This window comes from Schistocerca piceifrons, chromosome 6, assembly GCF_021461385.2.
Source record: "Schistocerca piceifrons isolate TAMUIC-IGC-003096 chromosome 6, iqSchPice1.1, whole genome shotgun sequence".
In the NCBI taxonomy this organism is placed as follows: domain Eukaryota; kingdom Metazoa; phylum Arthropoda; class Insecta; order Orthoptera; family Acrididae; genus Schistocerca; species Schistocerca piceifrons.
In genome coordinates, this window is record NC_060143.1 from 455,635,735 (window position 1) to 455,707,823 (window position 72,089).

The window sequence follows — 72,089 nt, forward strand, 5'->3', positions numbered from 1 at the left end:
ACAATCGTGAAATGGTCGTACAGGAAAATCCACACTTCATCGCAGCCTCGGAGATGCAGTGTCCCATCGCTCATGCGCCGACTATAACATTATGTTCAAAAACTCTCGTAAACCTTGATAACCTGCCATTATAGCCATTATAGTAGCAGTAACCGTTCTAACAACTGCGCCAGACACTTGTTGTCTCATATAGGTGTTATTGACCACAGCTCCGTATTCTTCTGTTTACGTACCTCTTTATATGAATACACATGCCTATACCAGTTTCTTTGGCGTTTCAGTGTATTACTCATAAACACACAGTTCGATTCCTCAGTCTGTTGTGATTTTTACCTAATAATACCAGTCTAAGCTCACACACAATATCTAACTTCACCACATCAAATAAAGTGCAGAACCATCACCCAATACTTTATTCATTTTGGAAGCTGCGTGTAAGCAAGGACAATAGCCATAGAAAAGCTATCCTCTCTCCACATACGGCTCACCTCAAAGAATGTAACAAAACTGGAACACCAGAAAGCATCAAATGTAAAACAGAAATGGTCAGTTCACTTTCAAAGAAAGAAGATAATAAAGGCAAAACGGCAAATTGTTCAGACGGACCGAAAGCCATCTGATATAGTAAAGATGTAAATCTGCATCCGTGATGTAGTAAAGAGTCTGCTACAGTGCTTGTATCCAATAATCGTCACTTATTAGGGAAGACCTATGTAAGCAATGTCAAAGATAAAAGTCGTGTGCCCGCATCTCGTGGTCGTGCGGTAGCGTTCTCGCTTCCCACGCCCGGGTTCCCGGGTTCGATTCCCGGCGGGGTCAGGGATTTTCTCTGCCTCGTGATGGCTGGGTGTTGTGTGCTGTCCTTAGGTTAGTTAGGTTTAAGTAGTTCTAAGTTCTAGGGGACTGATGACCATAGATGTTGAGTCCCATAGTGCTCAGAGCCATTGAACCATTGAACCATAAAAGTCGTGATCTGTTTGGTGGCAGTTTGAATAAATACCAAATTCGCTCCTGACGTGAGACTTTATACGTCGTAACAAGTAGATGAATATGTTACTACTTCGGCGATAACGAGCAGATTTGCCCATCAAAATAGCATCTAATGCAAAGGGGTGACACTCGATTCGACGCTATTAACACACCAAATCCAAATCCTACATGTCAATGAGTGGAAGGTAAAAAAAGCTGCTGGAAGAAACGTTCTGGTTTGGGGGCAAACGCGAGTTGCGCCGTCACGTCCCGCATACAATGGAAGGTTTCTGAAATGGGTTGGTGACCCATGGCGAGAGGGACAACGAATGCGACGGGCGATACATCGAGAGGAGCAGGTAGTGGTGCAGCGCTGCTTGCGACGCAGAAGTTCTTTAGAAAACTGCGTTGGGGAATTCCCACATGGATACAAACAGACCAGCAACGCAGTTGATCATGTGAAATGCCTGTGATATGCTCGTGATGTACGTGTGCTACTTTCAGTCGTCAGGAGCGAGCACAAAATGCCCGATTGGCTGAAATAAGCTCGGAAGGAGTAAAAAAGTGCGATATTTCGAAGCAGTTGAAAGACGGATCCTTTGAGATTGGCAGAGGTAATTTTCACAACGTGACAGGACTGCTCCCATTGGCCTGAAAAAGACATGATGTGAAACACGAAAGGACACAGGTGGGGGGACAGATTGGAACGAAAGACACAAGGCCGAAAATTAGCGGGACTCTCTTCTGAACCAGCGTCATGTGTAGAACAAGGCGCATCACGTTCCATACGACGCCAAAAGAGGAATTTTGTGTGAACACGGCGCTCACATTGGCTGACATTCAACTACAAGTTAGCTGACGAGTTAGTTGTTGAGCTCCGACAGCGGAGAAAAGAAGCAGCCACATAGTCAATTGTTCTTGCAAGAACTGTTACACTGTTGAAGCATAGACACTGCTCTATCTATGCACGTGTATATGGCCATATATTTCAGACTAGGGATGAGTACATGTTTTCTTGCCTAAGAAGATAGATAGGAGAGTTTCAGCTGATAAAATGATAAAGATTTTGATCAACTTTCTATAGGATTTTCAGAGGGTGAGAGCAGCCATGCAGCCAACAGCATGTCACAGCTAAAGATAAATTCCGCTGTCAGAAACGTAAACTTGTTGGTTCAACAGCTTGTATCCACTGTGAACTCGAGCAACCTTGAGTAATCTATATCTCATCTTGTCACAAGAACTAACCATCCTCTGCAGACTTGATTGCCATCCTAAAAGGTATCGAACTTAGAAACGTAATGGGATGATTTGTCGTAATATTTGGCAATTTAACTGTGCATAAGTAATAAAAATCTAGTAGAGAACCTTCTATTTAAATTTGATATTGTGTTCCATGTTATATCTGCTATACAGGACGTAATGCGTTGTGCTGACAGCTGTTCTGAAATTGTCACTTCACATTCTATGTAAACTCATGTGCTTCTTTAACAACAAAATAGGAATAAACCAATTTTATAGCTAAACAGCAATGTGATCTGTCATAGAATAAGGGTCTACTCCTAACCCCAGTCACTGATTCTACTGATGTAACGCACTCACATGGAGTTTTTGCCAATGTCTGATGAATGTGAAAAGGAGTGATGTGCCAGATAATGGCGAACCTGCCAGAGTGGCAGTTGGTCTGCAATGATGGAAGTTAGTCAAATTAAAAAGTTTAATTAAAATAGTGTAAAAAATTATTTTTGAAAAGCCAAAAGTGATAAGGTTACTCAGTGTATGTGTCTGCATTATGGTCGTATTACTGTAAATGTGTGATCCACAGAGTAGAAAAGGTTATATTAACGAGTTAAAAAAAGGAAATTTTTTGTATTTCGGCTAAATGTAGCTTGTGCATGACCTTTCTGGTGCGTGTGAAGTTATTCATGGCCTCGTTGAGTTGGGTTGAATACCGAAAAACTGTGAGCGACGTTCATAATGATGTGTTAATGGCATAAAACTTTCTATGATATTTTGAGTCGTGTCAAGTCATATAAATTCATGTTGACTAGAGCTCAGGCTCGCGCAAATCGTGAGCAGACAGAGGTTAGTTAGCCGGTCTCAGAGGGAGGGAAAGATGTAGATCATCGCATATAGGGTAAGTTGAAGATCTTAATAGGACCGAAAATGATGTACAACAAAATGTATCGAATACAACTGACGAAACCGAGCCAAGTGACAATGCAGAAGGAACGGTGGCAGTCTCGCGATCGGTATCTCAGGTTGCTATCAGACAAAACGGATCAGATGACGGATCTAGTGGTTCAGAAGCAAAATCTGAGGACGAAAAACTTCGATACGTTAAATAAAATGTTGTAATTCTGAAACAAACGGGAAGGTTTCCTATGGAAGAATATGTGTAAGTGCGTCAGCACTATGCACAGAAGTCTGTGAGACATCACATGAAAGACGCTAACGGCTAAATTTGCACCAAATGGTGACAGATGTCAAATACGAAGAGACTGATAGTGTGGTCACAATGTTGATGCAACGCAATATTCTTGTCAAGCAAACAAGTGAAACGATGAGAGCAGGGTTCGCAGACTTAAAAACCGAAACGGCGAGTTTAAAAACCGTAACGGCGAATTTAAAAACAGAAACAAATGTAGGATTAGCGGCCACAAATGCTGTTTTAAGTGATCTCAAATTTGAAACCAGTGCTGGGTTCAAAAATGTCCCTAAAGATTAGCGAAAGATGAGAACGGAAGCTAATGAACAGTTTATTGAAATCCGGAAGGAGGCGAGAGACTTGCGAGAATTAATTCAGTTGCTTATGGCCGATCAGAATAAGATGCGTACTGACTTTGACCTGGTGCAGATTGCAGTGTCTAATATCAAACAAAGGGTTGATAATTTAGCACGTAAGGCGTCTGGTAAGGTGCAACAAATCGTGGAAGATCTTCGTACAGAACTGAAGCAGTATATAGAGAACTGTACAGATAGCAGTAGTGAGGCGACAGAATTGGTAGTATCATCTAACATAGTGGTGGAAAAAAATCCAGAGATAACCAATTCCCTTATACAATCCAACATCACAAGGAAAACGGGAACGGCTTACAAACCCGTATGTTTATACATAACTTCCAAATCGTTTTACCAGAACAATGGCGTTATATTGACATCTGTCCTGAAATTGTCATGTTACAGTCTATGTTAACTCGTGTGCTTTTTAACAACAAAATAGGAATAAACCATTTTTATGGCTAAACACCAATGTGCTGTGTCCTAGAACAAGGGTGCTTTTGCAGTTGTCTGACAACATGCAAATGAGTAGAGGGCCAGAGATCTACTACAAAGTATATGTGTTGGCTAGAAATGAAGCTGCTGAATGAGCAGGAAACTTTCGTTACCCATTCCTTTGTAAATTGAACAGATTTTTATTGTGTTCTGGAAGACACCAGCAGAGAATATTACAAATTGTCTCGTTACATTCCAATACATTTGCAAAAACAGACAAAAAGTGTTAAATAAAAACGTTAACAAAGGGAACAATTGACACTTGATAAAATAAGTGGGGTAATCTCATGGCATTACCTCTAGGCATATTTTACACAAATTCAGGTCATGTTACCATAATTTGTGTTTGATGATCCTAATGTACGTCATAATAAACAAGATTTTTACAGTTGTAAATTGTAATGAAGTAAGTTCCAGCAAAATAGCATGTAATACATTATATAATATATAAAAAATGTCAAGTCTTTAAGTTGCAATAATTTGATTTGTAGTGGGAAAACATTAACATATTACACTTCCTAGGGCATAAAAATATGTATAGTATTTAACTCGCTGTGAAAAATATGATAAAAACCAAACATTCAAAACAAGGTTGTTGAATACCTTTTAAAAGAGAGAGAATGCAAGGGAACTGTTTCTTAGGCAATTTTTTAATTAGTCAGTACAAAGAATGTGGAGGGAGAAATTTAGTTTGAATACCCTGAACTACAACAGACAGTCATAATCTTGTATCCTCTGACAGGGAAAGCCTCACTAGTCACTAGAGATGAACTGAGAAGATCGTGGAGAGCTGTTGAATGTTTCCTAGTAGGTAGTAGAGAAGAAGTTTCGTAGATGAATATACTGAAGCCCCACAGTACACAAGTTTAGACAGCATAGACACCCATCCACCAACCAGAGTAATCACTTGGCATGAATAAAGTCAATGTCACAAACCCTATTGGTCTGGCTGCAAGTAACACTCTAGGATCGCGCACTGGTTCCTGTTCACCAGCAGGAAGGCAGTTCCCATGTGTAAATTTAGATGTCGATCCACAGGTCAGGAAACTTCCGTTAACCCTGCTGACACCTGCTTGTCGTTAGTGTCAGCTGCCTTAGTCCGATTCAGCTGTGCATTTGGTCTGTCAGTGTGGACCTAATGGATCATTCAAGAGACCAGACGCCCCTAGATCTGCCAATCCAGCGCCCATCAGTCTCTCTCTGCATGTCAAACCTTTGTGAGCCATATGGTACAGAAACTCTAAATCGAAATTGTACACACACAAAATTTCCTTCAGTTGTTCTCCTGAATTCAACACTCCAAATAATACATTGAAACATTTATGTATCAAAAGAAAAACTAACAGTGCGTGTGTGTAGAGTGCTGGGCAGGTAAGACACCCAGTGCTTTTCAAAAATGAAGAAGGCGAGCAAGTCTCATTTCTGTCCAGGGAGGTTGGCACTAGATGGCTTGGGTCAAATGGCCCTGAACACTATGGGACTTAACATCTGAGGTCATCAGTCCCCTAGAACTTCGAACTACTTAAACCTAACTGACTTAAGGACATCACACACATCCATACCCAAGGCAGGATTCGAACCTGTGACCTTAGTGGTCGTGCGGTTCCAGACTGAAGCACCTAGAACCGCTCGGCCACATCGGCTGGCCACTAGAGGGCGTTGGTTGACCCAGATGGGGCGATTGCTACCTTCAGACACAGGGAGCCATGGAGATTTGATAATTTACGAGCAGGTAATTAACTACACAATCTTAGATGCCAAGAAATTTACAAAAAATGGTTCAAATGGCTCTGAGCACAATGGGACTTAACATCTTAGGTTATCTGTCCCTAGAAATCAGGACTAGTTAAACCTAACTAACCTAAGGACATCATACACATCCATGCCCGAGGCAGGATTCGAACCTGCGACCGTAGCAGTCCCATGGTTCCGGACTGAAGTGCCTAGAACTGCATGGACACCGTCCCCGGCTGAAATTTTCAACAATTGGTAGGTTTTGCTAGAGACATTTCAAGGCAGGTATAGCCAGCTGTGCATCTTGCACATATATAAGATAACTAACATCATGTATAGTGTCGCACAATAACCAAAGCCCTTTGAATGTTCCATGGGCACATGATGTATATAAGAATGAGTTAAACACACATTGTCAGAAATTAGTAATGCACTAGGAGAATAACTTCATGAAAGGTGTCAAACCTTTGTGAGCCACATGGTACAGCAACTCTAAATCTAAATTGTACACACACAAAATTTCCTTCAGTTGTTCTCCTGAATTCAACACTCCAAATAATATGTTGAAACATTTATGTATCAAAAGAAAAACTAATAGTGTGTGTGTGTGAAGAATACTGTGCAGGTGAGACACCCAGTGCTTTTCAACAAATAGGAATGCACAGACCAATTCTGACCACATCTAGTGCATCCTAGTGACTTATATTGGAAGAAATGGCATATACATCTACATCTGTACTCCGAAAGCACTATGATGTGTATGGTGGAGGGTACATATGTATGCTGGTTCTGTAGCAGAGAACACTTTTTTTTTTTAAATTTTTCCATTTAAAAGCAAGATTTTAGTTTTGTTGTTTCCCACATAAAAACATCTCGATATAAACTGAGATTTTAGTTTTCTCATTTTATCCATTTAAACATATGTATATCAGTGAAGGTTTATTTCATTAAATTAAAAAACAAATTTATTCAAATGAAATTCAACATTCAAAAATCTATTTTTAAAATACAAAAATTCTAAAACTTATCCAAAGTCAATAACATGAATCGAATGATCTTATTTTGATTTTTAACTCAATAATTAAATTTTAATCCCACAATTTCTTCTAATTCATCATCATCTTCTAAAAAGATAATACCGTAACTAACTGGAAGAGTAAATTTATATTTGATACCAAAAAGTAATAAAATATTTTTTTTATATTCATCTATAAAAATTTGAGCTTTTGAAATTTTATTTTATTTAGTTCACTTTTAGCTTTCATTATTTAAAGAACACTTCTGCATAACCCTTACTATAACTGTGAAATTCATTTATTAGACTATTAGCAAAGTCATTCATGCTCTTTTGCTTTGCTATTACTTGTAAGAGAAAAAATTTAGGTATTCAGGTTTTTGGAAAATAAAATTTACATCATTGATATTGAAAATTTTAAATATCTGAAAATTTTCTAGTTTCTTATTTATTTACGCAACTAAAAGTTATTTGTTTAAATTATTTTCTTGAGAATCATAACTTATATTCTTTTTAACATAACTTATTGTGTAACAGTTCTATCATTAGTTATATATTTATTTTAAATGCATTTAATTACATTGTAGTTTCCTGAGTAGCTAAAACATTCATTCTTATAGTTATAATAGGCAGGATAATTTTGAATAAAATTGAATGAATTTTCATTTAAATTGTTATTTAATAGTCTTATGGTTTTAAAATCTGTATAAGCTATGTAAGCTTTTTTTCATTATTTGTGAGGAAAAACATCAACTCTTAAATTTGTTACATAAATATTTTATAATTCAACATTATTGAATAAAAAAGGATGATATAACTGATTACTTTTCGATTAGTTTGGAAAACATCGAAAATAAAGTAAAGCATGTGAAATCGAGCAGAATTATAATAATTAGTAATGTGTAGTTCAAATTTTTTCCGCTTTATCTAGGAAATTCAGTGGTTTGTAGTTCAAAGAAATTTGACTTTTTAGATTTTCCTGTCTATCTTGTTCAACTTCAGATGAATATTCTGATTCATATTTAACATCAGGAACATGGATTTCCATTCTTTTTGCAACAGTTGTGCCATCTTTTGGAAGTGTATTATTATCATTATAACTGGTCCATTGAAGAAGGGAATCTTCCTGATATTCTGAACTGCAAGTAAAAATTACTGTTAAATCACCTTCACAAATTTTTCATTTAAAATTCTTAAAAAATCCTCTAAATAATTCTAATAGATGTAGTACATTATTTTGTTTGTTTTTAATTCTGTTATTGTTAAGAATATGTCCTTCAATAGCTATTTCATTTGATGAAGATGAAGTTAATCAGATAAGATTTGATGAAGAAATAAATGGACATTCTTTTGTAGATAGGATATTGTCTGTTTTTTAATTGAAGTAACTTTGAACAATTTTAGCAAATGATTATAAATTAGTTTAATATTACAATTACCATCATATGATGACAAATCCATTCCATTTGTGTGAAGAACATCAGAGGTCATGTAAAGCTGTGATTTATTAGGATGAATCTAGCTATCAGCAAGATTAATATCCTTCATAGGAAGAATTAAATTAATATTTGCTTTCTCATTAACAGGAAATAAGTAAAATGGATGTCTAAATATTTTTCACGATTTATTAGATAAACAAATTTATAATTCATTTTTAAAATTACTGTTACACAAATACCATTGAAATCAAACTTAAATCTTCTCTTTCATCAGTTATATGAATTATTAAATTTCGAATAGAAACATAAGTTAAAAAATTTATAGAATCATTTGGTTGATAAATTTCTTGATCTCCAAACTCCACATTTGCATTAAACAAAGAAATAATATTAGTTTTTCTGTGAAATGATCATTATGTTTGAAAAATGTTCCATTAGACAGATTTACATTAATAGTCATTAATTGGAATGAAATAATTTTAGGAACATTATTATCAACTGTCTTTTCATTAGCTTAAATAAAATTGATAATAAAATCCTAAAATTTGGCTGAAACAACCTTTATCCATAAGTAATTAATTTACACTTCAATAAGAGCTCTATTTAAAAATTTATCTTCCTTAATGAGTACATTAAGTTTTTCCTATTGAACAATTTTAAAAATGTTTCCAACAACATTAACCATCAGGCAATTCTATCGATCCTTTGTTAGTATAAATATTTTTTTCGTTGTGCTTTTTGGAGTTAACTAACTGAGTAAAAACGTTTCTTTGGTTAGAGCAGTTAATCTTTCTTCAGAAGATATGAAGGATAACTGAATTGAATCTACCAAATCTTTTATATTAAAAAATATTGTAAATAATTAATGGATTGAGAAAAAGTAAGAATTCCTGAAAAAAGTTGAGTAATAAACTTGGTAAACTGTTGCCAGATTCTTTTCGGTGTTCAATAATAGGACCAAGTTGTTATGGAAAAAACAACATTAATGGCTGATGCCTATATTCTAGATGCAGTATGAATAAATAAAAAAAATAATTTGTATGTTTATTGTAAGTATTAGATCAATCTAAACATAAAAAGTTTATGAAAATATGTGAAAAAATTTAAGATTTACTTCATTTATAAAAAGATGTGAAAAAATTTGAGATAAAGTTTTATTGAAAATATTGATGAAATTATTTCTTTACATGAATTTAAAGGTAATTCAGTTGTAGTTTTTGATGGTTTCATTCATGAAAATCAAGATGTAGTTGGAGCACACTTTACCAAAGGTAGACCTAAGGGAATAAATTGTTTCCACTTAGCTCAAACTTATTTAAAAATTTCAAAACAATTAGTTAGAAATAATGTTAAGTTTTGAAATATTTTCAGATGACATGATAGAAATTATATCATATTTAGCATGACGTTGTTGGTGGTGATTTAAAATTTGTTATTTTATGGAATTTTTAGTAAATGTTACAGTAAGGAAATAATTTGGTTTTATAGTAATATATATGACATAAAAATTAATAATGTTAAATACAGAGAAAACATTAAGAATTTAATAAACACTAAATATCAAACATAAAAACGTTAAATACAGAAACACTGAACGTAAATGTTGAGCATTATGCTGAATGTAGAAAAATGAACAAAAATAAAAATAATTATGGTATATTAGCGTCAATAATAGTAATCAAAGTATGACACAGAGGTGGTTAAAACACCTAAACGAAATAGAAAAGTAAAAGAAGAATCAAAACAAAAGTTTCAAAAATGGAAAAAAGACAAGAACAGAGCATGAAAAATTTAAAAAAGGAGATCAACCAGTTATTGATGCAGTTGAACAAGCTAAACAAGGAATTGAATGCTTAGGCTACAATCTCTAAAGGCAACTGAAGAAAACAGAGCAGTTGGAAAAAAAGGTTCCTCATACACGTTATATAGAATGATTTAACGATATTCCAACAATTAGACAATATGGTAGGAATAAAAGAGCTTATACATATAAATAAATCAGAAATAAATGATTTACTGAATCAAGAAAAAGATGAAATTAAAAGTGGAAAAAAATCGAAACACAAAGATTTCTTTAAAAAATAGGTAAATGTGAAAGGATGTTAATATTAATAATCATACTGAAAGTACTGTTTTTGGATTGAGACCTGTTGCTAATTTTAAATATATTGGTAAATATCAAGTAGATTCAATCACGATAAAATAAAATTTCGCGAACAAAATGTGCATGTACTGATGGAGTAATGAATCTTTTAAATATAAAACATGGTACTGTAGTTGAGTTTTGTAAACAACTTTTTCGTCTTGGTTTACAAAATTATGCTAGAAATCTTTTCGACTTACATGCTATGTATTCTGATAATACTTCAAAGAGAAGGAAAGCAAGTAAAAGAAATAAATTTACTGATTTGATGAAAACATTTGATAAAGTTAATTTTCTCGTTTTTCTGATAAAATCTCAGTGTGTCATTTCAAAATCTTATGAAGATTTAGTTGAAAAATAATCAGAAAAACCAGTTGAATACATGTTGATCAATTACATGATAGATTATCAGTTATCAATGGAGAAGAATTAATGGTAAATAAAAATTATTTTATTGAAGATGATGGAACAACAAAATGTTTACTACTAAATTTATTGATTTTATAATTAACAACCCAAAAGGAAACACACATTTCTTAGAATTTCGATAATCTACCACATATATTTTGGGAAAATCCATACAGAAAAGGATTAGTTTTTGACACAATTCATAATTTTTCACTTGAAAAGCATGTACATGGTTACAAATGGTGTGACCCTGGGACCATAGTAAATGTAAGTATTTGGTCATTCAGAATAAATAAATTAGATGAATCATACAAACAACATGACATTGCATATTGTGATTGTTAAGTAGCATCTAGACATAGATTGATAAAGAACTTCAGTTAGCTGAAAAAGAAAGAATGTATATCTCAGATGCTTCAGTTGATGAATAATTAGGTGCAACTGCAGTTAGAGGAATAATCTATGGAAAACGAATATTGGAATTAGGATTAAATGTTGAAAAAATGGATGGGGTTTATAAAAAATCATTCTTCTTTTTATATCCACAAATGAATAATATTAGTATAGACTATACTAAATTTCCAAATGGAAAATAAACCAAAATCAGTTAAAGTTAGTGAATAATGAACAACTAAACATTATTCATCACTTATTAATTGATGCAGATTAAAAGGGAATGAAATATAAAGTTGGTGGAAATTTGATTACTAAATAAGGTATTCTTGTTGTGAAAAATTATTTAACATTTAATGAATAAAAGTATACAAAACTCAAACTTGGATTTTTCCTATGAGTATTAGCTGAATCACCATGTTGCACCTACTGGTACACTCCCTGGTCGATCTGCAGCAATTATACTTTTAATTTGACTAACTTCCATCATGGCAGACCAACTGCCACCCTGGAAGGGTCGCCATTATCTGGCACGTCACTCCTTTTCACATTCATCAGACATCAAGTGCGTTAAAATCAGTAGAATCTGTGACTGGGGTTATGAGTGGACCCATGATCTATGACAGATCACATGAGTGTTCAGCTATAAAATTGGTTTATTCCTGTTTTGTTGTTAAAGTAGCACATGATTTTACATAGATTGTGACGTGTCAATTTCAGGACAGTTGTCAGTACAACGCATTACGTCCTGTATAGCAGAAATAACACTGAACACAATAACAGATTTATATAGAAGGTTCTCTACAAGATTTTTATTACTTATACACAGTGAAATTGCCAATATTACGACAAATCATCCCATTCCGTTTCTAAGTTCGATACCTTTTAGGATGACAATCAGGTCTGCGGAGGATGCTTAGTTCTTGTGAGAAGATGAGCTACAGATTACTCAAGGTTGCTCGAGTTCACAGTGGACACAAGCTGTTGAACCAACAAACAAAAAAGAAAATGATTCAAATGGCTCAGAGCACTATGTGACTTAACTTCTGAGGTCATCAATCGCCTAGAACTTAGAACTAATTAAACCTAACTAACCTAACGACATCACACACATCCATGCCCAAGGCAGGATTCGAAACGGCGACTGTAGCGGTCGCTCGGTTCCAGACTGTAGCGCCTAGAACTGCACAGCCACTCTGGCAGGCTGTTGAACCAACAAGTATATGCTTCTGCCAGCGGCATTTATCTTTAGCTGTGACATGCTGTTGGCTGCAGGGCTGCTCCCACCCTCTGAAAATCCTATAAAATGTTGATCAAAATGTTTATCATTTTATTAGCTGAAACTCTCCTATCTATCTTCTTAGGCAAGAAAACATGTACTCATCCCTAGTCTGGAATATATGGCCATATACACGTGCATAGACAGAGCAGTGTGTATGCTTCAACGGTGTAATAGTTCTTGCAAGAACAATTAACTATGTGGCTGCTTCTTTTCTCCGCTGTCGGAGCTCAACAACTCTTCAGCTAACCTGTAGCTGAATGTCAGCCAATGTGAACGTCGTGTCCACACAAAATTCATCTTTTGGCGTCGTATAGAGCGTAATGCGCCGTGTTCTACATTTGACGCTGGTTCAGAGGAGAGTCCCGCTAGTTTTCGGCCTTGTGTCTTTCGTTGCAATCTGTCCCCCCACCTGTGTCCTTTCGTGCTTCACGTCACGGCTTTTTCAGGCCAATGGGAGCATTCCTTTCACGTTGTGAAAACTACCTCCGCCAATCGCAAAGGATCTGTCTTTCAACTGCGTCGAAATATCGCACTTTTTTACTCCTTCCGAGTTTACTTCAGCCAAGCGGGCATTTTGTGCTCGCTCCTGACGACTGAAAGTAACACACGTACATCATGAGCATATCACATGCATTTCACATGATCAACTGCGTTGCTGGTCTGTTTGTATCCATCTGGGAATTCCGTAGTGCAGTTTTCTAAAGAATTTCTCCGTAGCATCAGCGCTGCTCCACTACCTGCTCCTCTCGATGTATCGCCCGTCGCGTTCGTTATCCCTCTCGCCATGGGTCACCAACCCGTTTCAGAAGCCTTCCATTGTATGTGGGACGTGACGGCGGAACTCGCGTTTGCCCCCAAACCATAACGTTTCTTCCATTTGCTTTTTTTACCTTTTGCTGATTGACATGTAGGATTTGGATTAGGTGTGTTAATAGCGTCGAATCGAGTGTCAACCCTTTGCATTACATGCTATTTTGATGGGCAAATCTGCTCGTTATCGCCGAAGTAGTAACATATTCATCTACTTGTTACGACGTATAAAGTCTCACGTCAGGAGCGAATTTGATATTTATTCAAACTGCCACCAAACAGATCACGACTTTTATCTTTGACATTGCTTATAGAAGTCCGCCCTAACAACTGTCGGTTATTGGATACAAGCACTGTAGCAGACTCTTTACTACATCACGGATGCAGATTTACATCTTTACTATATCAGATGGTTTTCGATCCGTCTGAATCATTTACAGTATTGTCTATGTTGTCTTCTTTGTTTGAAAGTGAATTCACCGTTTCTGTTTTATATTTGATGCTTTCTGGTGTTCCAGTTTTGTTACATTCTTTGAGGTGAGCCGTATGTGGAGAGAGGATAGCTTTTCTATGGCTATTGTCCTTGCTTACACGCAGCTTCCAAAATGAATAAAGTATTGGGTGATGGTTCTGCACTTTATTTGATGTGGTGAAGTTAGATATTGTGTGTGAGATTAGACCAGTATTAGTAGGTAAAAATCACTACACACGGAGGAATCGAACTGTGTGTACACTGAAACGCTAAAGAAAGTGCTATAAGCTGTGTATCCAAATAAAGAGGTATGTAGACAGGAGAATACGGCGCTGTGGTCAGCAACAGCTATATGAGACAACAAGTGTCTATCGCAGTTGTTAGAACGGTTACTGCTGCTACAATGGCAGGTTATCAGGATTTAAGTGACATATTGAATATAGTGTTGTAGTCGGCCCATGAGCGATGGGACACTGCATCTCCGAGAGAGCAATGAAGTGTGGATTTTCCTGTACGACCATGTCACGATTGTACCGTGAATATTAGGAATCCAGTAAAACATCAAATGTTCTACATCGCTGCGGCAGGAAAAATGTCCTCGAAGAATGGGGCCAACAAAGACTGAAGAGAATCGTTCATCATGGCAGAAGTGCAACCTTTTTGCAAATTGCTGGAGATTTCGATATTCGGCCATCAACTAAGTGTACGAACCATTGAAAGTAACATCATCGATACGGCCTTTCGGGGCCGAAGGACCGCTCGTGTATCCTTGACGACTATCCGACAGAAAGCTTTACGCCTCGCCTGGACATTGGACTGTTGATAACTGGGAACATGTTGTGTGGTCAGACGACTCTCGTTTCTAATTGTAGTGAGCGGATGAATATGTACGGGAATGGAGACAACCTCATGAATCCCTGGACCTTGCATGTCAACTGTTGAGGCTTGTGGAGGCTCTGTAATGGTGTGGGGCATTTGCAATTGGAGTATGTGGGACCACTATTTCGTTGAGATACGAGTGTGATACGTGACGCGTTGTGAGCGTGGGGTTGATCTGCTATTGTGTTATTCTGTTCAACGGATTAATCTGAGATGCACCCTTTACATTGTGGTTCCTGCAAGATGCAATTTCCAACCCCACACTACTATTGAAGTCAAACAGACGCTCCTAACGCTCTAAAGAGAAATGCCTGAAAAACTTTCAGCAATAAGTATCTTCTGGAGTCGTCCGCTGTAAGGAAATGACACAAAAATTCACAATATTTCTTACTTAACTGGTGGGATACTTGGGTACTGGAGTAGTGCTAGAATGTGTAAGAAAAACATGAAACTAACGAAAATTATTATTTATTTTGCAAAAATTCTGAGAAATCACAATGGCACTTTTAGTTATGAATTGAACAAATTATATCCTGGTTCTTTTCGGAATGTGAAGTTACCTCTCAAGGATAGGATTCGCTAATGAAATTCCTATACAAAGTTTAAGATTGCTGTTGACTTGGCAGAGTGGCTGAGAGGTGTGCCTACTCAACTTGAATAATTATCTGTTAGAATGTTGCTAGGTATGGTTGTGGCTGTGGCATGTGAAATGCAGTGAAGGGTACTGTTGTGGAGGAAATATGGGGTTCACAATAGCTGTATCGCACAATACCGTAAGCTGAAATGACTGCAGTCTGTGCCGCTCACTGCTGACAAATAAGATAACTCTCGTTCTATTTGGATCGACCTTCGCCAATCAAACTCTCCCTATGCCTTGATGAAGTCAAGGATTCCTATTCGCCCCTAGTCTAACTATTGGTGTGGTACACTGGTCAGATAACCAGTCCACCGCGATGCCACTCAAAAATTCGCTCGCAGGCGTTTAACTATAACTCTGTCCATTCGCACAGCACAATAAGTGTGTCGGCCAACATAGTGAACAATGCTTAAACGCAAAGGCTCAATATAGAGTCGCACTTCGATTCATTCTCAACAGAGCCGCTCTCCCAGTGAAGTACTGAGGAGAGACTTGTTCCTCGCTCCAAGAGTGACAATGGAAAGGTGCCTCTCCACGCCAGACTTGACGGGGTATATCTTTCAGTCTCTTCCATTACTCCTTCAGCTCAAGGCGACAGAAATATCATCTGCCAATCAGCATTGCTCTTCTATAATGGGAGAATGACGTTTCGTTTTAGGCGACCAGTCCAGAAATCTGTAGTATTGACGTAAGGTGTTTGCTGTCTCCCTGTGAAAATCTCTGAAACTGCATGCTATGTGTAAAGAATGTGTAGGTTGGACGCTCCCACACAATGTAGCGGAATTTGTTTTAAGCCAAACACGGGGTCGTTACCCCTTTCACTCAGGCACACGCTGTCTGCTCCATAGGCGGCTGTGGTTGACTCGTCCTCTGAAGGGACCGGCCTCCAGGTGTGTGGTTTGCCTCTCTCGAACTAAAAGCTTCTGTGACCCTCGTGTCTGAAATGTATGTATGTACGCCAACCTCGGGTATTTCAACCCAGGTGCGCACTTGTTATTTGCATTTACATGAATTCATACAACACTGACTTTATCTTATCGAGTTTGGGTTCGAATGAAGCGCTTTGATGTGCGGAATATGATTGTGAGGACGAAATATGTAAGCAATGAAGGTCAGGAGACCATGACGTCTTACAACATATCTAAGCACCCTGCCTCAACACCCATACATTCACGTCCATTGTGCACTCCGCCGGAATTGGGCATTTCCAGCAGGACAATGGGGCTCCGTACACGTCCAGAATTGGTACTGGGTGGCTACAAGAATAGTCTTCTAAGTTTAAACACTTCCGATGGCCACCAAACTCCCAAGACGTGAACATTGTTGAGCAATCCGGGATGCCTTGCAGAGTTTTGTTCAGAAGAGATCTCCACCTCTTCGTACTCTTCCGGATTTATGGGTATTAGGTTCAAATGGTTCAAATGGCTCTGAGCACTATGGGACTTAACATCTGAAGTCATCAGTCCCCTAGAACTTAGAACTGCTTAAACCTAACTAACCTAAGGACATCACACACATCCATGCCCGAGGCAGGATTCGAACCTCCGACCGTAGCGGTAGCGACGTTCCAGACTGTAGCGCCTAGAACCGCTCGGACACATAGGCCGGCGGGTATTAGGTGCCAGTTCCCTCCAACACTGCTTCATATTTTAGTCCAGTCCATGACACGTCGTGTTGCGGCACTTCTGCGTGCTCTAGGGGTATCCTAAAGCATATTAAGCACTTGTACTAGTTCCTTTGGATCTTCAGAGTATAATGGGAGCTCATAAATTACCAATAGTTATTTGGATGGAAGATGATTACAGCAATGTACATTACTTTTTCGTGTTGTCATACTATACATACATTCAAGAATTTTATCCTTTCCCTTGGTAAAAATACTGGACATTTCACTTAAGGAATGTGTGGTAGAAGAGTCGTGTTTCTATTGCTGGGTTTAGAGCTGACTCATGTGCTTGTTACATTTAGTAGCCTTGTGGGATTGTATTGCCGTTTCCTGATTGGTTTGTGTAGGTATAGTCTGTCTGTTTTAATCACAGGCTATCTTGGAGTACATAGCTTAAGCTATTCACAGTAAAATTGTGAGTTTGAGTGAGGGAGTGTGTTCCAGGATTGCTGAAATTTATATCAAAATCTATACTTTTCACGCAAGAAACCCACATTAGTTTGCCACCTGTTGAGCTTGAGCAATACCATACGGAATGAGAGAAGGGATTTAAATGTTTACACGGATAATTTACGTAATTTTTCATACTAAACTCGACTGACGATACATCCTCCTTGCGGTAATGTATTCATCAAGAAGAACCTTACCACGCACTGCATGTAGTACATTGTCTTTATGAAACAGTACATTTACTTTGAAGTATAAAGTTGTAAGAGGATCCAGATCCATTTCTGACAATACAAAGCGTGTTGCATTCGCACGTTCCGATAATGGCCGGTATTAAATGTTTAAGCGACGATAATACTACCAGGTGGCTACTCGAAGGCATTTTGAGCGAAGTGATGAAAGTGAATAGGAAGAAATTTCCACCATGAGCTGTGATATAAGATTTAGTAAATCAGAATCTACTGATGGAGTGGGAACTGATGAAAGCAAATCTGGAAATTCTGTCGTGATGGCGAGACTTTTCTCATGAAGTTGCCTTCTTCTGTTACGCAACAATGTTTCACCATACCTCATGGTGTTCGGCCGAAACCCGAACTTGAATATATGCAATTCCTCTTCACTAACAGTCTTCTTAATGAAAATACGACTGATAAAATATCAATGCAAAATGAAATATACGGAAAATCAGTCCACTTACAAAACACTTAATGCCACATTGTGAAACAACGCTTCATTAGAAGAACTGGTGTATTACTGGTGTATTTCTTGGTGATTTACTGAACATGGCCCTGTATTTGATGACACTTAGTTGACTATTTTGGAAGACCGGCTAGAATGAACTCCACTCATCCCACTTTTCAAGGATGTTTCCTCTTGTCGATGTATTTTCTGTCAAATATTTTGCTGCATTTAGTCCCACCTGTCATAGCTCAGAAGTGTCAAGGTCCGTGAGGGAGCAATGTGAAGAACGTTAATGAAAATATTGACAGTAAAAGCAAAGAAATTTACGTACCAAAGCTATGAGTGTATATGAAAGTACAGAAGGAAAAATTCAACTCACGTTATAGACTCCAAAGAAGCTTACGATTTAGGATTTACGAGTTTTCTGTTTGTGTGATTCAGAAAATGGTTCTGTTTTTTCTCACATTCAATATAATGGGAAAACAACTACAGAGATTCTAATTCTTCCTGATTTCCCTTTCGCAATACGAATAGTGGTTCATTTGGCACAGCAGTTGCTAGCACGAGCAGGCGGTTCGGGCTATTACGTCTTTGCTGACAGGTTATACACGAGCTCTCAACTTGCTCGGGAATTGTTCAAAATAAAATTTCACGTAACAGATACAGCTGTGCCTTTTAGGCAGGATTTCGCATGCGATTTTAAGAACACGAGACTTATTCAATGCGAGTTTGTGCGCGATGAGACTGAGATGAATGTCTTTCATTCCAAGACTGGCTATAGGAAGAAAGAGCCTATTCCGTCCCTGAAACCTTCGATTACTTTGGAATATAAGAAGTTTGTGGTAGGAGTGGACAGTTCTGATCAGTTCTGTGACTGCTAGCGTACTGCACAGCTGTCATAGAACTAGTGGCAGTAGTTATTCGTCTGGCACATTTAAGCTGAAGTAGTCAACAGTTACGTTATTTATTCAACAGACAAAAAGTAATCTGGAGAACAACCACAGAAACAGCCTAATCAGACAGCTAGACAGCCACGCGAGATATAAAAACTCCAAGAAAAGAGGGAAACCATCACCTCCTGACACTAAGGAGAGACTAAATGGGAAGATGCCTTTTATAATGCAAAATTTAAAAAAAGCCCACAGAGCTAAAACTAGAAGAAAGCAGAAAGAAGAGAAGGTATTTCCTACAGCGAACCACGCAAGGGTAAACCTGGACTTCACACGGGAGAATGTTTTAAGAAGTACCATACAGAAAAAATTATAAATAACCATAAATAAATGCCAAAGAAGTTTCAAAAACTAGCGCAAAAAAATACTGTTGTCGTGTGACCTCATACTGCATTTTATTTTTTAGAAAACCGTAGCGTAATAACCCTTTAACGCCTTAACACCATACTAGACTAAAATAAAGAAGAGTTGGAAAACATGCAGCGTGTAAAATAATTGTATTGGTAACGATTAGCTTTATTATGACGTTCAGGTGTTTATTATAATGTTCATGTGGTCGGAAGTACGCCTGAAATTTGTGGGTAGAATTTTGGAGAAATGTAATAACTACATTGCCTAATGAAAATTTCTTGATGTTCAAGCATTATTACGCTTGTTGCACTGTGAAAGGAATATTAGTGCTCTCTTAAGCGAAAAATGTTGTTGCTAAATCAGTTACCTGCTACTGGAACAAAGAAAATAATAAAGGATTTTATACCTTTATTATTGTTGTTATTATTATTATTGGTTCTGGGTGGGGGGAGAACGCATATATATAAAATACGCCTGCAAAGTACATTTTTTACATTACAAATCTTACCAAATGGTAGTTGTGTTCAGTTAGCAGGCGATTAACGTACTTGAACTGATTAGTGATGTATTCTCGTTGACAATCAGCCTAGAGGCCTGAAATTTCTTTCTTTTCATACGGTTGATCCAGGGATTACTAGCTCCGATGGGGACAATAGGAAGTGCCTACCAAACTGTATGTTAACGGACTCTCCACTACTTAAACGAACTCCGGTGGAGCCATATTTTCACAGTAAACTGTTCCTAAGTAAAGTGAAACAACATCATCCGAAATGCTGTTCCCATTCCAAAGGTTGTCTGCGTCATCTACTCAATTTCAAAATCTCAATTCCTTGTTTATTATGGGGGAGAAATCAATTTCTTTCACTGAAATCAAACATTATTTATATAAAGAACAAAACTTCACAGTTTTGTATCTGTGGCTCTTTGCACAAACAGTTAACGATAGGAACTGCGAGGCAAGGAGTGAATCAAAAGAGGAATACGAGTGAGGGGGTGGAGGAAAGGAAGGATAAAAATGGGCAAGAAGAGAGATACCGCCTTAAAGAAGAGGATGCACGGTAAAAGTAAGGGGAAAGGAAGCAAAGAAGAAACGGGCCCCTTTCGGGACTCTGGAAGGCGGGCCTGATGCTGGTCGAACCTGCGTCGCGGGTTGACGACTACTGCAGTTGCGCCAGTCATTTTGTGTGTGGTTTTTAGGCGGTTTCCCACATCCTACTAGAATGAGAGCTGGGCTGGTACCCACGTCCCGCCCCACATACACGTTACACTGATATTTAGAACCCGTTTTCTGACTTGCACTTAATCATAACTCCGTACGCAAACAAACAGCAGGAAAACACATATTCCTTCTTGTGTGTGAATGAGACATTCATGACTTTAGATGTTTAGTTTCATACGACTCACTACCACCAACAGCAGAACACAAAGAAGAAAATACTTCCTCGCACTACCTTTAGCATGCCACAGGGCACATGACTCACATTTTCTAAACCATCATACTACGCTTTCAGTACCATGCAGTTTATCACATTCTTACTGCGCTACATTCTTGAGATTTCGGGTGTTTGGTCACAAGAATTTCACAACAAGATGGTTGTCAAAATCTCCATTTTCCCTTTTAGGGCGGAATTGTTCTTTGTTTAACCGCTGCATTCTCTGCTTAAAATATAAAATACTGCCTTACTAACAAACTTTCGTGGGAGCAATAAATGATATTATTAAGAAATCGGGAACCTACCGAGAATTATACTTGTAGTTCCTGTGGTTCTGTCTTTCAGATTTCTGCAACAGACCAATAATTATGCATATCGTAGTATCTCACTAAACCAAACTGATGTGTCGCATGTACAGTTGTTTTGAATCACGTAAGTAACATCCTGAAACTTCGAGAGGTAAGTTTAGGCGGAAGAATTCTCTGTGTTTCAGCGTTCTAACAGACGAATTTTGGTAAGTTTTTTAAATGTCGGACTAATATCACCAACGGCATTTGCATCCGACTTTATGATGTCAACACCAGTAGGTCTGCGGAAATCTGTCATGAGGGTCTTACTCTAACCAGATTTTTAAGGTAACTAATGATGGAAGTTGAAGTTGTTATTAATTTAAATATCCACGGCGTATATTCTTTAAGAAACTTACCTTACGTTAATCCGTGTCGCAATGCAATCTGCTGTACAGGGAACCTGCTGTAACGACGAAAGCAAAGTCTTTTGGTTGACAACGAGGTCTATTAATTTCACGCATAAGTTTCATGAGTCCCTAACTGTGACAAAATTTCAGTCCTAATTGTGAGATCAGATTTAGGATCCTCGCCAATTATGTCAGCATGTCTGCCGTATACTAACGTACTCACCATTAGTGTATCTATGGCGCCGCAAATCCACTTCCAAGTAGGATGTGTTGGTCACTAGGCAACCAACATTTTCCTGTTGGCTATCTAATCTGATTCTGCAGCGGCCTTAGAACTATTACGTGAAATTGGTGACGGATTAAGGAGGTTGTATGGAATCTGACAGATTTCGCTTGCTGTGCAGCTACGGTTAAAAGCTCCTGACAGAGGTTCCTGAAAGTTTCACCTTTATCATTACTATGGGAACGTGCGTACCTGGCCAAAGACCGAACGCCACTCCTAACGAGACTGCAGTTTGTTCTTGACGAAATTAGTGGGAGGTCTCTTGAAGGAATAAACAAAACAATATGAGTTCCGCTTCTCGAATCCATCATCGTTCGAGAGTGTAGACTTCATATTGTTTTCTCCTTCTCCTTCTTCTTTAGTGCTAACTCTTAGCTGTCCACCCCAGGTCCTTCTTTCCTTGAGGTTCGTATCGCAAGGTCGTTTTTGAATTTCTTCTTTCTTCCCTTCGTTTCCAAATTTTTCCAGTGCAAAGTTTCAGCTACAATCTATTTCCATGCTGCTGATAACTCTTTCTTCTTTGAAAGTACAAAACGAACTATTTTAACTAACTCTACCTTCACTGCTTCCTTGGTAAGAACACCCTGAGGTGAGGGCGACGTTGGCACAGATGACGAAGACACGGGTAGCAACTGCTGTTTGCCTCCCACATACGTAGGTTTCGAAAGCTCCTTGGAGCAAAGACATGTCACCACCTACTCTGACATAGAGATCCACCCTTCCCTAACAACATGTCAAGTATCAAAGTCAGAACAAAGCGACAGGCCATTCGTGTTGCGTTAAAATACTCCCAGTGCTAATTTTAGATTGTTTCTTATGGTTATAATTATTCCGAATACATCTCCCGCTGCTCTCTTTTACGAAGCGCTAACAAATATTCAGCGAACTTCATCGATTAGCTGATATCTATGTGTCTTACAATCAATATATGCTGATATATTAGAAGTTTTGCGGCAGTAAAATGTGCACATATAAGTGAGAACGACTAGGTTTCATATTTTTCTTTATTTTCTCATTTGGTAGCACAGAACAATGTCGGTCCATTGCCTCAGTCCTCAGCGTCTTGGACTGCTGTCTTTCGCTGGCCATGTACATCTGCGCTGCCATGGTCTCCAGGTCATCTTTGATCATCGACCCACCTAAGTTTTGGTCTACTTCTAAGTTCCTTTTTTGCTCTTCCTTCACCAATTTTTTTTCCTTGATTCATGTTCTAACCATGAAATTCTTCTGCCGTTTATTACGGGAATCAATTTGGGTTCTGTAAACAGCGTGTTCATTTATGTTTTCCGCTCTTTATCTTCTTCTTCTTACAATTCCACTTCCAAATCCGCTACAACCACACTCTCATCCATCTACATTTACACCTCTAGTAATCGACGACACTCTTATTAGGAACTTTTGAATACTGAATCAAATAGGCATTTAAGAAATCGTTGAGCAATGAGAATCGTACGTACATACTGTGGCTCGACCGTGGTACTAACTTCCCTCTGGCAAGAAACAGGCATCCTTGGCGTACTGAACAAAGAAAATAAAACAAAAAAGTAAGTCGGCAGTTCCAGACGGAATTCCAATTTAGTTTTACGGACAGTACTCTGTGGTATTAGCCTTTTACTTTGCTCTCTTTTATAGCAAATCGCTCGCCCAGTGTAGGGCCCCGAACGCCTACAAGAAAAGACAGGTGACTCCTGTATGCAAGCGGGCTAGAAGGACCTACCCACAACATTACACACCAGGATCTTGTGACATTACAGCCTTTATCACTGCGATTTTTATCATGTAAAAGTTTTTTTTCTGTATTCGCGTCAGTATGTGCGAACTTTTAACATATACCAATGAATGTTGTAACCAGATATCTTTGCCGCGCTCCTGAAAAGCGCAGAATATCACGATAGCTATAAACTGTTATACGCTGCTATCGATCAGTAAAAAAAAATAACAATTGCCAATTTTTACTTCTGCAGGGAGCCGCGCCGCTCTCTAGCTGTTCTGTGAATGTGTTGCGAGTCGGACGCATAAGTATTGTGCTCCATACTGATATAATCATTTTATTGGAACTTTAAGAGTTTAAGTGATTAAAAAATATATGTAGCCACAAACAAGCGAGAATGTATATCATGACAATTCGCTCCACCGCCACAATGGGTGGCCATGTTAATGTAAGTTTCCGTTTCATAATATAATACTTGAAGCCTTGAAGTTTATTTAATTTCAAAGAAAATCTCTCAACCTTATTTTCATTAATTATACTTGTGATAATCTTTCCTGTTTAAAATATTTATGCAGCTTATGATCCAGCGTGTGTTCTGTCGGAACAGGAGGCTGTCGTGACGACATAGTTATAGTATTTATTCCAAGTTCTTTCAGTTCCGTTTATATGTTCGTACAAATCCAATTAGTTGGTCCCTTAGGTTTCTTTCATGTAACTTCCATCTGTTTTCTCCGAGCGATCTTCCTCCGAAAAAAAAATTTCTGTTCATTTTTTTTAGTAATTTTCGATATCGCGAATGAGAAAAGACAGCCGCCTCCTGCTCCGAACGGAACACCACGACTTTTCTAACGTCGGAGAGTACCGCACGAATTTTCCGCTAAAAGGTAATAGAATTTCTTAAAGCTGGATCAATTAGACATGTTGCTGCTGTTCTCCGACAAATCTGGTGTGATCAATAGTAATTTATTCTGTCACGACAAAAAGAACCAATTTTATTTTTACCAAAGCAACAAAGCTTTCAATTAAATTACTAAAAAAAAATCATACCAGATCCTCTAACATAGGTTTTATGCAGAATTCTTGAACAAATTCTGAGTTGGAATGTAAATTTCCTTGAGACGGAAAAGCTTCTGTCCACAAATAAGCACGTTTCGGAAGCTTCGCTAATGCGAAACCTGGCCATTTCTCGCATGAAGTCCTACGTTCCGTGGTTGAAGGGCAGCATGCAGTTTCCATATTCAGAGTATTTCGGAATATGTTTGAAATGGTGTCAACTGAAGACTGTTAATAAAGGTGTGAGCATGCGCAATAGTACCTCGAAGACTTCTTAAGTGAAGAACCCAGCACTTTCTCGACAACGACCAGTGTTCATCAGTGACAAGGCTATCGCCACTAATGGTCCAGTCAAGTGTGATAGAAACGCTCATTTCCTCTATACATTTACCTGTAAATCGTCTGGCAGTCTTGGATAGAAGCTGTGTGTGTCTCATTTGTGATGATGTTGTGGTATACAGGAGGGTGTCAAAGTTGAGTGACTTTAGAAGGATACAAGGTGACGTACACAATACTTCTAAATTTTTTGATCAATGGTATCTTGCTGTGAACGCAGAAAATTATAAATTAAAACCGAGTAGAAAAACAGTCATGTAAATTCGAGTACAGCAGTGGTAGAGTGGCGCTTGACATACCTAGGCATTAGACCGATGCAATTTCCCTGTTTGATTTCTCCCTTCACTGCAAAACGAACTCCCAAGCTTCAGTGATCACTAACCATATTGGTGGTTTCATAAATAGTATAATTTCAGATGTGATTGAAACCAATGAATCTGCCACTTCACGGTTCTTAGAAATCTATCGTAAATGGTGTTGACTTCATGGTACAATATATAGTAAAAGCTTCTGACAATTTGATGCAACATGGGGATGTGTAGGGTATTTTACGATAGTTTTCGAGTAGCACATCGAAGTATGCCACAAGTTATTATAATTTAGGTGGAGCATGTGTATTTGTGAGCAGTTAGCTACAATTTGGGGTAACTTGCTAATATTTCCAGAGTGAGATTTTCACTCTGCAGCGGAGTGTGCGCTGATATGAAACTTGCTGGCAGATTAAAACTGTGTGCCAAAGGTCCCGAGTTCGAGTCTCGGTCGGGCACACAGTTTTAATCTGCCAGGAAGTTGCTACGATTTGTTATAACACGGTGAAGTATAACGTATTTTCTTATATACTGGGTAATTTGTTACGACTTTGTTGTAATATAGCATAATTTTGGTACAATTTTGCTGTGGCAGGGCGGATTTTGTGGTAACATCTTACAATTTTGCTGTAATGACATAGTTTCTGGATCACTTTGTACCAACTTTGCTGTAATTAAGGTGATGTAAGGGGCAATTTCTTACAGTTTTGCAGTAAAATGGGGTAATCTATTACAGATTTGCTGAAACGTAGCAATACATTAGGAAATTTGCTATAATTGTCCATTGGGAGATACAGTTGATTCCTTTGTTTGAGGCTTACTAACAAATTTAGTTGACTTTGACATTTGTTTTAGTTGTTACGTTTTGGCAAGTAATTCACACTATTTAGCTGTGGGAATAAAATGTTTACTTGCATAGAAACATCAACATATTCCCACTGACGAGTGCACTCTAAGCTCTGAGTCAGATCATGTGCTATGTGTGCTTTGTATTCTTCTAGGAAACACTTTTTAAAGGCACATTTTTAGGCATAGCATGTAAATCTATTTTTTCTTAATCAAAGAACCCTGTTTAATAAAGCATGAAAGCCAATGCTAGTTGTCTGGTGCGCGGTCGCATGTGATCGCTGGTGAGACACAGAAAGGATGTCTAGTCTTTTTTTGAGTACTTCTTCTGTTATCTGTTCTGGAATGGAGTCGAGGGGGAGCCTCGCGCGTTAGACTGGCCGCTCTAATTTAAGATCTTTAATTTTATAAAAAGTCACTGCGTTCTGCAGGGTGCATACTCGCGCATACTAGTAGTTATATAAGGAAATTTCCACTGCGCACGGACGAGATACCGACGTGCGGATAATCAATATATCACTAGTGATTAATATTGTATTGCCAATGTAAGTAGCATAGTGCACTTAAGTAATTATAGTTATGATAAAAGCTATTGTGATTTCATTATTTGTTTAATCCATGATTTTTAAATTTCAGCATTATATGTAAACTGTATTTTCAGTATTTATCTCATTTTAGCTCAGAAATAACGTGGCCCACGAACCTCCTTCTTACGGCGACCAAATTCTCAAAGTATATGTCCGATGCCACCTTATCATGGTTTAAATATACTCACTGACTTTTTAAATATTTTCATCGATCTCAATTCAGTTCAACAAAACATCTTCTACATATTTTCATAAATAACATATACAACTCTTGCTTTCTTTAATCTGTGGTATAAAAGTCGGCATGAAATCGTTGATAAACATGCATGTTATATCATTGATGCCAACATATGAGCCAAAAGTACTGTGAAGAATAATATAGACAAATACACGTGGAAATATCGAATTTTATTATCCATTGTGCTTTGCAAAAGAGCTTCATTGATACGTTCACGTTAAAAAATTTATTTATCCGTAACGTACATCATCAGTTTCTTTCATAATTTCGTTTCTTTACGCGTGATAATAGTGCAGTGCAAAGTTACATTTTGGTACTACGCAAATACGTAGTTTTAGCGATAAAGTGCATTAAAGGTCTTGTCATGAGACGGTAATCTTCTCCCCTAAAATGATGCTTGATCAGCTTGATATTTTCCCACAGTCTCTTGTATAGCTAACAAGAGCTATGATCTGCGAGCTTAGGAAGTCGTTTTAGTACATCACGTGTTATATCACAGTTATAGATGTAGATGTATTATTACTGTTTCAGTTAATCTGAGAATACGCGTTTAGGATTTTAGGCCTCAGGTGGGAGTTACACGATCTTGTACTTTGGACATTTCAGGTGTTTGCGTATTGTATTGGGAACATGATAAAACTTTCATTGTATATTAAGATAATATGTAGTGCAAGTGATACAAGGCATTAGATATCTCGTCATGAAGTATCATTCCTATTGTAGCGTGTGTACTTAAGTACCATAAAAATAGAACATTGATGGTTAAACACATTACCACATGTATGTTAAAGTTCTAAAGTAATAGAAACAGTATGAGCGTTCAGTAGCATCGATTACATTAAAGCGTAAAATTCCAGTACCCTCCCCCTCTATGAAAGTGCTTAACAGTATGTCAGGTGATGAACATTCGATCTTTGTACAGAGAGTCCATTGCCTCAGGTAGATCTAAAAAAGCAATGCCAATATCCTTTCGTAATTTGTTAATTATCACTGGCAATTAGGAGATGTGTACAATAACCAATTTTGTTATTTAATCAGCTATGGTGAAATGTGCATTTCGACGGATAATAAATATATTTTAGACACAGAAGTACTGTAAGATCCACCAATATTATCAATATCTTAACACAGTCGATTAAAATATACCTTCGATTTGGGTAAGATAATACTTAATTTGGAGAACTGTTGGTCAGTGGAAGGTACAGAGAACAAGGAGAGCGACTGGCAGTTTCGTTTTAAAGGCAAGTTTAAAACTGTACTCTGACTGGCTGTTTCAGTTTTCATAGCTGGTAAATTACTTGCGTGAGACTGGAGAGCAGAGAAATTACGAAATGACAGAAATAGGCACGGCTTAGACAGGGACATGACCTCCACCTGTCACATTCGGAGTCTCTGCCTACAATCTTCAGGGGAAGGAATGGTGTGCACACTTGACCCTTATACCCCTTACATTCCTACTGATGAAGAGTGCAGGTTAGGCGTACGTAGGCAACCTCACTTTAATTTTAAACGATTACCAAGGTGGAATCAGCGCAGTTGGTACACTCAACGAATAAATAAGATCTAGCAGAACCATAATAACTCGATACATCAGTCTGTACCGAACTCCGACTCAATTCTGTATCTCGGTAACCGTGAGTTTTGTATAGAGTGGATAAAAATCACCATTTGGCCATGATCATGGAAGGAGGTGGTTTGTTTAATCAAAACATTAATTAACCCAATCATTTGAGGTCTGTAAAGATGATACACTCCTGGAAATTGAAATAAGAACACCGTGAATTCATTGTCCCAGGAAGGGGAAACTTTATTGACACATTCCTGGGGTCAGATACAGCACATGATCACACTGACAGAACCACAGGCACATAGACACAGGCAACAGAGCATGCACAATGTCGGCACTAGTACAGTGTACATCCACCTATCGCAGCAATGCAGGCTGCTATTCTCCCATGGAGACGATCGTAGAGATGCTGGATGTAGTCCTGTGGAACGGCTTGCCATGCCATTTCCACCTGGCGCCTCAGTTGGACCAGCGTTCGTGCTGGACGTGCAGACCGCGTGAGACGACGCTTCATCCAGTCCCAAACATGCTCAATGGGGGACAGATCCGGAGATCTTGCTGGCCGGGGTAGTTGACTTACACCATCTAGAGCACGTTGGGTGGCACGGGATACATGGGGACGTGCATTGTCCTGTTGGAACAGCAAGTTCCCTTGCCGGTCTAGGAATGGTAGAACGATGGGTTCGATGACGGTTTGGATGTACCGTGCACTATTCAGTGTCCCCTCGACGATCACCAGTGGTGTACGGCCAGTGTAGGAGATCGCTCCCCACACCATGATGCCGGGTGTTGGCCCTGTGTGCCTCGGTCGTATGCAGTCCTGATTGTGGCGCTCACCTGCACGGCGCCAAACACGCATACGACCATCATTGGCACCAAGGCAGAAGCGAATCTCATCGCTGAAGACGACACGTCTCCATTCGTCCCTCCATTCACGCCTGTCGCGACACCACTGGAGGCGGGCTGCACGATGTTGGGGCGTGAGCGGAAGACGGCCTAACGGTGTGCGGGACCGTAGCCCAGCTTCATGGAGACGGTTGCGAATGGTCCTCGCCGATACCCCAGGAGCAACAGTGTCCCTAATTTGCTGGGAAGTGGCGGTGCGGTCCCCTACGGCACTGCGTAGGATCCTACGGTCTTGGCGTGCATCCGTGCGTCGCTGCGGTCCGGTCCCAGGTCGACGGGCACGTGCACCTTCCGCCGACCACTGGCGACAACATCGATGTACTGTGGAGACCTCACGCCCCACGTGTTGAGCAATTCGGCGGTACGTCCACCCGGCCTCCCGCATGCCCACTATACGCCCTCGCTCAAAGTCCGTCAACTGCACGGCGGCGGTGCACAAATGCTGCGCAGCTAGCGCCATTCGACGGCCAACACCGCGATTCCTGGTGTGTCCGTTGTGCCGTGCGTGTGATCATTGCTTGTACAGCCCTCTCGCAGTGTCCGGAGCAAGTATGGTGGGTCTGACACACCGGTGTCAATGTGTTCTTTTTTCCATTTCCAGGAGTGTAGTTACAATATTACATTAATGCTGACAGGCTACCATATGTACCGTTACATTAATTCGGCTTTTGGTATTACTTGCATTATACAAGAGCTACTTCATTTTTAATTGTTTCAATACTACTATATTTTTAATAACTTTTCCTATCCAGTGTACCAGTAGCCTCTTGAGAAAGATTGTGGATAACCGGTTTAGTTTTTAATTAGTGCACATACCACCTTTTTTCCATTATGTTTTCGCATTTTATTACCATATATATCGTGGAGTGAGTCAAGAGAATGTATGATAGCTGATGCATCCATAAATGGTTGTGCTGATGCATCCATAAATGCATGTGTAATGTCAAGTTGTTAACTATCTATGTTTCTGGGAAAGAATGCAAAAAAAAATAGGTATGACGGAGATATAAAGTAGTCTGAAATGTGTTGTGCCATGGTTGGTCACGGAAATGATTTAATTTGTTCTACCGTGGAACAGAAAGTCGATGCTGCCTCATCTGTATGCCACGATAGGCATCGTATCTTCGTCTTTTAAGTGAACGGTCGCTCCGTTAGAGCGTCACCTTCAGGTTGCTGTCTAACGTACAACAACGAGTTATTTACAAATGTAACTGAATAATCACTTTTCTTGTAAGTCTGTAAATAGTAGCGAAGTGTTATAATGTACATTAATTTTTATATTTCTGGTAGATTCAATAGGGAGAGCAAAGTCTGATGGAATTTCCATCGTGCAATCATTGAATCATCAGCCTTTAGCCTTTAGCTTTAGGACTGCTAATATTATTATTATTTAATTACAAGTCCTCCTTTCCGATTTTTCCAGCAATTTGTATAGGATCAACTGATGATTTCTTGGTGTGAAACGTATCAGTCATTGCCTTCCATGGACTATCGTTGATGGCCGCACAGACAGTTAGCATTCACTTTAACTCGGACATTTCATACCGAATAAGTTGCGTGTTTTCGTGTGTACTGTATAAAAATATTATCCTGTGGACGTTGTTACAGTGAAGAATGATCTCACGGTCAGTAAACTGTACGCCACGGTTCTCCACGTACCACGTGGCCATGGCTACACAATGAGCTCTCATCGTTCAATGGCTTTCATTTAAGGCAGTATACGTGTGCAAACATACGTTGAGAAAGAATATTACTGTGTGTATTTTATGGGAATCAAGATCTATTAAATGGTGCGTAATGTGTATACCATCGTCTTAAAAAAGCCATGTGCGCATGGCTGTACAGACAATGAGCATCATCCGCTCCTTGTGCATAGCTTTCAGATCAGGCAGTGTGCGTGTGTAAAGTGAATTTGATATAAATCTTTTGTGTGCGTTGCAGTCGATGCGTGGACGATGTCGCTGTGAGTAAGGTATGTGAAATATCTCTACTACGCTCGCACGTGGTCACAACTACATAGACGATGAGGTTTCTTCTTCTTGGCCTGTGCAATGCTGTGCATTCTGTAACGCTGATATACCGATGAGCTCACCTTCTTTTTGTTATTACGGTTACTTGCTTAACTTCTACAATCAGGGGTTAGGTGTGCACTCTCTGTGTGCCGTTTGTAAATATTCAGTCTCCGTTCTGATTGCCCACAATTTCTGGTAGGCGTATGGTGCCGTAGTTGATTTCTTCAGACATTTAAAGTGACTGTATTACGGCCCAGCTATAAACCCGACCAATTAGCTACTGATGACAGTTCCCTTCCATATCCATTGTACTAAATTAAATAATAAAGAGACCATTTAGCATACTGAGATGTTACATCACGCCATGCACCTACAGTATGTACTTACAAAGTTGTATGATTTGTTTTCCCACCACACACTTGCTTTCAAATAATACACATTAGTGTAGCATACGGAAAAAATGTGTGTTGCTCACGCACGTACTTTCGTAGCCCATTAACCGTAAATAACTGGGTCCTTTTACGTACTTCTGATAAGCACATAGAGCGAGAATACTAATTGAGGATAGGAATGAGTGGCATAATTAAGCTGAGGGGAATACGATACATTTCTTTCACTTTATAGCGTATCATATTACCGTGCTATGCAGATGAGAAGCTGGTCAGAGAAGGATACGTGATCGAATTTTGACTTCTCCCCATTGCACAACTCCTACTCTATTTCTCCTCTCTAGGGATTTTCGCGAGTTAAAACGAGAGGAAAACTGAAACAACCCAATTTATTGCGCATGTATCATTAGCGCAGAATTATACTACACATATCAAAAAATAATGGGAGGCAATTCCTCTCTATGGCAGCTTGACTTCAGTTTGTATATCCCGGCACGTCATGACAATATTTTTAAACAAGCTACAAATAAATTCAGTGGGGAAGCAGGGAGGATCAGAAACAAAATATCCCAAATCTGTCAACTCTCAGATTTAAGGATGTACGCTTCTACTACAAAGAAGTTAGCTACATAGGGGAGAACAGATTACAGTAACTTCTACAATATTCTTTCTGAGTTTTTCATCCAACGCACCCCCACACATGTTGCAGCCATGAAATACACTCACACAGATTGGTCACAAATGCGGACAATTGTCCAGGCCATGATCCTCCCCAGAGTCATTAGAGACATCGGGTCACCGATATTATGGCTGGTTACATAACACTCTCTAACAACTATAAAATCAGATTGCGTAAATCGGCATCATGTGATGTTCGCAATACAGTAGTGAATGTAGCACTTACTGATGACTATTATCGTGTATATATCACAGACCTTTCAGTAATACTGAAATGAGTTTCATAAATGCCATAGACTGGCGCTCGGGTTTAGTCTATTGTTGATTACATTGTAACGACAGGGAGACACTCAGACATAGAATAAACTGAAAATGAGACGTACTTTCAATTCGGCAACTATTATTGTCGCAGACGTACACTAAAAAATAAGAGAACAGTTGGTGAAATACGTAAAATTTATTTTTTGCTCTAAATAAACCAAGGATTATTAGTGAAAATTGAAAAATGAATAAACACAAATAAAATTAAATGAACGCAGAAAAACGAAACACGAAACGATAAACGAAATCAAAAACAAACAGAACAAAATCTGAACACAAACAAGAACTTTAGCAACAAACAAACACTTTTTCAGTGGGTGCAAGCGGCACCCGAGGGTTGGCTACAAAGACTCCTAGCTGCTCCCTCCTCAACCTCTACACGAACTTCCTCCTTCTTGGAAGCATCCATCAGACTCTCGGCTGCGTCCTGCTCTAAATCTTGATGAGCTTTTTCCATCTCGGCAGCATTCACGAGACCCTTAGCCGCACTTTCCTCCTCATCTCCACATGCTTTGTCAATCTCAGCAGCGTCCTTGAGACTCTCAAATGCCCCTTGCTCAATCTCTCCACTTGCTTCACCGATCATGGCAGCACCCAATCGACTCTCAACTGTCTTCTCCTGTAAATCTTGATGGGCTCGTTCCATCCTGGTAGCACGCACTAGACTCTCAGCTGCCCCTTCCACCTTATCTCCACATACTGGGTCAGTCTCAGCAACATCCACGAGACCATGATCTGCCCCTTCCTCAATCTCTCCACAATCTTCACCCATCTTGGCAGCACCCATGAGACTCTCAGCTGCCTCCTCCTCTAAATCTTGACTTTCTTGTTCCATCTTGGCAGCATTAAAGGGGCCCTTAGCTGCCCCTTTCTCCTCATCTCCACATGCTTTGTCAGTCTCAGCAGCATTCTCGAGACTCTCATCGGCCCCTTTCTCGGTCTCTCCGCTTGCTTCACCCATTTTGGCAACACCCATGCAACTCTCAACCGTCTTCTCCTGTAAATCTTGATGGGCTTGTTTCATCCTGGAAGCATTCATGAGACTCTCAGCTGCCTTCTCCTCTAAATTTTGACTAGCTTCTTCAATCTCAGCAGCATTCACGAGACCCTTAGCTGCACCTTCCTCCTCATTTCCACATTCATTGTCAATCTCAGCAACATCCTTGAGACTCTCATCTGTCCCTACCTTAGTCTCTCCGCACACTTCACCCATCTTGGCAGCACCCATGCGACTCTCAACTGTCTTCTCCTGTAATTCTTGAAAGTGTTTTTCCATCTTTGCAGCATTCGCGAGACCCTTAGCTGCTCCTTCCTCCTCATCTCCACATAGTGGGTCAATCTCAGCAGCATCCATGAGACCATCATCTGCCCCTTCCTCAATCTCTCCACACGCTTTGCCCTTCTTGGCTGCCTCCGCCTCTAAATCTTGACATTCTTGATGGGCTTGTTCCATCTTGGCAGCATCCACGAGACACTCAGTTACTCTCTCCTCCTCTTGAGCCATCTTGCCAGCATCCACCTATGATACCAAGATATTGTTAGGTGCTTGGTTAAAGTAGAAACAACATTATACACTAGAACTTACATTATGAAATAATAATGGCTAAGAATTATCAGACATTGCGGCGAACAAGAGGTTTATATGGAGCATCACTGTTTTATGTCAGATTCAAATTAAATTCAAAATTTCAATAGTAATGGTAATGTTTAACATTCAGTGAGTAAGATATTGGAATATTATTAACGCATAGGCATTAGAAGCTGATGACTTAGTGTATGGTATGAAAAAGAGGGTCTTCCATTATCACCGACTGCGCAATAATGTATCGCTGTGAGCCTCATACGAGCAGCATGTCTGTAACTTAAAAGTTTCGGGCCTACTGAAGAACGGGATACAACCCGTCGGCTCTGACCAATGACGTCAGAATTTGCCAGAGATGATTTAGTACACAGATTCAACAGCTGAGACAAGTGTTCATTAACTAAGGAGTGCAGGAGAGAAAAGCAGGTGGTAGACATATATAACGTCCAGTAATATTTCGACCATAATTTTAAGGATATCGCTTGTTTGAGTCCTAGTGCTGCAGTAAAAAGTAAACGAAAAAAAGGATGCATGTAGTGCCAGCTTAGAATACCTCAGTTGAGTTGTATTTCGAAATTCAGTCGATCTGTGTAGCTTAATTGCAGTATGGTATACGAATTTAACGTACTTCGATTTCTTCGTTTTCGTTAGCATTGGTATCCTATTCTTCTGTTGACCTGTATACGTCAGCTGAAGTATGGGATACAAATTTTACGTATGTCTGTCTTTTCGTCTTCAGTAGTGATAGTATAGACTCGGAAAGTGACACTACGTACCATCCGACGAAGAACTGTGTCAGCTACAAGCGTTGTGTGGTTTGGGGATTCGCAAATAACGCACATATCCCCATTTGCTCTTATTCCCTATGGTTTCAAAGCCACTCAAATTGTGTATTAACAAGACAGATATTTGAAAACCAGATTTTTAACTCGTTGTTTTTTCCAGTAGCAGTTATGGACTACATCCATATTTTGTTGGATATAACGGTCTAATTGAAGTTGAAGAAGCTGCAGAAAGATTGAAATCTGGAAAAATGGTCCGAGGTAAGTCTAAAACTCACTGACAAAGGGGAAGCATTGCATTAGAAGACGAATGGAAAACTTGAACACATCAAATAGAGAGGGCAATTGAGAATCAAATGGGCAAAAATATTATTTCCAATAGAATTCGTGTCTAATTCACCACATGCTGGTTTTAACTGTTTAAAGAAGAAAATTAAAAAGAAAATCAAGAAATGAAGCCTCAAACATGAATACACACACGTAAAAATAAGTTTTGCAGTGAACTAAAAACGGGAAAACAAGGCTGGTTACAGAAGAAATGAGAAACAATAGAAGCGTGTATAACAATCGAAGAGTTAGATACCATATATGGGAAAATTATGGAAACCGTTAGAGGAGAGAGATTCAGATGCATAAATATCAAACGCTTACCTGGCAAGCCGTTACGAATGAAAGTTCGGAGGTCTGAAAGCTGGGTTTAACGTATGAATGGATCCTACAATGTAAACCAACTAAAAAAGGGAATGGATGAAGATTCTAAGTGAAACAAGGTACACTAAAAAGAATTTGACACAGCAGTAAAAGACCCAATTCGAATAAAGACCCTTGGCGTACACTACAGTGTTTCAAAATTGTTAAGATCACTAGTAGGGAACCTGAAAAATGTGTTAAACGTGATATGTAAAACATCCTAAGCAGGCAAAATACACTCATACTTTGAAAAACATGTAATATTCCCATTCCCAGACAGACCAAATACTCTTAAGTTTCAAAGATAACGGAATGGTAACGAAAAATCTAATACGAATTAATGAAGACATCGGCAGCGGAGAATTTCTGGGGCGATGAATTTAGTTAGCGTGGAGTTATGGGGACGAGTAAGTCATTTCCGACCTTAGGACTCTGAAGACAGACTGCTGCAAGGCAAAAGTAAATCGGTAGGAATTCAATTTCTGAGGGTCATAGTGACAAAATACAGGGTGTGGTGTTATCCCATACTCGTGCATAGAACAAAGTGCAATTATAAAGATCTCAGGATCTCGCGGGCATACAGTAGCTGAGACGGGAGTGAGATACGTTTGTCACCTAGCAATTCAACAAGCAGGAAGGAAAGTAGACAAAAATTACGTATGGTGATAATCCAGCAGAATCCGTCAAAGCTGCTAGACAACAGCTGCATGAAGAACAGTTCCATTTCGTTCTAATTACATACGAAGCCAGGGAACACCGAACAGACATCGAAGAATAGTTTAAGCGCCAACACAAAAGAAAGAATCTGCAAACAAATGTGAACAACGCAGCACCATCAATTTGATAGCACACGCCACCCAGATCTTTACCTCTATCATTGTAATGCGGACTGAAGAAAGGATAAGTATACAAAATACGGAAGATCAATTTGGCTTTAGAGGAGCTGTAGGCACACGAGAAGCAATACTTGGGTTACGGTTAATTCCTGAGATAAGACTAAGCAAGAGCCAAGAATGCAGCAGTGTGTCGTAGGAGGAATGGTCAGTATTCAGGTGTATGGCAGGAACGATCATCCGAAGCTTAACCACCTACTAAACATGGGCTCTAAAATGCAGCTATGAGCACTTCATCTTCGATACTGTACCAAAATCTCGTCTTGGCCATTTATATTTTGAGAGGCGTATGTATGGCCCAAATCACGAAAGAAATTACCTGTAAATATGGGCTGTAGAGTGCTCACCTTCAGACCTTTGGGCACGTGTTCAGCTTCACTGATGCGAAAGACATCCCTTCCACAAAACAAGTGCTTGTAGATCTTAAGCTACGAGTCTTAGAGTTTATGTTTAGTAGTCTCTTTTGCTTCGAATGACCGTGCTGTCCCATCTCTGAAGACTGATCATACCTCCCAGGACACTGTATATTACCTATGTCAACAAATAGAAAGAATTAGACGGTGTAGGCCAGCGACAGATTTTTTAGATGCTGAGAAAGGGAATGGCATAATGTATCAGAACAGAGGAGTACTGCAGTAAGTTTACAGAGAAACGATGGTTGTGATAAGAAGCGAATAACATCAAGTGCAAGCCACTGTTAAATAAGGTGAACGACCGGGCTGTTCACTTTCTGCTATCTTATTCAGCGGATACATTCAGAGGACTCTAGATGAATTTAGGGACAAACTAGGACTTGTAGTAGGAATTAAAATTGAAGGTAAGATAACAGACATGTTGAGATTTTCTGATGATACTACAGTGTTAAGTGAATGAGCGGAACTACAGAAGCGAGATGCAGATGAAAGTCAGCCCCATTTCTTCCTAACATGCAAATTAATGAAGTTAAGACAAAAATCTTGATGAGTAAACAAAATACCGTTGCCCAGTGCTCACTTAACAAAGAGGGACTGGAGACCATAGAATCCTTTTGCTCCCTATGGAGTGAAACGACCCTCAGACGGATAAAAAGGATATTGCAAGCCAGATAAACCAGGCAACAGCTGCTTTCAACAAGAGCAGGAACCTTACTCATCTCGTTTCATAGTCCAATACCTGAGGAAAGACCCCATAAAGATATTATGTTGAGTGTGCCGCTGTACAGATGTGAAATACGGACATACGAGGAGGCGGAAAGAAAAATCATAGCCTTCGACATGTGGTTCAATCGCAGAAGGCTCAAGATTTTCTGTGAAAAGAACGTATTAAACGAACTGGTGCACTGCAGGGTAGATAACGTGCAGCTATGTCTCCTAAAGCTTATTGAACGCCACATGTGTCAGCCATATGCTGAGACATTATGGTATCATTAAAGGTGTTGCTGAAAGGACAGGAGGAAGGAATAACACAAGAGACAAACATAGTCTAGTATACATCAACCGTATCATGGACGGCACAAGTTCCACCACCTATACTGAACTGAAGAAAAAGGCCGGAGACAGAAATGCTTGGAAAGCTGCTGATAGCCAAGTTGATAGTTAAAGACCAAAGAAGAAGAAGGAGATCATGATAAGTTTTGAAAGTGGAAGAACTAATGGCAAGACGCTTTGAAAGTCCGGAAATTGGTACATGTTTGAGTAATTAGCCTGTGCTACATGTGAGGGGAGAAATGCAGCTACACTGTGTGATCGAAAGTATCCGGACACCCCCAAAAACATACGTTTTCCATTTTAGGTGCATTTTGCTGCCACCTACTGACAGTCACTCCATGTCAGCGACCTCAGTAGTCATTAGACTTCGTGAGAGAGTAGAATGGGGCGCTCTGCAAAACTCATGGATTTCGAACATGGTCAGGTGATTGGGTGGCACTTGTGTCATACGTCTGTACGAGACATTTTCATACTCCTAAACATACCTAGCTCCACTGTTTCCGGTGTGACAGGGAAGTGGAAACGTGAAGGGACACGTACAGCACAAAAGGATACAGGTCGTCCTCGTCCGTTTTGACAGAGACCGCCGACAGTTGATGAGGGTCGTAACGTGTAATAAGCAGACACTATACACACCACCATACAGGAATTACAAACTGCATCAGGATCCACTGCCAGTACTATGACAGGCGGGAGGTGAGAAAACTTGGATTTCATGGTCGAGCGGCTGCTCATAAGCCACACATTACGCTGGTAAATGCCAAACGACGCCTCGCTTGGTGTAAGAAGAGTAAACGTTGGACGATTTATCAGTGGAAAAACGTTGTGGGGAGTGACGAATCACTGCACACAATGTGGCCATCCAATGGCAGTGTGTGGGTATGGCGAATGCCCGATGAACGTCACTGGCCAGCGCAAAATTCGGAGGTGGTGGTGTTGGGGTGTGGTCGTTTTTCTCATGGAGAGGGCCTGCACTCCTTATTGTTTTGCGCTGCACTACCACAGCATAGGCCTACACTGATGTTATAAGCACATTCTTGCTTCCTACTTTTGAAGAGCAGTTCGGGGATGGCTATTGCATCTTTCAACAAGATCAACCACCTGTTCATAATACACGGCCTGTCGCGGAGTGGTTACACAACAGTAACATCCCTGTAATGGACTGCCTGCACAGAGTCCTTACCTGAATCCTATAGAACGCCATTGAGATGTTTTGGAACGCTGACTTCGTGTCAGCCCTCACCCAACGACATCGATACCTCTCCTCAATGCACCACCCCGTTAAGATGGGCTGCCATTCCCCAAGAAACCTTCCAGCACCTGATTGAACATATGCCTGCGAGAGTGGAAGCTATCTTCAAGGCTAAGGGTTGACCAACACCACATTGAATTCCAGCATTACCGATGGAGCGCATCATTTTCAGCCAGATGTTGGGATACTTTTGATCACATAGTGTATCTTGCAAACGCTGCTATGCACTCCGTCTATGAGTAATTTTTTGTAAATCAGCGACAGCTGTGTCAAAGTAAATGATTTTTAATACATCAAATCAAAATTTGTACGCTTTACTTAAAACTTGTTGCTCAGTCTCGAACAGAGTATAATCCTCACTATTGTTCTAGCTGTAACTTATTCAGCTTAGTTCTATAGCAGCCTATATCTATAGAAAACAAAGTAATTCCACTTCACAGACTAACATCCATAAGGATCTGGTAATACCCTGTTAATGATATTTTTGGTTCCAAAACTTAAGTTTTATGGTGTTGAAAACTAATGTGGGTGTAGTATCTCTAGCAGAAGCTGCATGGAGACACGTGGGAAACCTATCATTCGCCTCAACGAGAGGCAGTAATACTTTCTCATAACCTGGGCCACTGCACTTCTTATCAAGTTAAATTGATAGTATAGACTGACAATCCTTTTATAAGATCACGTTTGTTTCAATGTCCGAAGAAGTGTTGTAACAGAGCAAAGAGATCCCCACGAAATTGGATCGAATGGAGCTCTCATTGTCTGAACAGTGTTGGAAGAGAGATGACAATGTTCATTAGCTCAGAGGATCATTTATTTACACAGATGGAATGTTTAAGAGGCCGAATATATCCTGCTCAGTTGTTTCAAGAGATCATACCACAGTACCGTTATCAATCGAACGTACTAGATATAGTTATTATACCATTTCAACCATCCGTATTAGATGGGACACAATAACCTTCTTGTAGGCAACAATCGTTGAAGTGTTGTAACTGTTGTGACTGCCTTATCCGTCCTTTACCGTTTCACACGTTCCCTGGTGGTATTCATGGCGGCAGTTAATCGCACCTGCTGGTTTCACATCCACTGACTGCTGCGTAGCACGCAGAAGGGCTCTGCTTCACTAAGAGGTGTGCCTAATTGTACTTATTTGTATATAAGTGCACAGGAAGTTTTGCCATTTACTGTGATATTTCTTTGCGCTAATGTGACTGTTGAAGATGTGACTGCCCAGACGAGTGTATGCTACTGTCGTTCAAATGGTTCAAATGGCTCTGAGCACTATGGGACTCAACTGCTGTGGTTATCAGTCCCCAAGAACTTAGAACTACTTAAACCTAACTAACCTAAGGACCTCACACACATCCATGCCCGAGGCAGGATTCCAACCTGCTACTGTGGTCCTGATATGCATTACACAGCAGCATCTAGAGAACTTCCGCTATCCTTGATAGCAAATGTCAACGGCAGCAATCGTACTGTAGCCAGACGTTCTTACCCTCATTAGCAACTGTATAATTTTTCAGCTATGATTCAGTAGGATATTTTGCCGAAGTCTTACATCTCTGTAAGAGACAAGCCAATAATAAATGGTATTCCACAGAAAATGCCGTAAGTTGCAGTAGGTCAATTACGACTTTGTCTCAAACTGAAATTCAGCTGCTGATCTTACAGCATTGCCTGGTACGTGCAGTACTGCTAAACGGATGTGTCTCAGACTGGTAGCAGCCTTCGGACCGTTGAGACCCGTCATGACGGAGTTCTACAGTTGGCGGACTCACAATCGTTGTAGGCTAGCGCCTGTAACACGAGTAATATTTGCGGAACCCGTGTCGGTTTTACAACATAATCTTACATTCCCTGAGTTGTACTTTATATTTACATTTGAATCTTCGAAGCCAAGATTGCTATATTATTGGATTCTAATATCGTGAATGAGTCTGTCAGTACTTCACGTAAAGATGAGGGACAACTGCATTTTACAGTCGTGGAGATGTGTGGAAATCATGAGATTTTCTCGATTGATATCACCTGTCTAAGTGGCCAATTCTGCTGTGTGTACAATCAGAGACGTAGCTGTTTCCTCATCGCTCTCACACGCATACTCTTAATGTTAGTAATTAGTCGACTCACCTCACTGGGGCACTCCTGCGGCGCATCGACCAGTATTATATCTCGTTCCTTGAGGCAAATCTCTCTTTGTGTGGCCAGGTCGGTGTCTTGATCCTTAAACGGTGGATTATCTTCTACGACCTTATTGACTTTGAAGCGCCCAATAACGTGGACCTGTGGGTGGTTTGATCCTATAGTTAGTTACTCAGCTAGGATGGCATACTTCTATAATACATAAAGCTCTAGATACTTCTCTTAGCATTCTTAAAGAGATTATATATTAAATTAGCAGCCGTTAAATGTCGGCTATAAGAAGACGTCAGTTAAAAACTGAGTTATTAAATAAGGTAGAGAACAGTGGGATACAAAACTAAAGGTCGATGATTAGTCGTAGGTTGACACGACTACTTCTCTCTTATCCATGAATAGTTACTCAGGCACTTGATACGGAAAGCTGAGACGATGTGCCTAGATTGGAATATAAGAAACATTTTACTACCGAAGCAGTGCATAATGTGCGAGAAGACATAAAGAGTTTAGCTAACACAGAAGAATGAAACCAGCCTCTTAAGCGACAGATTTAACCACATGAGACATTTTTCATGGCCTGTTTTGTAGCTAACTTTCGTGAAGGTTTTTTCTTTACTACTTAACACAGTACAGCACAAACTTCTGTATGCCAAATACACAGTAAAGTAAGCATGTATCTCAAACCAGGGTGTAGTGCAAACGTTTTCGTAAACACTGCCTGGTGTCATAGTCAGACTCCGTTAACTTCACTAACCCACCGAATGTAAATCAGTTCCAAGCAATAAATAAGAGTTTTGTTGAAACTGACGTCAGTGATTTTCGTATCTACGAGGGCTATTCCAAAAGTAAGGTCTCCTATATTCTTTATAAGTACATAGACCTGTTCGTTTCTACAATGGTTTACATACGTTTACATCTTGAACATTTAGCTATTTTTCGACATTTTATGTAGACGCATTTTTGTAGACGCTGTGGCAGTTTTTGTATTCCCATGTCATACCAGCTCGCCGCCATGCTGTTCAGAAAGTTATAAACCTCTTCTCTCACCTTTCTTGTCGGAGCTGAATCACTTCCCGGCCATAACCTAATGACAACTCAGTCCAGAAAGTTGTGCTGTTCGGCTGCAAGACGGTGAAGAAATGCGCGGGAAGCATCAACTCGTTGCCTCATGTGGTCCTCAGTCAGCATGCGTGGCACCCATCTTGCGCATACCTTCCGGTAGTTCATTGATACCGTTAAAATTCTGTGAGTGGTGCTTCGGGAAACATCAGGGACCAACATGCAGAGATCATCCAGAGTGATCCGCCGATCTTTACGCTTTGTTCAACCTTCGACATTGTCTCCTCAGAAATTGGCGGTCTCCCGCTCCCTTTGTTCGTCGTGAATTTCGGTCCGACCAGCTGCAAACTCTCTACACCACTGACCAACATTTTTGACATCCATGCACGACTCACCATACACTCCCGTCAATTGGCGATGGATCTCAATCGGCGCAGTGCCCTTTGCGTTCAAAAACTGAATAAATGTGCGCAATACGCACTTGGCGGTAACATCCAACGGCTGCCAAGCCAAGACTCAGCGCCTCAGCGCGGCGAAGTTTACACACAACACGTGACTCGCTCTTCATAACAGCGCGACCAATTGCCACACAAACAGATTTCTGTACTTACAAAATAATAGGAGACCTTACTTTTGGGATTACCCTCGTAACACTAGATTTCCTTATTATTTCCTGAATCTGGGCGATTGTTTAAATGAGTAGAGGGGAATCCTACTGACTACACGTTGAACACAGGCCACCAGAAGAAGGGAGCGTGTGTCGGTATCAGGCCACAGTATACTGCATGTGGTGTGAGCTTCGCGGCAGAGGCATTGTCCGTGTCTGCATCCTAAACGATGGAAAGGTGATCTGTACGTTTTAACTTGGCGTGTCCACTGGCGCAGAGAAGGCATATCGTGAGTTAGCAGCTTCAGGTCATGTTCCCATGTTCTCGGAACTCTTATTCCCACAACGATGAAGAGGTAAGATTGGATCTTATGTGCTTAACAGCACGGCTCCCTGAGAGGACAGGCTGCAGAGAAGCTAACTGAAATTTTGTTGACTCTGCCAAGAAACGTGCGAGCATAGAATAATGCAAATAAATTCTGGAGAGGAAGAACAGAACTCGAATGTGTCTACATCGAGAAGGCCTGATTGGCTGAAAGTGGTATAGGACAGATGGTGTGAGTCATAAGTTGCCTGTTTCTCAGCTCCAGCGCAATGAACCTATGACTGGTTTATTATGTTAAACTAAATAGGGAAGGGAGATTTTTGCACTGTTATAAGGGATCTGATTGGCTGGTACTCAGGAGAGTAGGAAGCGATTTGTGTATCGGTAAGGTCACCCGGTACAGATACTTCTGACTTCCACATAGGTATGTCGATGGCTTCGTCGTAACCTCACAAAGGGAACTTCCTGACGAAAACGTAATTTATTTTTACATTATTATGCAGAATCTTGTGCCAAAGAAAACTATTACTTTCAATTAAAAGTGAATCACGTGGAGTTATTAACTATCTGTATGTCATTTGCCCTGATAAAACATTACTCGTTATACTGAAAGTATTTAGTGACACGCAGTAGATTCTCTCGCTGCTCCTGTATAGTATCAGAGCCCCTATATCTGCTGTAAGGTTGTTAACACAGCCCAATTTAATTAGTTCACACCTGTCATATTAGAGCCCCTTAAAGCGTGTACATTGCCCTTGCTCTTAAGTAGTATAGTTATGTGCTAAAGCTTCAGTTATTATGGTGATCACAGATGAAGTGGACATACAGATTGGATCACATCTGGTTTCGTCCTGGGAGTAATCCTATCAGAACCTGCACCAAAGCTCCTGGGCCATCTTTGATTCGCTCCAGTGAGAGGCAGTAACACATTTTTCCGAGTTGTGCCCTTGACGTCGTGTGTGCTCTACGGACTCATACACTCCTGGAAATGGAAAAAAGAACACATTGACACCGGTGTGTCAGACCCACCATACTTGCTCCGGACACTGCGAGAGGGCTGTACAAGCAATGATCACACGCACGGCACAGCGGACACACCAGGAACCACGGTGTTGGCCGTCGAATGGCGCTAGCTGCCCAGCATTTGTGCACCGCCGCCGTCAGTGTCAGCCAGTTTGCCGTGGCATACGGAGCTCCATCGCAGTCTTTAACACTGGTAGCATGCCGCGACAGCGTGGACGTGAACCGTATGTGCAGTTGACGGACTTTGAGCGAGGGCGTATAGTGGGCATGCGGGAGGCCGGGTGGACGTACCGCCGAAATGCTCAACACGTGGGGCGTGAGGTCTCCACAGTACATCGATGTTGTCGCCAGTGGTCGGCGGAAGGTGCACGTGCCCGTCGACCTGGGACCGGACTGCAGCGACGCACGGATGCACGCCAAGACCGTAGGATCCTACGCAGTGCCGTAGGGGGCCGCACCGCCACTTCCCAGCAAATTAGGGACACTGTTGCTCCTGGGGTATCGGCGAGGACCATTCGCAACCGTCTCCATGAAGCTGGGCTACGGTCCCGCACACCGTTAGGCCGTCTTCCGCTCACGCCCCAACATCGTGCAGCCCGCCTCCAGTGGTGTCGCGACAGGCGTGAATGGAGGGACGAATGGAGACGTGTCGTCTTCAGCGATGAGAGTCGCTTCTGCCTTGGTGCCAATGATGGTCGTATGCGTGTTTGGCGCCGTGCAGGTGAGCGCCACAATCAGGACTGCATACGACCGAGGCACACAGGGCCAACACCCGGCATCATGGTGTGGGGAGCGATCTCCTACACTGGCCGTACACCACTGGTGATCGTCGAGGGGACACTGAATAGTGCACGGTACATCCAAACCGTCATCGAACCCATCGTTCTACCATTCCTAGACCGGCAAGGGAACTTGCTGTTCCAACAGGACAATGCACGTCCGCATGTATCCCGTGCCACCCAACGTGCTCTAGAAGGTGTAAGTCAACTACCCTGGCCAGCAAGATCTCCGGATCTGTCCCCCATTGAGCATGTTTGGGACTGGATGAAGCGTCGTCTCACGCGGTCTGCACGTCCAGCACGAACGCTGGTCCAACTGAGGCGCCAGGTGGAAATGGCATGGCAAGCCATTCCACAGGACTACATCCAGCATCTCTACGACCGTCTCCATGGGAGAATAGCAGCCTGCATTGCTGCGAAAGGTGGATATACACTGTACTAGTGCCGACATTGTGCATGCTCTGTTGCCTGTGTCTATGTGCCTGTGGTTCTGTCAGTGTGATCATGTGATGTATCTGACCCCAGGAATGTGTCAATAAAGTTTCCCCTTCCTGGGACAATGAATTCACGGTGTTCTTATTTCAATTTCCAGGAGTGTATTAGTAGTATTTCACACAAATAGTCTGTCTAAGTTACGTAGTTGCAAACTGATTCTTATCTCATCATGTAAAGAATTGTTGATGGGATTATAATAAACCAGAAAGGACTGAACTGATGCTCTTCATTCGTCATTTCTGTTTTAAAAAACGTAAGTTGTTCTCGGTATGCCATTTGTGTCAGTCACAGAGGATTTCATTAATATAGTTGGAATTTATCCGAAGTCTGATTAACTTCGACAAATTCTTACCAAGTTTTCTGGCATTGTAAGGTAGTCACTTCACTTCTACAATGTACGTTAGGTGAGTCATCACTTTCTTGCAGGCATAAATCGCCGAATTGTTGTAACTGATCCCGAGTGCTTTATTGGTTCCCTACTGTCTCATGAGTGCAACTGATGGTATATGGGGCGTCATTGATACTCAGCTTGTGATTTCGTACGAGTATATCCTACTGAAGCGTTCAGTTCCGTTAACAGTTCGGGCTAATATCACTTATACCTATATCTTTACGTACATGGCGGTTTTCTCTTTGATGTGATAGGTCCTGGCGTAAGTATTTGTGCTCAGTTTAGGACTGGCTGGGCGACCTTATGACACTACGATTTATAGTTACCGTGCAGCTGAATTTCTCTTTCCTTGTTAGCAAATAGCAAAAGACGCAATCAAATTGGAGCTGGAGGTACTTACGCTCACACTTTGCTGAGCCAACCAATCGAGCAGTTCAGCTCTCCAGTCTGATACATAGGCGATATTTCATGTCGCTGTAAGAGACAAGCTGAACAAAGATGGTATTTCCACAAGAAACTTTAACCAGGTGATGGGTCGAGTTGCTTGAGGTGAACTACGCGAAATCAGTATGTGCTCAGTTAAATTGACGTTGGCCAATCGGATTGCGGTTCTCCGTGTTTACATAAATCACATAAAACGGTTATCGGCATACTTGCGTTAAAAACGAGTCAAACGGTGTCATTCCTCGTCATTCCACACTTCGAACTACATCTATAATGTATTCGTCGATACTGGATGACGTTCGCTATTATTACACCATTACCTCAAATCTGCGATGCTAATGGACAGTTTGTCTCCGACTGGCAGTAGTCATTGGTCAGTTGTGACTCAAACAGCTGCAGATTTGTAATTTGTGCACATGAAGCTGTTTGAAGCTGCTGTGTTTCACACAAGTGTTATAATACGATCCCGTGGATATTTTACACCGGGCCTTTCTATCCCACAATAATAGCTATCGGTAGGAACCAAGATTTACATCATTGTCTTGTAACCAATCCATTATTTGATTGTAATAGAGTGAATCCCTTAAATTGTCCTTCCGGAATTTATAGTCGAGGAGGCATGTCGGTAGCATCAGAAATTCTCGATAGACATGATCTAGCAGTGTGGCTGATTCTGTAATGCGTGCACTTTAAGAAGTAGATGTCGTTTCTTAGCTCTCAACCTGTCTGCCCGTCTCTCCCTCCTTGCCCTTCGTGGCAGTAATGATGCTGACTTACCCCAGCAAGGCCCTCCTGTGGCGCAGCGACCAGTTTATTCTCACGTCTCTTGCGGCGACGGCGACGCTGCTCGGTGTGTTTGCGCTCGCGGTCATCAGACGGTGGTGTTTCTTCGACTGCCTTTCTCTTCTTGACACGCCCAACAGCGTGTCCCTGCGGATGGTTTGACTTTACTGTCGCTTATTCAGCAAGGATGCCATATGTCTAACAGAAGAAAACTTTAGACAACTGACTTAGCTTTGTTAAACAGATGGTATATTAAGTTAGCAGACCATAACTATGTCTAATAACGAATGTGAAATGTGATGCTATAGGCCTTTGTCAAAAAATAATATATCAAATAGAGATAGGGAACTGAGAGTCACACGAATGAAAAGGGTACAGAATGTTTTAATGGGGCACACTTAACAAAATAAATTTTGGTTGACACGATTAATGCTAAGGCATCTAGGAATAATGAAACCCGCACCTGAAAGGGAAAGAATGTAAAGGTGTCAAAGTGTATAAACACCAGATTGTTGTCCTCGCAATGTGTAGTACACAACATATGAAGAAAGCTGAAATAAGTCAATAGATTTATCACTCGAAAAACAAAGACATTGTCTGTGATCCGTTTTCTATATGACGTTTGGGATGCATCTTTGTTCACTAATTGCGAAAGTAGAGCAGAAGTATACGTACAGCAAGAACATAGTAAAATAAGCAGGCAATTGTAAACAACAAAATTTGCTAGTGAGAACCTATATTCATATTTATAATACTCTCTGTTACCTTAATTTCTCTCACTTGATCCTCTGATCGTCACGTGAATATACGTGTAGAGCTCTATGACGCCGCCTAGTCTACCACGAATCCACATTCTGGAAGACTACACAAAGAGATTACAACAATATCGTTACCTTTTGTTTAAGAGCCCCACCCCCACTATACAACTCTTTGTTATATCTTCGTGTGGTTTGGTCTGGTTACTTATGTTCTTATTAACTATTCTTCATGTTTCAAAACCTTATTCTGCATGTCGCATTGACGGAGGCCACACGCACTGGAACTGTAAACCATATTACGTCGCATTTGTATCGTGTGTATTTCTCCTGCAGCTACTAAATAAAAGTTGAAGTCGGATTTGTGCCTCTTATTACCGACAGCATATGATCACTGCAGTTCATAGCAGCACTTAGTTTCATGTACAGGTATTGAAACTAACACTCCCTACTGTCATACGTCGTGTACTCGACACTTGATGTAGCATGTAGAATGCACATGGGAAACCGTGTAAGACTGAATCGACTATTAACATGCGTTTTTAGCTCTTGTTTCAAACGAGTGGTATATTCGGTATCCTTGTAATTTTACAACGGACGTTTTACTTTACACAGCAATATCATTCCGTTGTACGTTACATTTATTTTAGGATGTTATAACCACTGCTATTTTGTATTAATGGATTACAAAAAGTGCGTTCCTTACTTAGTCCCACGTGTAAAAATGAGAGAGCTGTCTGGGAGAGTGACTGAGTCTGCGATGCAAACCCGGTAGTACTGATGTTTGCTCACCTCTGCACGACCGTCCTTCTGAGTGTCGTCCTTATTATTCTCTTCTTTCTTGATGCGAGGGGCAGGTCCTGGAGTCGGTTGACAGGGAAAGATCTCGAAGATGGACGGATATTCTGGCTCCCTTCTCTCTCTGAAGCGCCCGTACTCCATAAACTGTGGGTGTTTTGTTTTCGCCATTACTGACTCACGTAGTATTGCATATAACTAACACACAAGAATGCTCTTGAGATTAGACTTACCACACTCGAATGGATTTTATATCACATACTCAGTCCGAAAGTGTAAATTCTGAAGAATGTGTTACATAGTGTTATAGGAAGCGGTTATAAGTTAAGAAATCAAATAAAGTAGAGGAGTGAGAGGTACAAGAGTGAAATGGTTAGGTAAGCCTTTAATGGAACATGCTCAACAGGGTTGGACGCAGGTTAATGGGACTGCTGCTAAGAAATCCTAAAATAGTTAACGGCCACTTGAAACCAAAACTTTTGTGTAAGTGCAAAGTTTAAAAGATAATAAGCAAATATTGCCGATGCAGTGTGGTTAACATAGTGATATAAAAAGATTAGCCCATGAAGAAGAATGAAACCCGTCAAGAGCCTCATGTTCCATAACCATAATTGATGATCTGTGGTCCAGGCTGTGCATAACGTCTATGATGATGTTTTGTTTAGTAAGTACAGCAGTAGATGTGTATGCACAGATGGGAACATTATGTACATAGTAAATTTTGTATGCAAATATAAACATGAAACTTGGAAACGAAAATATAAAATTATGCTAATAATACCTTCCCTAAGTCATCTGCTAAGTTAAATTAATTAGTGTAATACATTGTTAGTAACATATAAATTAGGTGTCCTGATAAATTGTTACATGGAATAAATTTAGCCACATATAATAATTCAGATTCATCGTACGGTGTAATAGTTTGTAAAATTGTATAGTTGCTCCAAGGTAACGATATCTTTCTTTCTTTAATGATTCACACCCACAATATCACTACCTATGTATATCGTCATTTTTTTAATTATTGTTTTATTATAGGGCAAATGTTTTTTATGTACCTCCTTAAGAAAACATACTTGATCTACCGTTACAGAATATCTTTCAATGACCTAAATGGTTTCCAGTATTTTGGTAACATTTGAGTTTCTTTGGCAACTGTTCTTGTATATTTATAGTTCCAGAAACTCCACTTTGATGCCACGTAGTCAGTACTTCTCCATCGAATAAGGTAGCAGTGTTATCAAATGGAAAAACAAGCAAGTATTCGTAAGCTCCAATGCTTTCAGTCAAATTTTCCCTATTAATAAACGCAAGGAGACTTCTAATGCAAACCAGGTGAACGAAACCCGTTTAAAACGTATGTTTATGGTAATACTGCTGCAGAAATTAATAATGAAAGCGAACAGACATTATTTGGTTTGCAATTATTAATAACACACCCATTACTTTATTTATACGGATTTATTTAATTGTTAGTATTTGTGCTCTTATAAGACAAATATTTAGACTATATAATACTACGCTTCTCATTTAAATATATGGTCACTTGCTATGAAAAATACGCAATATTATCTTAAGGTGAGATTTGAACCTCTTAATGGGAAGTGATCGTGGATGGCTGAGGGCAAATAGATTTGGACAGTGAACCACAAACAATAAAGGAGAGCGTCTCCTTGATTGTTCAGATGAACGTAACATGATACAACAATCATAATCTTTGAAGTGCATAAAATAAAGAACTGTACCTGGAAATTCAATGTGATAATTGCAGCCATCTCGTTGATTTTATATTAACGTTGAAAAAGTAAAGATATCAAATTAAGCCTAACAACAGTTCTCCAGAATTGGAAGTAGACACCGAAAATGTGTGTATGTTTGTAAGGTCTAATTTAAGATTTAATATAAACCAGAAAACTAATACAAATAGTTGGAATATTGAAAATAACTGGGAAGTTAAAAGAACAGATTTTGCTACTAGAGTAAGCATTGTTACTAATTTCAGTAATGCTTTAACATCGCTGTGCCGTTTTTGATACGTCTAGGAGTTGCTCACCATGTTCAGATCCATTATTCCAGCATCAAGGTCTTTCTTCCACTCTTTTCTACTTGTGTAGCGCTCCACATAAGGTGTCGCTTCCTTCGTTTTCTTCGTTTTCTTTGTTTTCTTCCTGCAGGGAAGACACGAACAGCACAATATGCTGCGTAGCACCTGAGAAGCCAAAACAAAATCACTATAGGTGTAAAACAGTGCCTACACATTCAGACAACGATGACGCCGCTTCAAACGTGGACTACACAGCAATCTGAAAGTTGAGATTTTTTTGTGGACTGGCTGTAACAAGGACTTGACCCTTGCCTCAGTTTGTTGGAGTAATCTCTTGAAAATGTAAAATCTGCGTTAATAGACGTGTTTTTTCCAAACGTTGAGAAAAAATGAATTGTATACTTCGATCAATGCTTCACGTTCAGTGCGTCTGTGGTGAAGTGCAATATCGAACAGTGCGGGTTTGCAGATGTTTTCGAATTAGTTTTATGTTACATCAAGTTACCAGAGCAGAGATAGGCGCGAGAGACGTAAGAATTTTAACTCTAAGCATTATTTACAATCATTATTTTCATGGTCCTTCAGTGGCATATTCGGTCAGCCGTAGACAACAGAGACGGCCTGCTACAAGAAATCCATCTAAAAAATGTGTGTGCTTCTTCTGCTTCCGAAACGTGATCCGAACTAGATAGGCATATCACCTGTAGAAGGTACTTTGTTATTAGGTCAGGCAGACTCGACTCTAAAGGGGGTGCCTCTGTCCTGCTGCGGCAGGAATTACTTTTACACATTAGTTCCCCTACCGCAGGACTTCAGATATCGGTAGCACGAATTAAATCACGATCTGTATTATCCACCTAGGTAGCCGGTTTTTACTACCCTACAACTGAGATAGGTGAAGTGAGAGTGGAAAGTACTGTTGCTCCAACTTGAGCAGCCGATCGTGCTCTGTAGGAATTTAAGCGATCACACCTCTATTTAGGGAAGTTCGTGTACAAGAGACCCAGGACAGAGCTCACCTAATGTAATGGAAGACAGTCACCACATAGTCCTCAACGACGGCTCTCCTGTCCTGTAGTCTCTTCGTCACAATAGTGGCTCACGTTATGCTTGCCACCAAAAGTGCATATATGTACTCGGTCGGTGTTGAATCTAAAATCAGCATCAGGTAACTTTTCCTGGTACTTGGACGATGGAAGCGACAACAACAGGCGTGGAATTCTTTTCTAAAAGTCATTGGAACATCAGTAACGCAAACTGGCACTCTTTCAAAAGGTGAGAATACAGTTGCTGAAGTAAGTTTACCAGAGACCGGCTCAGTGTTAATATCTTACAACACATTCTTCACAATATTAAATGCAACAGACTTCTAGTATCAAAAGCGAAATTTCACTTAGTTACATGTTACGAACTCCGTGGCACGGTGGAATACGGAATATTCACCAGAGACTGCCGAACTTCGACTAGAACATAAGAAGGGTAACGTCTTCTCATCTGTGGAAGATTACCCGTGCAACTGATATAAACGCTCAAACTAACATGTTTTAAAAATTGTGAAAACCTCTTAACTGGATAAATCCCCCCTAGCAGTCATCGCGTATGATCATTTCCTAAGATTCTCGTCTCGGATGAAAGAGATAAATTAAATACGGAAGTCCTCTTTGAATTCAGTCCTTGGAGTGGATTATGTGCACTGTCCTGTGTTCTCTCTCGTGACAAATCGACCCTTCACGACTTTTCTACGGACATTATCGACATCTGAATTAGAGACTGCTACCTCCCTGAACAGTTCAAATAATGGTTCCAGTTCCCTAATCTAAATCGGTGCATGGAAGTCCTACTTCCTACATACCCATCCCGTTGTCGGCTTGTCGCCATTTATTAAAAGAGCTTTTGTGTTCAAATCTTTCCAAAGCGCAGTACCATGTGTGTAAGAATTAAAAAAAAATTACTCACACAAACTCAAGAAGGCTCCCAAAATTCTCAGATCAGAGCACTATTCTGTTTTTAATATACACGCGAAATATGAAGAACATTACACCAGAGGTTAAATCTCTCCAGTATGAACATGATGTATGGTTTTTTCTACAATTAAAGATCAAATCTCCACGCCTCATGTCAGGCAGAGCCATTTACAAGTTCAAGGTGTGCACACTGTAACATAGTCTTTGTCCTCTGCATCATCGATTAGAATGGTCGTTGTACCATACCGCTGCGAAAGGTGCACTTCATCAATTTGACTTAGTACAGTTCGGGTGCAGGCTTGTGGGCCTTGGAGAAATGCGATCAACTTACAAGAATGTCTTACTAGGAGAAGTTGTTGAATCTCCGATGCATGTTCGACGTCAATACTTAGAGGCATATTTTAATAGCAAGTACGGCAGCAGCCCAATACAGATTAATCATGCACCTGCGACAGATGAGGGTGTCTTCCGCACACAAGGTCTACACCGGAAATGAGGAGTGTTTGCCCTCTGCTAGTGAAAGCATTAGACTGAGTGCACAGTATCTACAGTTGGGTTCAGACATATACATCCGTAGAACAACTTAGAAATTCATTCGGGTATCAGATGTAAAATCTCGGTATATACTATTCACAGTACGATGAAAAATTGCTTTGGCTCAATGAGTTCGTTTCATTGCCTACTTTAAACTTTACTGACCCACTTTGTTCACTTTTATACTGATTGCTTTTAATATCAAGAGACTTCAGCAGAAACATGCGTCTTACTGCACCCGCAGCCGAAGTATTCCTAAGAACTTCGTCTGCCACCACGTTGTCCATATTTTACTGCAGAAGCAGCAGCGATTCGAGAAGCTCTGACATTAGGTGTTTATGAGAGGCTCCAGAACCTGCTGTAGTCTTGGACTCAAAAAGCGTGCTCCAATCTATTCAAACTAAAGCGTAACAATAAAATGAGTATTCAGTATTTGAAATTTTACGATAAGCATTGAGAAATAACCAAACAGGCATGAGAATTTTATTGCAATGGGCCTCAGATCATGTATCACTGGTTTGGAAGACTTAGGTGGAAAGCTGGCGAAGAATTCCAATGGTTCTAGATGTGTGATGAATGTCGTTCTACCATCCTCAGATTTCCAGCTGTGGGTTCGGAAACTGGACGTAAAGTCAATGAAACACTGCGATCCAGCCAGTAATTAGAAGGTTCTCCTGCCTTCGAGGCTTTCAGACTAGCAGGAGGCTGAAAACTATCTTGGTACTTGTTCATATGAACCGTAGTTCATCGTACCCACTTGCATATGGTAGACATAAGCTGTAACCTTTCTGCGACTGTCAGAACACACAAGAAGGAAGGGGACGTAAGTATCTGTTTTCCTACACCTATTTGGAAACACATCAAGACTATTTACTGCAAAACCTTTTGAAACTGATGGCTCCCATTCCCACAAGTGCTCACTGTTTTTTTTATTTTTTTTTTAATTCGTAGGCGTCCTCAAATATCCTCCTCACTCCTTATGACGCGTATAGGCTACATACAAATTTCATTTTCTTCTAGCTCAGAATAGTAAGTAAATGCGCTGTTCTCGCTTGTACCTCGTACTCCACACCACGTGCTTTCTGTTCATCACATGCTTTTGTTTCTGCAAGCTCCCAGTAGGTTTCAGCATTTAACTGAAGAAACATGATTTTGAGAAACAGAATTAATTTCTGTTTGAATTTAGTATTTTTGAACTAGATTGACAACAGCATATTCTTTAGAATATTAATATATGTTAATCTATAGAGAAAGAGATCACTTATTTCCTCAAAAAACACAGCAATGCTTTTATAGATGTAGCGCTAAGTCTTCATTCGGCACATCCACAGCAGAGAACGCTAGACGTAGAAGAGAGCGAAGAAGAGAAGGCTGAACATGATGATAAAGATTACCCATTTCCAATGAGGAAACCCACCAGAACACCAAAGCCTATGCCAACGGAACATTACGGATGTTTCATATAGTGCATCTACCTGAGATGTTGAATGAAACTTGTAAAAGTTGATTCTGATTGCGTTGCCTGGTTTTAAGGATATGTGTCTGAAGTCAGGCATAGAGATTTGGCCTTTAAGTATAGAAAAAAGGCATAAATCAACTGCATACTGGAGAGTTTTAACCTTTCCTGTAATGATGTTCTTAGTGTCACATTTGTGTAGTGCATGAAATGCAAAATACGTTTTCGTTTCAGAGAAACAGAAAGAAGGTGCTTTTTTTCAGTTCCATGAAAAACAGAGTCAACGACTTTGCCGCAGTGATAACACCCGATCCTTTCAGATCACCGAAGTCAAGCGCTGTCGGGATGGGCTAGCACTTGGATTGGCGGTCCATGTGGTCTGCCGAACGCTGTTGACAGGCGGGGTGCCCTCACACCTTGTGAGGCAAACTGAAGAGATTCTTGTTTGAGAAGTAATGGCTCCGGTCTTGTAAACTGGCATACGGTCGGAAGAGCGGTGTGCTGACCACATGCCCCTCTGTATCCGCATCCAGGGACGCCTGTGGTTTGAGGATGACACGGCGGCCGGATGGTGCCGTTGGGCCTTCATGGCCTGCTTGGACGGAGAGAGAGAGAGAGAGAGACAGAGAGAGAGACAGAGAGAGATGTAGCAAATACAAGAAACAGTTTAAAGTGCCATATATATAGTGACTGGGAAAAGCAAGTGACACATGTCGACCCATGCTGGTGTAACAAGTGTGACGCGTTGTCAGAAGACAGTACATGCTGTGGGTGTCCTGCAGACACAGTTCTTCAGTGATAGGGATAACAAGCGAGCGTGAAATCATGCAGCAACTGGAAACGTACTCGAAGTTTGAATTACGTGGAACACTACGATCATTGTGGGCATAACGTCTAACATATAGATTAACCGTGAATTCTGACTTCTGACGCTGTATGGACCACATCCAATAGCGCATTCAGCAGCAGTGAAATTTTGCCAATAGTTTGACCAAAGCCGGAGAGACGAGGGTCATGCTGATTACCTAGGGGGGCCATCGACTTGCTAGTCTACCATAGACGACAATGTGAAAGTATCGATTAACGCATTCACATCAATCACAGATTTTCCGACGACGATGTTTTTCTATAGTCGAGGAAGTGAGCGACTGATAAAACGTTTCGAGTCTTGTTTACAGAGCTTTGATGACTGTGCAGCAAAACATTGTCACGTATCTGTGTTAGTTTGAAGTTTAATGCAGCAATCAATATAATATACTTGCCGTGACAGAACAACGTGCAACGTACTTTCTCACACCGCTGGAGTGAACAATTTTTTGATAGTATTTTATGACTCGACAATTAACTAACATTTAGCGTTACTTACGTAACAATGTTTATATATTTTAATAGGCAGATTACAAATAAAATCTCTTAAGATAATCCGTGAAAATATGTCATTAGAGGATGTAAAACGAGTTTGATGAATGATGTAGCATCTATGATCCTACTTGCCCTAATACTTTAATGAATCACAAGAATTTTTTAAAATTTGGTATTTCAGTCTTATTCTGTCCCAGAACATTTCATTGAAAACCAATACAAAATTTTCATTCGCAAAACTCAAGCTCAGAACCGAGGAGAATAAATAAAGTTCCTGTGTGAAATTTTATTCTTTCCCGGAGTAATCAGAATCGGAAGTCTCCACAGAGGCCTGTGTTTTACGAAGAGCTGCAACCTTGGCTTCAGTTTTCAAGGGGACTCAGCAACAGGGGTTCTGATAAAGATGGGGAACAACTGGATCGTCGAAATATTAAATGAAGTTGATTTTATAATGAGGCAGCCAACGTGAGGTGTCATTCAAGAAAGCTCTTATTTGCTTTATACGAAATAATAGTGTGTTTATATGAAATATGGTTTGTTATTTGTAGTGAATACTCTTGTTAATCTCTGTGTGTATGCCTTTCATTCACTCTTGAATAATACTACGGGTTTTCTAACTACATTTGATATGTGAAGATTCCTTAGCTCTAAGTATTGAACATATATGAAACAGCAAATAATTCAAAACCATTGTACACATTTTTATACTATGTTTTCTCTGCATATATAAGTTGACATTTGTACCAAGCAGTTTGCAGTACGGCTCAGTAAACCCAAGCCAAATAATGTACTACTAATAACAATAATAAAACTGCAAGAAAGCAAAGGCTCTCTCTCTCTCTCTCTCTGTTTGTGTGTGTGTGTGTGTGTGTGTGTGTGTGTTGGCTGTCCTTCCTGTGCCTTTTTCATATCACTCAATACTTTACTTCCTCTGCCCATCAGTTGATTAAAGTCGACTTGAGAGCTATGGGAGGACTAACAAGAATGTCATTACATTAACGACCCAAGAGGGAAAGGAAACCGGTCCATCAAATGTACCTAATGCCTAGCAGCGCCTAGCAGCCCACATCTGATGTCTTAATGAGATACAAAGTATTCTTTGAGTTGTGGCCGAGAAAGAAGAGAAAGCCGTGTTGGCGAAGTGGTTAACGCGTTGGAGTTTCATACATCTCGAGCTGCTGGGATCCTCATTCAACATTCTCACCTTAATTTTATTCATTTTCTCAGTCCACTTCAAGCAGGTGCCGGAATGGTTCACCTGAAAAGGCTATGATCCGTTTATTGGTACACCTTTGTCCGATCCTAAAATCGACGACACGTCAAAAGCAAATTTTCGTTTCTAATTATGTAGTACACCACACGTAGGATGAAGTAAGAGCGCGGCTCTAGAAATACCTTTAATCAGTTGGCAACCTTTCGGATCCTTAATCGATAGCTTGGATATAGACCAATCAAGTTTGCATCTCCATAATTAGTTCATTCATCCTACTAAAATCATTCACTATTTTATTTGGAGTTGAAAAGTGAAGAATACAGGTAACGCCTCTTAGGGTAAAACGGCCAAGGTTATCATTGATTCCCATCCAACATTCCTAAGTTCATGTTGTCTCCCTGATGTACTAGACGTACCCTAGCAGCAGTAACCCTAATCAGTTTCTTTCAGTGAATAATTCAATTATGAATACATAGTGATCAAATATTTGAGATAAGAAAAATAACTTCTAGTTGCGTTTACTTGATGTCTTTATCAGTGTTACACCAGTGCTCGATTTGTTCCCGTCGCAGAATGAGGAAATTCTGCGGTCTTTCAGCTCTTTCTGTGTAGTCGTAGATCTTGTAATTTATATGTACATGACGCTTAAGCACATTTACAAAATTATATTTCAGTTACGCCTTTATTGTTATTGATATATTAGTGCATACAAATTAGAACACTGAAGATCGTAGTCTCGGCAACACGCAAATAAAAGTTAGAAAACCTAAAATGTGTCGTTATTTCTCATACTTACACCCAAACCTCCAGATATCACACACTCAGATCGGTACCAAACGTTGTGTGTCAATAGAGTATGAACTAAAACACCGATTTACTTCGTGCTGGGTGCTGTGGTCCAGTAGAACATTCATAAACGATAATTAAAAGTAACACCAACACAATGGAGTATAGGAGAAGTGTATCTGTGTTAACACACCACAGAGAGGTGTGAGACGTGAGTGGGTAAGGCGTCAGCTCGTCGTCCTAAACGTCCCGAGTTCGAAGCCCACTGATCGCGATTTATTTTAAAACAGCTTACGCGTGAAATTGTTATGAGGGATAACATATTCCTGACATGTAAAAGGACGTTTCGGCGTTTGTACCAATGTTATTTTTGCTATTTGCTTTCGCTTCCTTGGTTGAAAGTAGCAAACCTGTAACGTACATTTGTGTTGATAACAACACGTCTGTTTACACAAATGTACTCTGTAGGTTTGGTACTATCAACTAACGGAACGAAAGCAGACTGGCAAAACAACGTTTCTACAAACTCCGAAAAGACATTTTACATGTCAGGAAAATCACTACTGCCAACTTCCTTTTTTTTTTTTTATTGAGGGGTGGGGGCAAAGTGAGTAGGGGTTGCTACCCGAGGCCTGGCCACCATATCCCGTTCCTACATCCCAGGAACCAAGGAAAGCTTAAGGAACGTGGAGTAGAGGTACAACGAATATAGTTTATTTATTTTCCTTGTCTCTATTTTATCACCGAGAATAGCAGGTTGATACTCTATCGACACACAAAGTTTGGTATTGGTCCAAGTGTTTGACATCTGGAGGTTTAGGGGTTAGTGACAAAATGCTATGAAAGGGAGGAAGATCATCACGTAGAGCCGACGAAGATGTAGCTCGGCCACATATGTTGCAAGGTCTTGACTTCCAGCGGCTAAAAAAAACATATGTGACCTATTTTACTGAACCTGTAAACTACTATAACACGTTCCGAAATACCAAGCCGAGAATCACAGCCAGTACGAGCGTTCTTACTACGGAATATTTCACTTCTATCTCCCATTACGTATGGTCGTAAGTAGTGGAAAACAAACTACTGATACTGTCAGGGAATACTGATGGAACAATGTATGCGTTTTTTATTCACTTAATCTTAGTATTCTTCTCAGACGCATCTGACAACGTATTTGCATTCCCTTCCACCTTCTTGTGGACTGAACCCAATCACTTACGGTAATAAGGCAAGTTGCTTCGTACATCCAGAGAAAATTGTTTATTTAATTTGGATGCTAGTTTTGCTTGTGCAGTTTAACATTAACGTTACAAACGATTCCATAATTACTGGACATAATTCCGTCAGTTGTGATTATAAAAAATAAAAAAATCTTGACATTGGACATAAGGCGATCTGTCTGTATAGAACATAAAGCGAAGAACTTATCTACGACGGCGTTAGGTGGGAGATTTCCGGATGAGCCATTTAACTGACTTATTTGCTTCGGACGTATGTTTAATGCTGTTTGCAGAAACGTACACACACATGAGATGGAGTTAAAATTTAGCAAAGTGAATTACTGTACTGCACTGTGGACTTGTGGAAACAGTTTCACGTGAACTAGCACAAACAGTGTACGTTGCTCGCATTGGAAATTTGGTGGAACGCAACGAGCACATGCTGTGACTACTGCAAGTTGTACTCCACTGAATATGCATAAGTTCATTATAAATCCGCTTGAATAATCGGAATTATCTATCAGTCACTTCGTTGGCCATACTGGCACAGAAATGCAAGACGATAAGAGAAGACCATATTACTGATTTCGATTTTCCGAAAATTACAACAGATCGTAATTCGGATGCTACTTTCAGTCATTGCACAAACGTGCAAGTGTTAGTTTTGAGACAAGCATTCAGGATATAAGAAATCAACTGAAATCCCTACCCAGAGGAAACGCATCAAGGCCGGATGAGAAGTTGGGACATTTTACAGAGGTCACTCAAAGAAGTTGCACCCCTTCAGTTTCCAGTTTATTATAGGTCGCTGGAGCAACTAAGGAACCGACGGTACCAAGTGATTGGAAAAGAATCGTAGGCCAATCCAGCTTTCAGGGGAAGTCGCCGGGCAGATTCACATGATAATACGGCGTTACTGACAACGTCCGTGTGTTGTAGGTCTGTGGAACAAGTTTTATGCTAATTCATTTGGACGTTTCAGCAGAAAGAAAATCTGTAAAAGAGACTTCTGCAGACAGAGATCTTGACCGACTTAGCAGATAGTTCAGGAAGCTGACTCAACCTGTAATCATACACCATAGGGATTTTTCTCACTATGCAGGCGTTAACTGATGCATGATCCTTTAAAAAGTTTCAGATATTCTTGCAGGATGAAGTATTATTCAAAACTGAAAGAAGAAAATAGTGACATGTTCGGAAACAAGAACCTGTTGAGATATGGATCGTTGAATATCCAGAATTCACAGCGTCCGCTATATTTACAAGTAAGGCGGCATTCTCATGTGATGGCACAGTAAATTAAGGCGGTACGGTCGAGAGAGCTGATACCATTCCTCCTGCAAACGTAGCTTTGTGGCGTCATGATTCCTTCGGCACCAGTTAACGCGCAGCAGTTGCAGGCGACAGACTCATTGAGCGAGACACTTAACCAAACAGGTTAACAAGTGCTTTGTATTACCGATTACCAGTCCTATTGCAGAACCGTGTACAGCGGGGCACCACACGGCATCGTTTCTTAGGCGATATGCTCGCCGAGTCGGTCCGGTATCATGTCTCCATCATTCACCGGAGACGAATGTGCCGGATTTCTGGCTGTGGAGGTATTTAAAGTCATTGGTGTATGCCGAAACCATCGACAAATTGCGGACGTAACAGGAGCGTGTGACCAACGCATGTAACGCAATGCGAACAGAGGCAGATGTATTTGAAAGAGAACAGAGAAGGATGCCATGATCCGTGCAAACCACATGCCGCCCTACTTATAGAGTCTCGCTCTGTGTGTGACTACGGGAAATTTCCTTGCTGGTTTGGACAATACTGTGTCAAGTTTGGAATATATGACACTTGCTTTCAAGCACCTGTATTTATCCACAGGTAATGTAGGTGATGATCGTATGTCGCAAAGACTGACCACAAAGAATAAACATAATGAATGCGGTTAAATGGGCGAAAAGTTATGAGGTGCTTTGCTGACAAGATTGGTTATCCGTCACTGGAATCAGTCACAATCTTCAAAGCTCTGGAACTTAAGTTCGGACCGGTTTAAAGTTTAACGACCACACAAACCTGGCTCTGGTTATGGCACAACGGAAGCAAGGAGCCAAGCGGTCCACAATGTTCCACCTATTACGCACGGCTGAAGTACTTATGTGTGTGAAACAAATGCTACCCTAGTATGATACAGGTCTGTCGCACAATCAGCTTAACAGCTCATGTGTCTACATTGGTAATAAGAATAATACACAGAAGAATGAGAAAGTCTATTCTTGATCTGTTTCTGGATTTGGCTTTGATGAAGATGGACACGAGAAAGCAGTTCTGACATAATGATTGATATTGGAAGCAAGTTTTATGGAAAATTAAGACAAAAGACAACAGACTAAGTGTCGCCTTTTTAACGGTATCAGTATCTCGGTGATTGTGAACGGTCACCTTAACCCCTCCCCCCCCCCCCCCCCCGGATATCGATCAGACGGGCTTTACCCAAGGAAGCCCCTTATCCATGTCCCTTACTTCGCCGCCTCGCCATGCAGTTACGTGGCTGGACTACATTGGAGGAACTTTCTTCGGTCCGCGCATACACCGATGACGTCATGGTTTTAGTACGACATGTCGAGGACATACCGAGGCTTACGGACACCTTGGATTCTTTTTGTCATCTTGCTGGTGCTCGCATTAATGATCGTAAATGCACGTTCCTACCGTTGAGAGGCTCCGATCATGTCGTCATTTCTTAGGCGACGGTCTTCAATCGCCAAGACCTTAGGGATCTTAGTGGATGGCAATCCGATCAAAATGGCGACACTAAATTGGCGTGAGGTTGCGAGTCGTGTTCAGGGGGCAATCCTTGAACATGAGCGCCTCCTTCACAAGGTACGGGTTTTAGAAACCTATATCTTCAGTAAAGTATATTAAGTTGCGCAGGACTTCCCGCTTCCCGCGATGTTGGCCAACAGACGGAAACAGCTGTCTGGTCGATTCCTGTGGCGCCGCCATATCTTTCGTGTCCGGTATGAAGTACTGGCGAGGCCTCGAAAGCTTAGAGGACTGAGTCTTTACGAATTTAAAAACTAAATCATCCATCTTATTTGCCTGCCGCAATGTTTTAACCTGTACGTGGGCTCTGCATTCAGTTACCTCGCGTTTACTTCCCCGCCTCCGGTCGGTGTGTCTCACCCCTCCTGTTGATGTTGTACGGATTAATCCTAAATTGCGGCACATTCGTGAATATTTTCTAATTATCGGTATCCCAGGTGCTGATATACTTTCTATGACTCATATTAATACGAACATGCTGTCACCCCGTTGTGGTTCACCATTTCCCCTTTCGTCTATTGAACTTGCTCAACGTGTTGGAAAACGGTCTGGTCTCTTCTTAGTCTTCCTATATTGCCGGTGGAGATTGCTTCGACGTGGTGTAAGGTCATTCACAGTCTGATACCTACTGGTGATCATCTTTTTGTATTGGCCTTCGTCCGACTGATCAGTGTGAGGAATGTCGTCAGACTGACGCCTTACTTCACAGGCTTGTTGCTTGCGGACGGGATCACTGGATCTGGGTCCGCCGTCAATCAGCTTTCCCTTACTTAAAGGACCTGAAACTGCTTTCCCAGACGACATTGTCCTACGTCCGGACATATCCTTTTATCCTTTTCCTCAGACGAAAACGAACACGTGTGTCTGGCTCTTGGGTTACTATGTTCACTATGTCACTGAAGGTGAGAACGACCCAGATCGCCGCGTTTTTCACCATTATCTGTCAACAACGGTTGCCACGATGACAAACGCTTTTTGCGAATATGTTTTTTCTTGTGTTTAAGCGTCAGAGTGTTGGTTAACCTCCGCTGTTTCTTTCCTTAGCTTGAGTCCCCTCCCTTGTAGCTTTGTTTTGTCACTTCTTCTCTTCCACATGTATATAAAAAAATGACTAGAAGGGTGGGATAATGGGTTAGTCTTCCTGTTCAGAATTTAATAATTGTTTGTGCTTGAACTAATTTGTTGAATTTCTTTTTACAGCTGATATTAAATGATGATTTGACTATGGTTGTCTGATTTTCAAGAAAATACCAATCTAATAATAAAAAAAAGATGGTAGAGCACTTGCTCGCGAAAGGCAAAGGTCCCGACTTCGAATCTCGTTCCGGCACACTGTTTTAATCTGCCAGGAAGTTTCATATCAGCACACACTACGCTGCAAAGTGAAAATTTCATTCTGGGATGAAGCGTTTCTCGGCAGAAGGCGTCCGGACAGAAATATGTGGAAAACAGGAGCCACAAGACGAGACACAATGATAGGACGTGTATTGAAACATCAGGAAATAGTTTCCTTGACACTAGAGGAATCTATAGAGGTTGAAAACTGTAGGGGAAGACAGAGCAAGGAATATACACAACAGCTAATTGAAGAAGTTTGCTGGAACTACCCCTCTGCTCTTAAGAGGTTCACAAAGAGAGAGGTAAGTGGCGTTCCGCACAAACTCAAGCAGCAGACAAATGGCATAAAATAATAAAAACTATAACTTATATTATGTGCTCATACAACGTTTTTGAAAAATCAGTTTCAAAGTTTTACCAGCCAAATAATACCATCCGAATCAACAATTGTCAACCAAAGCGTAGGAGCAAAAGGCTATTGCTTTAGATGTATTTGGATACAACAATAAAGTGAGAAAATAATAAACACGCATTTGACATCTTCAGAAAGCCAACAGCCACAGACATATTTATACCTGCTTCATCCAACCATCCACTAAATCAAAAATTAGCTGCCTACGGCACATTGTACACTGACTAAATAACATGCCACTCAGTAAAGAAAACTATGAAAAAGAATTACAAACAGTACATCTCATATCCACAAGTAATGATTACAGCACCCATATATTACAATATCGCAGTCAAAAAATTAAAACACAACTAAAGAGAAATCAAAACATGCAGAGAGCACAGAAATCCACATACATTACATCACACACGGAAACACAAAACAATAAAACTCCTGACATGAATAACAAAAAACATGGTACATTCTTGCATAAAATCACAAAAGCAACACACAAGATGCCAAATATACTAAAGAAACGGCGATTAAAAAGAGCTTACAGAACTAGAAAACAAGTAACACACTCCAATCACATTTACAAACAACAGACAGACCAGATAAATACCAAGGATCTGGTATATACCAGCTACAGTGCCAATAATATAACTCAGTATATCTGGGGATGACGAACAGCAACTTCAAAGCTAGATATAAAGAACATATAAGATGTTGTAAATATGAAAATAGCCGTTCTACCTTCGCTAAACACCTTATAAATCATGGAAATCAACAATCCGACATGGAATGTGACATGACAGTTATCAGAGTGAATAATCACAACAGAAAGCTCCTGACATTCCAAGAAAACTATCACATACAACGAGCCATTCCAATGGAAGAGAAGGTACTCAACAACCAAATCCATATAAACCATCACTCTCTCATCATGCCAGCCACCAAAACAAAAACAAACCGAAATGCAGCCAGGATAAATAATTAATGAGTATCCTTCCCCTCATCTCCTCCCACCCCCCCCTCCCAACACACATACAGAAACATGAACTCATATTTATTGAAAATAATACATTTACACACACACACACACACACACACACACACACACACACACACACACACACACACATATATATATATATATATATATATATATATATATATATATATATATATATATATGTGTGTATATATATATATATAGGATGTTACAAAAACGTATGGCCAAACTTTCAGGAAACATTCCTCACACACAAAGAAAGAAAATATGTTATGTGGACATGTGTCCGGAAACGCTTACTTTCCATGTTAGAGCTCATTTTAATACTTTTCTTCAAATCACATTAATCATGGAACGGATACACACAGCAACAGACGCACATGTTCTAGCAGCACAGGTAGAGTATCCCATATGAAATCATGACAACTTGCTCCATTGAGCGTAGGTGGAAGAACATGGGGCCCAATCAAGACATCACCAACAATGCCTGCCCAAACGTTCACAGAAAATCTGTGTTGATGACGTGATTGCACAATTGCGTGCGGATTCTCGTCAGCCCACACATGTTGACTGTGAAAATTTACTATTTGATCACGTTGGATTAAAGCCTCATCCGTAAAGAGAACATTTGCACTGAAATGAGGATTGACACTGAAACCCTGGCAGGGTCGCCAAGTGCAACCGCCCCACCAAAATTTTAAAATGATATTTTATGAATGCTAATGCACATTGTGCTAAGTGTAACCTCCCAGAGAAATTTTGAAACACAATAATTGAATGTTAACTAGAATCCAACCTAATGTAACCTCCCAGCAAATAAATTTAATGACAATGAAAATGAGAATCGCAATCTGACTCAAGGTGTAAGCTCTCACGAAAATTATGAAAAACAATTCAATGCTAATGAGACTTCAGTGACAATGTAAACTCAATTAAACCGAAATGTCGGTCTTTGGCCCTGTTCATTAATTAAACTGAAATTCTTACCTTAGTAAAGCTGCATCCGCTCTTATTTATTTTTGCCATAGCTTGGAGGAAATTGATTGCAAAAATTTTGAATTTAAGGGAAGGTTTTCTTTAAGGAATATCAAGGGAATATTTCTTTCATTAAAGAATTCTTTGTTAAAAAACATTGCTTTGAAAACCAAAATTATTATTGGGGCGATTGTTGCAAAAATTAGTTACAGTTAATTTACATTATTAGCTGAGCGCATTGCTGATTCATTACCTTGTTTAAAAAATAATATACCCCGTCCTGAATCTTGACCAGAGTGCCATGTCGACGCCCGCCGACTCCTCACACACAACTGTACTGCACGACTACTACCGACAGACTGCACTGCTCACAGCCTGCCCACTGACTACTGCTCGCAACTGTACTGCACGACTGCTACTTACAGAGTACCGCTCGCAACTCTCGCGCAGTCAAGCGCAGACTAGCCACGATAAATGGCTCTCTGGTCAGAGACTCTGCAATGCCTCGCCATCGCCGCCATACAACATACGTGTTTCAACACAATGTTGGATGAACCTTTCGCAGAAGTGTACCCGTGAAGGCCAATGTACCCGTGAAGGCCAATCAGCTGTTGATAGTGCCTGCACACGCTGTACATGGTCGGAAACAACTGGTTCTCCCGTAGCACTCTCCATACAGTGACGTGGTCAACGTTACCTTGTACAGCAGCAACTTCTCTGACGCTGACATTACGGTTATCGTCAACTGCACGAAGAATTGCCTCGTCCATTGCAGGTGTCCTCGTCGTTCTAGGTCTTCCCCAGTCGTGAGTCATAGGCTGGAATGTTCCGTGCTCCCTAAGACGTCTTCCTGTCGGGACACCTTCGTTCTGGAAATCTGTCTCGATACAAACGTACCGCGCCACGCCTATTGCCCCGTGCTAATCCATACATCAAATGGACATCTGCCAACTCCGCATTTGTAAACATTGCACTGACTGCAAAACCACGTTCGTGATGAACACTAACCTGTTGATGCTGCGTACTGATGTGCTTGATGCTAGTACTGTAGAGCAATGAGTCGCATGTCAACAGAAGCACCGAAGTCAACATTACCTTCCTTCAATTGGGCGAACTGGCGGTGAATCGAGGCAGTACAGTACATACTGACGAAACTAAAATGAGCTCTAACATGGAAATTAAGCGTTACCGGACACATGGCTACATAACATCTTATCTTGATTTGTGTGTGAGGGATGTTTCCTGAAAGTTTGGCCGTACCTTTTTGTAACACCCTATATATATATATATATAATTGCAGTACACATAGTAAAATACACACACACACACACACACGTAACGTCATATTTATTAAACATATACATTTACATACAGTAGAATACACACACACATACACACACACACACACACACACACACACGCCCGCACACACACACACACACACACACACACACACACACACAGAAAACATTTGAAAACATGTAACACAACACAAACAAAAGACAGACAAACACACAACAACAGTTGGCAACACTACACATCAAAAACCGCACAGATGTTGATCACCAGATGGTAATTGAAAGTGAAACATTCGATGGACGATGGACCAAATGTGGATGAAAGAACGCCAGAAATCGGCCAGCTGCAGTGCGATAACTAACAAATACATCTCCAGGAACACACACATGTGTTAACAGCGCTGGAAATCGTAACACCGAACGATACATTCACAATACGGAACTTGTGCTACAGAAGTTACTTGTAACCTAAAAATCAAGAGAAAAACACGACAAAATGTAATATAGCAGCATATTACATCCATCATATAATACGTTTATTGTATATATAAAAAGAAACATGTATTTACTGCCACTGATGATGCTTGCCAAATAATAGAAGCGAAACGAGTATGGCAATAAACAAACTGCCTTCAATTAGTCGCATAGACGATACATACCTCCACGAACGTGGAGGTAACAAAAAAATAAGTAAGAATAATTTAATCAGCTGTCTTTGAGAAATACAATGATAAACTTCACTATAGCATCATCAACATTAGGCACGAAGTATGGGTACATGAAGAAAAAGCAAATTTTGGTATATAGGAGAAGGTATTCGGACCAATGGAAGAGAAAGGAAGATACCAGAACACGATTAACGAAGACAGACTTAGCAATCTACTTAACAAAGCTCGTACATAACAAAAAAATTGTCTAAAAAGCGAAAGTTCAAAAATTCATCATTACAAAAGATTGAGTTGGCCATAATGACGATATGCAACAGAAACACTGAACTAAGGACCAATAACGGAAAATAAAGAAAAGAGAGAAATACAAAGAAAGAGTATAATACAAAAGTATACAATTATGCAGAAATAATTACGGACTAAATTAGAAAAAGAAGACTAACGTTCTGTGGGTGCGTACAGAGAGTAAGCTTATAAGAACAACTGAACAGCTTCTTCTTTTCTTTTATTTCTCCAGCATTTATTGCCATCTATTACGGAGTCCCCAATTCGACGACTCAGTAATTTTTTTAATTATTTAACTCTGTGGACGAATGCTCTTCCTGATGCCAAAGTCGTCACGGTAACGTAAGGGAGGAAAGCAATGTGCGCCATCTGTCGGTGAATCGTGGAAACTTTGTTCTTTATGTTATCGTATTTGAACAGCTTATGTGTTATATCACGTGATTCGGAATTTAGGGACCAGCATATCATTCGTCTAAACGAGCGTGGAGACCACCTAAAACCCACAATCAGGTTGACCCGTGTACCAGCCCAAGGTCTTTACCTTGCCGCGCGAATTCGACTAGAGTCTAGATCAGCTTCTTGCGACTCAAGCTAGTGTGCTACTTCTTATTCGACTTCTTTAGAGTACCTGTGATGTTACAGATTTCAAATCTGTATTGTTCTGACCATCATCTGTTTCTATGTCCGTCATCTTCAAATGTCATCTGCCATTCCTGGTCTCTTCCTACCTCTTCCTCTCATTCCTTCCACTTTCCCTATGTAATTCTTTGTTTGCCGGGAACTCCTATGCGTTTTTTTCCGATTCCTTCGATAAATTTTCTTTCATCATCTATTTTCTTCATAATTTACTCATTGTAGAGTCGGTTTTAGAATTCTCCATAGCTACATTTCGAAACTTTCTAATATTTTTCTTTCTTTTTAACCGTCCCTGATTCACTGCTGTATAGACCCTACAGTACAATCCAGGCACAAAATTGAGCAAACCCTTTCCTCAACTCCGTTGGAATTCCTCTAGATGTTAGTAATTGCTTCACCTTACAAACGCTCTCTTTCCTATAGATATTCTCCTCCTTACTTCGTCCGTATAACTTCAGTTTCATGATAAAAAACTTTCACATGTAGAAATACTCTTACTTGTTCTCTCTTTTCTCTCTCTGGGAATACGTTTAGTGGAGCTTCCTTAATGCCTATTCTCAGCACTTTGTCTTTCCAGCATTTATCTTCGTCACATACACCTTGCTCCTTACTGCAATATTCTTCAATATTTTCTGTAGTTTCTCTTTACATTCCGCCAGCATTGCTGACCCATCCTCTTATTTTATAGTCAGTCTCCTTTCTGTTCTAATTGCAATTACTCTTGTATCCTCTATGTCCTCACCTAACAGTTATTCTTCATGTATGTTGAATAGCATCGGTAACAGTGAGAATCTTTGCCTTACATCTCTTTCAGTGCTCATCTCTTCCGACACCAGATTGCCTACACTATCACTTATTGCTCCGTACACGTCTCCTATATTAACCTTCCATCCTTGCACCTTCCACTTCTTTTAAAATTATCAGCAATACTCCAGTTAACAATATCGAAAGCCTTCTTCCAGTCCACAAAGCAAATATACGTCACATTGTTCGTTTCTATCAGTCTTTCTCTTATCATTCTCATACAACCTATAGCACCTCTTGTTCTTTTACCCTTTTTCAATCTAACCTGGTTGTCCCCATTATTTTCCTCAATTTTCCTTTCGATTCTCTGTAGGATGACTCTCGTTATAGCCTGTGATACTGGACAGATAAAAGTAATCGTCTTATACTCTTTGCATTTGTTGTGTCGGTAGCTGGGCCGACACCGTGAAGTTGAGATTGCTGAAAATGAACTCTAGACTAACGCTGTAGCCGATAGTGCACGCACGGCATAAAGCAGACGGGCGTGAAGTCTGGAACATGAGAACTTATAAATGAATAAGAAGAAAAGTATGTAGATGCTTATTACTTATCTTTTTATTAGTCCTTGGAATACATCTCTCTTGAATACTCGTAAGCTATAGGCACTGATACAAATGGCGCCTTGCTAGTTCGTTGCCATTAACTTAGCTGATGGCTATTCTGTCTCTCGGCTAATGAGAGAGAAAGCTTCGTACAACTGGTCGGTAGCTAGGTTCTCGTACAACTGGGCGGTAGCTAGGTTCTCGTACAACTGGGCGGTAGCTAGGTTCTCGTACAACTGGGCGGTAGCTAGGTTCTCGTACAACTGGGCGGTAGCTAGGTTCTCGTACAACTGGGGCGGTCCACTCTCGTATCACGAGACCTGCCTTGGTGGTGGCGCTAGGTCTGCGATCACAGTGGCGACACGCGGGTCCGACATGTACTAAATGGACCGCGGCCGATTTAAGCTACCACCTAGCAAGTGTGGTGTCTGGCGGTGACACCACATTCCTCCCCCGCAAATCGGCGAACGGTCGTGTGATAAGGCTTCCGCCCGCCGTGGGGAGGACCACATGTTGACGTATGTGATGAGGTGGGGAGCCGAACAACAGGCGAGGCTGTGCCACCCGCACCCGGCCATCCGGTCCGAGGGGAGCTAGGAAACGCCTGAAAAACTAGTCCAGGGTGCACGTCAACATGCGGTGTATGCGCCCGTAAAGAGACAGGAGGTACCGAAGGGTCGATTTCCATGGCGTCGGGGTAGCCGACGCGCGATGACGGCATGTGGTCCGGAGCGGGCGGGAGTTCCATGGCGGAGGACAGCTGGTCACGGGAAGCGATCGGCGGCGCGTGACCCTGGGAGGCGCTTGGCGGCTGCAACGAAGCGTCGAACGCGGGCGGCGCCGGCGGGAGAACAAGCGGCGGCGGCGGCGGCTGCTGCTGCTGCGGCGGCGGCGGCGCGTCGCCATGGGGCAAAATGGAAGGCATCGTCGGTAACACCTGGGGATGAGGCGAGCCAGTAGATGGGTCCCCAGGGCGCTGACCGGACGGCACCGTCGCTGAAAGCAGACGGGGAGCGGCAGAACCCAAGCGACGACAGAGGCGCAGCTGATTGAGATGCCGACGCACCTCACCAGAGGCCCCCAAAACCAAATACATCGCGCGGCCGAGGCAGCGAAGAATGCGCCCTGCGAGCCAACGCCGTGAACCTCGATAGTTGCGATAAAATACAACGTCGCCTGGAGCAAAAGCAGGAGTCTGCCGCTGCACAGGAACCTGATGCGGCGGATGCAGCAAAGACATCAAGGTGCGATGAGGACGACCGTGGAGCAACTCAGCCGGCGAGCGACCATCTCGGGGCTGAGAGCGATATGAAGACAAAAAGAGCAACAATGCGTCCTCCCGAGAATGCGACTCTTTCAATTTCAACATCTGTGACTTGAAAGTCCGGACCAATCGTTCAGCGGCACCGTTGGACTGAGGCGAAAACGGCGCGGATGGCAGATGTTGAATACCATTGGCCTGGCAGAATGACTGGAATTCTGCGGACATGAATTGTGGGCCATTGTCGGAAACAATAGTCTGCGGAAGACCTTCAATGCAAAAGATAGCAGACAACGCTTG

General features: G+C 40.7%; 1 protein-coding gene across 1 annotated transcript; it reads right to left on the reverse strand.

Moving 5' to 3' along the window:
* Positions 1-33,224: 33,224 nt before the first annotated feature.
* Positions 33,225-49,354, reverse strand: LOC124803376 (glutamic acid-rich protein-like). Its single transcript, XM_047264562.1, has 4 exons — positions 49,178-49,354; positions 47,625-47,777; positions 41,716-41,868; positions 33,225-34,433 (listed from the first exon to the last, which is right to left on the reverse strand). The coding sequence occupies exons 1-4, from the start codon at positions 49,352-49,354 to the stop codon at positions 33,225-33,227; spliced, it is 1,692 nt and encodes a 563-aa protein (XP_047120518.1).
* Positions 49,355-72,089: the final 22,735 nt, after the last annotated feature.

Excerpts from the sequence above, each read along its gene's own strand:
- LOC124803376 (XM_047264562.1), bottom strand. The coding sequence starts at position 49,354 with ATGGCGAAAACAAAACACCCACAGTTTATGGAGTACGGGCGCTTCAGA. Across the intron at positions 41,869-47,624 it reads CACAGGAGGGCCTTGCTGGG|GTCCACGTTATTGGGCGCTT; the intron begins GTAAGTCAGCAT and ends AACCACCCACAG. Across the intron at positions 34,434-41,715 it reads CGCAGGAGTGCCCCAGTGAG|GTGGATGCTGGCAAGATGGC; the intron begins GTGAGTCGACTA and ends TTGGTATCATAG.